The sequence below is a fragment of the Trichophyton verrucosum genome (genome assembly GCF_000151505.1).
Source record: "Trichophyton verrucosum HKI 0517 chromosome Unknown contig00845_1.f1.exp, whole genome shotgun sequence".
In the NCBI taxonomy this organism is placed as follows: Eukaryota; Fungi; Ascomycota; class Eurotiomycetes; order Onygenales; family Arthrodermataceae; genus Trichophyton; species Trichophyton verrucosum.
The window spans coordinates 1-56,511 of record NW_003315233.1 but is presented as its reverse complement, the minus strand read 5'-3'; the positions used below and the strand labels follow the sequence as shown (position 1 = coordinate 56,511).

Sequence of the window (56,511 nt, the reverse complement as noted above, 5' to 3'; positions counted from 1 at the left end):
ACCTCTATCTGCCCCCATGGGTCGGGGTAGGGGCATTTTTGAGGGGTAGGGGCTCAAGCCTATCTATTATCTAGTTTAGCCCCTAAAATATAGAGTTTTATTAAATTTAATATTTACTATACTATATCTAGTAACCTCTATTAGAAGAATATTTATCTACCTTAAGTATTTTATTTAGTTTCTATTAATAGTTAGATCGTTAGCCTCTATAAATATAGAGGTTACTAGTCCCCTATTATTAATTTATCCTAGCTAAGCTATCTATTAGGAGCTTAAGTAGCTACTATCCCTAAAATAATATCTAAATCTAGGCCTAGTATACTAGTATAAGTATTTATCTTACTCTCTAATAGATAAATATATAGCTAAAGCTCTATTTTATAGTAAAGAACTTAAATACTTCTACTATATTAGTACCCCTATAATACTAATTAAAAGACTATATACTAAAGGTACTAAGTCTAAATTATTAACTACTACCCCCCTCTCCTCTACTTCTAATAACGATATAGTAATAGAATAAATTTTAAAGGAAACTACTCAAACCTCTATTAGTAAGAAAACTTATTTTAATTCTCTAAAATTAAGCTTAGACTTAATATTATAGGCCCCTAAGGTAATTCCTCCTTCAACTAAAAAGTTTAAAGATTAGGATATTTCCTCTATATAGTCTAAAAATATAATAATAGATTTAGATTTATTAGAAAACTCTTCTAGTTTGGACTTAGATAGTTTAGATAATTTTTTAGGAGATAGTAATAGTAATATTATAGCTACTACTTTAACTAATTTATATACTAATAAGTTACCTTATCTAAATAATAATATAAAAGGTAAAAGTAAGAGTTATACTATAAAGAGATCTAGATAAATAAACTAAATAATATAATTTAGAAATAAATATTTAGAGTAATAAAATTATCTACCTCTAGATAAAATCTATAGTAGAAATTAAATACTAAGAAAGAGTTTAATCATTAGATATCTAATATTAATTACTAGATATCCAATAAAGAGCTTTCTTAAAGTAAGAGAAGCCTATATATAAGGAAAGGAAGAGAAGTATTTAGGGAAAATACTTTTTAAATTAATATTAATATAAAGGACCTATACCTATAGAATATTATACTAATAGTAGTATAATTATATATTAATACCCCTAAGATCTATATTACTAATATATAACGCCCTATTATAGTAACTAAGTAGCTATAAAATACTTCCACTACTACTAGCTATAAAGTATTAATTTTATATTTATAACTATTAGGCCTAATAAAATAAAATTTTAAGCCTTTAATTATTTAATATTATAAGTATCTCTATATATAATTAAATATTTACTACTAGGTATTATTTACTAATTAGATAACTAATACCTAGCAGCGAGCGTAGCTCGCCGCTCAAACTTTCTTGTGTAACTATACTAGCTAGCTAACTAGTTAGTTAGCTGGCTCACCAGTCATCCCTGTCCTTAACGGGGCCCCTCGAGAGCCTCCACTGGAGGACATAACTGGCCACCACTAAGGACTTCTAGTGCTTTTCGTCATGAGCATGTTACTGCTAAGGTTGGGCCCGACTTTTCTCGTCTTCTAGAATAAAATTGAAGCTATCTAGACGGCGATGCCTGTCTTCAAACGGCGTACTCCGTCTCCGGATGCATGAGAATAATGAATATAAGAATTGAATGCCCCATATATAGCCCCAACGGCCACGTTAAAAGACGACGCTACGGAGTATCCCGTTCTCCTCCTCTGCATGTCTCTGCTGCTCAGCTTCGCCCTTGTTGCTCCCTCGGTTCTCGTCTTTCCACAGGGTACTCTTTCTCCTGGCTGCTTGGAGCAGAGTAAAATTAGTTAGGCATGCATCCCTCATCCCACTCGGGCGGATATATCGACCTCTATCAAATATATCCCTCCATCCACCATCCTTTTCCAGAGACAGCAAAGTAGCCAGCAAGTAAATACGGACAGTAGATAGTAGATAGTAAATAAAATAGAAGAAATACTCCGTACTATATATAAACAGCCTAGCGCTGCATGTCACGGGCGTCCTCTGATTGGCTCTGGCGCCAAACGTTAAATTCTGCCTTGTTTTTGCGCTGCGAAAAATCTTCGACTTTCTCGACTTCATCAGAACCTCGACAGATCAACGACCGCGTTCGAAGATCGACCTGGCATGTCCGTTTGTCGCCAGCTGGCCTCCAGACGCCCCCGCTAGGGAGACCATGACGGCTGGCCATGGCTGCCAATCCAGCAGCTGCTCGTGTTCGCGAGAACCAACGCCGTTCTCGCGCCCGCCGGAAGGAATACATCCAGGACCTCGAAGCCCGGCTCCAGCGATACGAACGCCATGGAGTCGACGTCACTATCGAAGTGCAGACCGCAGCCAGGAAGGTAGCGAGACAGAATGTCATGCTGAGATCGCTGCTGAACTCCTTTGGGGTCACGGACGCAAAGATAGACGAGTATCTCGCATACGCTGAAGAACACAACAACACCCCTAGCTCTGCCCCTGAGAAGCGGGTCCTTGCAGCTGCAGCTGCACCGGCAACAGGGCCTGCAACTGCACCAGAAACTTCACCAGTAACTTCACCAGCAACGTTACCCGCTACAACAGTGCCAGCGGTGGTTCCAGCAGCGGTGCCAGCAGCAACCGTGGGACAATCTTCGCCTGCACCCGTTCACGCAAGTCCTGCACCATCAAGGTGTTGCCGGCCGAAGCAGGAACCCCGGGAATGTCCAGCCCCAGTAGTGGCTGAAAGAGTACCCTCTGCAGCACCACAGGCCTGCTCCGCTGGTCCGGCTGACAGCACCAAGCCCCAAGTTGATGCCGCTAATAATAATAATCCATCATCGGGCTGTGTGTCCGCCCCCAGCTCATCTAAACAGTGGAGTGAAGACACCACTCCTTGCGAAGAGGCCGCAAGAATAATCGCGAGCATGCGAGGGGACTGCGATGAGCAATCTGTGCGTGCTGAATTGGGATGCGGACCAAACACAAGCTGCATGGTCAACAACATGACCATCTTTCAGGTGATGGATCAGGGATGATATCCCGACAAGTCCAAAATCATGGTCGTCGATAACGAGACCAACCCTGGAATGATAACAGTTTCCTTTCTTCCTTTTTTTTTAATATCTTGATCCGTCTATCCTTCTCGGCGAAGATCCCTGGACCGTTTACCTTTATAAACGACGAGAGAAACGAAAGAGCCTGGGAAAGAGCCTGAGCTTCCTGCTCAAAATCATGATTCATTATGGCAGTCTAATTTCGAATTGATTAACAATTACCCGCCTTTCGAATTAAATATTCTTTCATCTATTTCGATAGAAGGACACTCAGGCCTTGGAAATGAGAGATCCGGGAACTTGTTCATGCTTTGATGGCATATATCTTGAAGGAACCTATGACCTCGTCAATAGTCTGTGGAGTCTCCGTCGGAAAAGAAAAGAAAACAGGTTATATAACTTACCCGCCCATTCGTTAAAGTCAACATTTGCAACTTCAGCCGCCGACTCGGCTGAGACCACTCCACCACTGCAGCAGCCTGGCTTACTCTTCGTGCCACAGCCACTAGTAGCCTGGCCATCGTCTTTGGCGGTTGTATAAACGTTCAGGTCGGATTTAGTGTCGATGATAAGGACTTCTGTATGAATCGTGAGCACATATACATGGCCATTAGAGAATCCAAAGTCGTCCAACTACCCCCTTGGAACATACCGTCAAAACCAGCTTTGCGAAGGTACTTCTCGTAGTTCTGAACCTGACTGGCACCAGCAATGCAGCCAACATAGAGAGCCACGCTATTAAGGATTTCTGCTGGAAGTGGCTTTTTAGCAAGGATATCGCTGATGGCAACTCGACCACCTGGCTTGAGGAGCCGGAACATCTCGTTGAAAACAAGCTGCTTCTCTGACTCGGGGACAAGGTTCACCACGCAGTTGCTGATAATACAATTGGCAACGGAGTCAGGGAGGTTGATGGCCGTGATCTGCGAGTCGACAAAGGATACGTTCTCTGCCTTTGCGTTTTCCTTGTTCTTGTTGGCCCTCTCGAGCATGTCCTATCCCAAAACAAATGTCAGCACCTAGACGGCATGGTCTGAACAAACTACTGGACACAATGGTTATCCCCCATTACCTTGTTCATGTCTACCCCGATGACCTTGCCGGTAGAACCCACGGCCTTCGCAGCTAAGAATACATCGAATCCGGCGCCAGAGCCGAGATCAATCACACATTCGCCCTATTTACCGAGTTAGCGATATATTGCAAATCAATTAAACAAATCTCAGACCTCTTTCAAGTTTGCCAATGCCAGTGGGTTGCCGCAGCTCAGCCCAAGATTGGCGTTTGCCGGCGTGTTGGCCAGTTCTTCCTCGCTGTATCCAAAGGCCGCCGCCACCTTTCGGCTATAGGCGTTATCGTCACTAGTTCTAGCGGCTAAACCATAGTGCTTCTGAACATCGTTATAAACCCGCTGGTTCTCCATAATTGCCTGTCAAATAACCCGCAGAAGATGCCAATACAGTGGCTTCAGAGTGCAAAAATAGCGGATATTCACTCCCGCCCTTGTCTGTTTCCCCATTGTTTATATATCTAACGCCTCCGAGTAGCAGCCAAGGAGGGTATGTCACAACCATCTTCTGATTGGTAGGAGAGAAGCAAACAACTCATAACAGGGGCTTGGACCCTCCAACGGCTTTCATGTTTTCATATTTTACTTCTCATCCGAGCTACTAATACAATTAGAATGAATTATATGTAATATCCGTGTCTAGATTCAAGGCCCAAAAGCAAAAGAGCTGTACTCCCCCTCGTCTCGTATAAGTAACGTGCATAAATAAGTACATGTCCAGATTCCCCTCGGGAAGTGCGGTATGACCTCATCTTGGATTTGATGGCTACCTGGTCCTCCGTCGAGATTGCGCCAGTAGTTAAATAATAATAAGCAGGATATGTTCCCAAAACAAAAAGGATTGTCGTCGGGATAGACTGACGGAGAAGTCTGAGCGAAAATAACTATCGTCTCCCTACAAGTTTTTGGCGTTCAGACTGGGCATCTGCCGCCCGCTGCGTCAATAGTTACCGTTCGTCTCAGGTGTCGCTTGTTGGCTTGGTTCAAGTGGAGCTTGAGTGATTATCCGGCCGAGTCTGATCCCGATACGGCGCGAAGCCACATTCAGCTTGAAGGTACACCTCCACCTCCCGTCTAGTGTGAGTGGAGGCTTAAGGCTGAAGTTGTAAGTATATGTCCAGATTCCTCGTCTGGGTGCGATGTCGTAGCACAAAGAGCATGCCTTGACAGAACTAGGACGGGATCTCCTGTTTCATGGTCTTAGAAAACCCCCAGTCTACTGCGTTTTTAAAGATAAGGATCTCAGCCCGTCGGTAGCAGGAAGCTCCACTGGGCGCGACGATACGGTCCTATACCGAGCAGCAGGTCGAGATGGCAATTGAGTGGCATTCTGGTAGGTATCACCAGACCTGTCAGTAAATGATGAATAAGTGCCGCCACTAATGTCTCCGGGAAGTTCAGTAACATCTTGGTGATGGGCCAAAGCGGTGTCCGTCACCGTAGACTCGCCATGCTGTACAACATACGTTAGTATCACCACGGGAAGCAAGCGGGGTTGGGCTGTATACGTACAGTAAATGGAATTGGTATCCTGCGAATATAACCCACACTTTTGTTCACATCTGCCCAAGCGAGGACTATTGATTCGTCACCCTGGAGTACCATGAACGACATCGCGAAAAAGCTGCATCTTGCGGTAAGCTCCTTGGTAGTAGCAAGCCTTCGTGCTTCCATCACACTTGAGTTAAGGTTAGTCACAAGGTAGAGGTGGCCTTTGTCGTTTACCATGCCGAGCTGTTTTCCAGTTAAGGAGAAAGCGCCACATTGTACCCGTGTGCCGAGACGACGTCCATGTCCCGAGCCATCGGCTTTGATCTCGACCCGATGCCCAGTCTTGGGAGACAACAATAACGGTGTACCTGATTGTGTCCATGTTGTGATACACACCAAGTCATCTTCTCCACCTACGCCGGGCCTATACAGGACTGACGAAATTCCTCCATCTTCCGACTCATGTAGTGGAATAGGATAGTGGCAGTTGGAGAGCTCTTGGAAAGTGAACGTTGATGCTCGACGAAGGAAGGTTTGTATTACGCCTTTCGCATTTCTTGTGCTTGCTATGAGCGTCTCCCCATCTGGCGAAAATGAGAGAGTGTCGACAGGTGGACACTTCTCACATTCGCTAGGGGTATGGTATCGGTTATGAAGACGGAACTCCCTTTGGGGCTCAAACATGGTGGTTTTAAAGAATCGAACAGTGGCATTCTCAAATCCGACAGCAACGTGTGACTCTCTTGGGCAAATGGCAATGCTCTTACACCACTGAGATGAAGGCATTTGATATTCCAGGGGTGCAGCGGTGGGGAAAGAAAGATTGGTGATTCGAAGCTACGGAATAGTTATGAGCGTCTGCCAGATGATAGAAACAAAACAATAAAGGTAATAATAGCATGCACACACCGTGAGTTTTTGATCCTTGCTTCCAACGATATACGCTAGATATCTTTTCGTAACAGCAGCAAGGAGGCATGAGCCTTCGGTGGGAATGATCCTAGTCACGGCTGCAGGCGTCACACCAACATCCCATACTTGAATTGTCGAGGGCATCCAGAATAGGGCATTGGTGCTGTTCTGTGAAAGACTGACATTCATAAGTTTTGAAACCTTCCCTTTTCCTTGGGATTTTGCGGCACTAGTCAGATTCTTCAGGCAGATTTCCTCTGGTCGCTGGTTTTCCATTGATCCAGACGAATGGGAGCTTGCATCCCCTGAGGCTGTAGATCGGTGTTCTCTCTTCGGTTTAAACAACCTCGAAATTTTCCTCCCAGGCAATGACTTACTCGAGGTACCAAGGCGGGGAGGTGAAACACTATGCTGACTTGCCGTACGATGGATATCTGCTATCTTAACCGGTTGCTTGCGATGGGTCTCAGAACCATTATGGGCGGAATGGTCGGATGTATTGGTAAGATGTTGTCTAGAAATCTCAGCGTCAGGGCTAACCACTTCCGTTATTGACCCTAATGAATGTTCTTGATTATGAATATCTTCAAAAGCGTGCCTTGTATCGGGTGACACTGGTGATATGCTAGTAGCGGTGGTAGGAGATCTCCCTATAGTGATCGGGCTAGGGTTTGGGTTAGGACTCTGCGGAGGCCTAAGAGATGATGATGGATCGGAGAGTATCTATATGCATACTATCAGTTTTACCGGAATCAAAACGTAAGGTATATTTGTTGACGTCACGAACTTTGGGTGGAAAGAGTTGATATGGAGGGGAGAAGTGCCGTAGCTCGCTGGGAGGATCGGCATTGTATTCAACATCATTTAGTAGCTCCCATGTTTCTCTGATGAGGGGTATCTCGCGCGCAAGAGTTACTACTTGTTTGCATTGAACACATTTCGTGTTTGAGGGTAGGCCAATCTCAGACCCTTCGGTCGGTTTCTGCGGGTAATGTTAATGCCTGTATTATCTCACCAGAGAGAGTTGCACGGAAGAAACGCACCGGAAATTCAAGTTGCTCTAGAACCCGTAATTGAGTATTTCCAGCAAGGTGGCAGGACTTGCAATTTAGCGCATATACTCGGGGCACTCGAGGTACCATGTCCTCGGAAGTCTCATTTGGGTCATCAAGAAGAGTTATGCGTCTGTTCACCTCTGCAATTGCATGCATCAAAGGTCCGTCGCTTGATCGATGTATGATTTGTCTGTTTGAAAGCGATGAACAGAATGACTTGATGGCCTCTACGCCATTGACGTCACCAAGAAGCCCTGATAAATTTCGGAATCCATTGATTGGGGGTGTATCTGGCAAAATAGTTCGGAATGCTTCGCTAAACATGGACAGCAATTCTAGTTTTGGGTAATTGTTGGGCATGTATATTTTATCCAGACTGGATAGAATTGCATCTCTAGTTTTGGCACATGAGGCTGGGAGGTCAAAGTCTTCAGTCTCCTCCGAAACTGCATACTGAATCGAGGCGCCAACAACGAACTGAGTGATATCTCTCAGAGCCAAAAACTGTGTCAGCCAATTGTTAAAGGGGCCTTCCTGCTCAGCAATAGTAGAGACATATCGCTCCGACAAGCAGTCATGTAATGGGTACTTCGTTATACGGTCAGCAACCTAGCTTTAACAATGTAGGAAGGATAAAAATAAAAGGAGTAAGATAACGAGATATATGGAAGGGAGGAGCATACCAAATCCAGGGCCAAGTTGGGCATCTCCTTCATCAGCTTTGTGGGCAGCGGGAGCGATGTAGGATCCATACGTAACGCATTAGCCATGTCTCGGCAGATAAGTAGGAGACATGGTCTTGGGCCTGGGTAACGGTCGTGTAGTTTATCAAGGAGCCGATGGATTCGAGCAAACCGGTGCTTCTGATCCTTTATATCTGGAAGGCTCTTGGGATGAAATGATAGTACACGTAACGCTGTAGAGACAAGGTCGGCCAGCTGCACATCCAGCTGCTGGTGGACATTGAACAGATTCTCGTGTCCCTCGAGAACAACCTGCAATACGAATTCTATGGACCGCGATATGGTCTCCCAATTCGCCAGGAACCCCACATATTCTTCAACCTGCTCCTTGTCCGAAGGAAGCGATAGGCGCTGGATATAGAGGACAGCGTTGAGTTGCGATAGCAGAGTACTGACAAGTTGTTGGAACTTCTCACGGTTGCTATCAGCGTATATTCGATCCAGCGAGAACCTGCCCAGGAGCTCCAAAATTATATCATCGGCATCGCTTCGAAGGCTGAGGAGTCGGAAGACGTTCGCAAGATGGAGGAACTGGGTAGATGCAGTTGCAAGAGCCATGGCATCGGCCCCGGTTGGGGGTTCGGTCGTACGCCCGTTGCGGGCTCGATTGACGGAGAGTATTCAGATTCCCGTATCCTCGAAAAAGTGTATGAACCGCTCCCCGTTCTCCTCCTGGTATCCGTCCTTCTCCTCTACTCCCACTTTTCTGCTAAGCAGTATTCTGGTTTTGCAGACCGGCTTCCTTTCGAAAGGGCTTCAGTTCTAAGGTCTTGACTCCAGTTATACGGCGCGTTCGACACTCTGGAACCAACGTGTATGCAGGTCCGATCCCCTAGCCAGGCATGAAACGGATGATCGACTTCAGCGACAAGATAGCTCGGTGATGCCTTTCGTACGATGGATTGCAAGGCATTTCATAGCGGGAAGCTCAACCTGTTAGCGAAACCAGGAGGTCTGAATAGCTCCAGGCTAGTCTCAGTAGACCATCGGAAAAGAGATAGCCAGGTCCAGCACGACCACAGGTAGACAGATGGCTATTTCGTCGGTAACGATAACAGGCGGACGACAGCAATGGCGACGATGGAGAATAACCAGATATCGAATTTCAAACGGGCCAGCGAATTAACGATCCCTCTGCATCAAGTGGGACATACAAGAGTTTTAACTCAGGCGGCTGCCCAGCCACGATCCAGAAGCGCAGCCGTGCTTATATTTTTTTTGTCAGTCAGTCAGGCAGTGATGTATATCTGGAGCGGCCAGTGTAGTACTCCGTATGTATCAGTTAATAATAATACTTCTGTTCGGCTCAGCCCCTGGTCCAACTGTCTGTTTCTGCTGATATGCGTCTATCTGCTTTTCTGAGGCGATGTTTGTCTCTGCCTGCTGCTTGGACGTCATTCAGCTCCGTCGTTACATGAAATGTATATGCTCATGTGGCTGTCCGCGGCCGGGAGTCGGGTTGTTTTGGGAGATTAGGAATATCGCTACTTGTACTCCGTAGTACCTCCCGTACTTTAGAGTGCTTGTATGGAGTAGATGGCTAACTAATCTGTCCCCTCTCCCCGTAGACAACTGGAGCAGATACTCCGTAAGTACTCCGCAACTGGCGAGAAGGGCTCACTTCTCCATACAAAAAGAGTTAGCTGCCCTTTTGTAGATTCTATCCACGGCGGTTGGCCAGCGGGCCGAATAACAATGGGGAAGAATTCGAACAGCTGCGGCTTTGTTCTGTGGGAAGAACATCCAATCAATGGGCGGTTGGAAATACGATAAACTCCCGGAATGGCTGTTGTCGTTGTAATTTTTGTTTTCTCCTTTTAATTTCCTCTGGTAGGGCGGAAGGCTGAGAGTATGGGGAGATAAGTACTGTAAATTGATGTGCCAGGAAAAGTCACTTAGTGCGGTTACTATGACACAGGATCTGCTCTGGTGGGCTCGAAGAGGGTTGGTTGGACTTGAACTCCCCCGGCCGTTATCTCGTCTTCTTCTGGTCAGCTTCTTTCTCTTCCTCTGCGGCTTCGGGAGGCGTTTTTTCCCGATATAAACGACGCAAGCAAGTGCTCGGCAGACCAACCCGCTCATTTGTCAGGCTTCCTCGATTGCAGAGAAAAGAAAAAATACACTCCGTGCATGTTTCATTCCCAACTGTTCGTTGAAGTGGATGATTTCTCTTTTTCTTCTTCGTCCTTCCTTTCTGCCTGTAGAATGGCTGCTGCTGGGTCCCGTCTCCCCAGATCCTTGTGGCTGGGATCAGATCAAGGACACCACAAGCGAGGGACTGCTGGTTAAAAAGCGGAGCAGGCGGAGCCAAACACACCAGCAACGATAAGATTTGCTGCTCCATGAGCTAGTTTGCTGGTCCTCCCATTCGGTCGAATAAGAGCGCCTGGCTCAGCTGGGGGGTCACAAGAAAAGCCAAGTGGGAGAGGGAGCCTGTGTGGGCAACACTGGAGAAGACTGGTCTTGATGGGCGGCGTTTGAGCCTGGGCGACGGGGAGTCGATGACAGCATGATAGCTGGATGCCTATATCGTACTGCAAGGCAGCACACATCTTCAAGGAGGATGTGCGTTCTCCCCGAGTTCTACTTACGTACTGGCTTGCGTCTCTACACTTGGTACGCTTTGCGGTGGGAGGATCCGCTTGCGCAAGATGTGTCTGCGTCTCCCCAGGAGAATGGCTGGGGCCCTCCCAGCAAGGGTTTGCCTCTGCCATTTCATATGTAAGCTCAGTCCGGGGGTAGGAGTGCGAGAGGACAAATGGCAGCCAGCAAGGTGGGGGGCGGGTACGGAAGCTGGGCTGTAAATCCACATGAACAGACACTGGCTGTAGCCTGACTGCACCTGTGAGGTGCACAAAACTCCTTTTGCCCTTCGTTTCTTTTTCCGTGGTCTAGAGGCCTGCCGAGGGTGGGATTATCAATCAAATTTTGACGATAGAGACACGCTGCGGCAAAAGGCATAACGAACAAAAAGGAAAAGAAGAGCAGAAAGAAAGCCAAGGCTATCATCTTTTTTATCCTCCAGCGGCAGGAATGTAAGCGTGATTATCTCCTGAAGTTCCTGGGGAAACGATCAACTGCCACGGCCATCGCGAGGAAGGTCAGCGATCAGGGGGGCTTTCGCAACTATTTCCCCTTCCCCCTTTATGCATCGGCTTCCAGCGGTAATTTGGCATTTGCGCTGATGCCCAAGCTGGGGGTGTTCTCCGTTCGTCGTTTGGCCATGATCGGACAGAGGGTCAAATTTCTGGGGAAGAGTATCAGCGTCTCCTGTCTTCTTTATTATTATATCGACCTTGTGCTTCCTCTCTTCCATATTTTAGCTTGAGTGTTAGTTAGCGAGTTAGCTATCTCCACTGCCATGTCGCTCCAGCATGGACGAAAGAGGTGTTTGCAGAAACACGCCGAATAATGCGACGAAAGCGAGGGAATGTTCCCAGGAGGTGTGGAGAGCGGCCTCGTATATATACGTAGATCCTAGGATGTTATACTTTTCACTCCTGAATCCATTCATTTTTCGTGAACAAGCCCTCCAGCTGGTTGGCATCAGTGGTACGCCCCCAGGGATCGTACAGAAGGCTGCGTGAAGAAGTATACCTCATCGCAACAACTTCTCAAGGGTGAGACAAATAGGAATCTTTGAGTAACAAAATTGTACCTCTCTCAGGACCGCCCGTTTCCCAATCTTATGCTGGATTTATCCGTTAGTTATTCCCGTCTTAAATCCTTCATCCATTGTTTCCCACGTTTATCATATAACGTGGAATAATAAGTTCGGTTTCCAAGACAAGCGCAGCGATAGATTATTAACACCATTTTCTTTTTGTCGACGGGAGAAAAATGATATATAATATGTCCTATCCTTGCCGAGGGCCTTGCTTCGGTGTTTTGCTTCTCGAAGCAAAATGACCACACGACGACGTTTGATTTCTTTTGCGGGTTTGGCTCACACACTCACATCATTGCAGTCCGCGCCCATGCTGTCTGTTTTATCTGGACGGCCCATCAGAGTATTTACGAAGATCATCGCTCCGATGATATTCATGGTTCGCCGAGATATGGGATTTCCCCTTCATTCAAAAAGATTGAGGCTGAGCGGGAGGCGGGCCATCGAACAGCCCGTGGAAGCCAGACAAAAAGGAACAATGACTTCATCTCTTCGACGGTCTGGTTGGTGATGTCTTTCGAGGTTAGCAAACGTGCATTGATACAATCGTCCACAGTTGGCCACGTCTTTATACCACACCGCATACAAGAGGCTCCAGCTCCCTTCACCCCCCCCCCCCCCTTCCCCCCCGGATCAGACGAGAAGCCGTACTCCGTACGGAGTAGTTCTCCATGGTCACGAAACCTCTTGTACGCTCTGACGCATCACGAGCGAGGCGAGGGAACAAACTTCGCTGGTATGTGTTGTAAAGCTGTAGATTGACTCCTGTAGCAGCCCTGCTAGTGGGTTTTAGTCCAGCATCGAGGCTTGATGGACAAGGACCAGCATTCATCTTCATCCACTTCCCGAGTAGTACCGCGCCACCATGGCCCGTTTCATGGTTTACGCTTTTCCCTTTTGCTTCTGGGGGCATGGCTCTTTTCTTTTTCAGAGACCAGGGAGTGATTCCCTGCAGTGCCCAAGTCCTGGTACCGCAGCATCTTAGTGTGTCTTGATACGAGAAGTGCAAGCCGATGATCAGCCTTCTTCCACCATTCACCCGAAGTTTATTCAGTAATTGCAGGCCGCGCTCTGAATCAGTGGCTTTTATTCTTCAAGCATCCCCGATTCCTTCATATTGCAACTTTGGGTAAACCGAGCCGTTGCCTGTTGATCTACCCGCGGGGTTGAAACTGCAATCAGGGCCAAATATTATTATTATTCCTGCGTTTAAGCGACAAGACAACCGACGGGATGCAAGAGATGTCGATATCAGCCGCTCTCCGAAGTTTCTGCTCTCATAACCTCTAAATTGGGCTTTGACGGCTTCTTTTTTACTCATTTTTGAACGTATATCCCTTCCCTGACACATAACACAGCCAAAGTCTCTTCGTTCGACTCTCAGGGAGGACATCCTCAAATCCGGCCTCGACCTCCGCATTCTAAAGACGTCTTAGGCCTTGACTATATCGATTTCTGGTTGACCGAGAAGGGGCTGTTATCCGGGGCTGGAGGAGGATTGTATATGGACAAAAGCCCATCGAGACACGGCAGTATCGAGCACCATGGATCCTGCTGAGAAGCCCCCAAACTCGCTTCCAAGCTATCATGAATACCACACGGAGCCCACGATGATGAGTACAGACTATCCGCCCACAGAACGAACTATGGTGGAGGCGATGGTGGAGGAGCCGACTTTTGACACAGAGCAGCGCGCTCGTAAGGGATTCAGTGTCTGGTATATAAGAACCCGCTCTCTTGATCCATGACGAAGGTGGTAGCCATTGATATGACTTATGGCTGTCGTTGTTGTTGGTGATGATGATGATGTCGTTGTTTGCTGGACGTTGGACGTTGGGCATTGGACGTTGGCTGACATCAAGTTCTCTCTTTGTATAGGCGAGTGCTGGGCGAGAGACAGATCAACGTAAGTCTTCCGCCTCCTCTCCCCCATCCATCAAGATACCACAGGATATTTTCATTTTAGTTTCGTTTGATGGAGTAATGGAGGTTGCTAACATGCGTTATACTATAGATGATTGCGTTCTCAGGGTAGGCCAATCTACAATGTCCTGCTATAAACTGTTGACCCCTTACTGACATGCAACTTTGCTACCTATTAGAACAATAGGAAATGGTAAGTCGACTCTGTCAGACACGGCTTATATACCGTCATCTCGCTCTAACTCTGGTTACAGGTCTTTTCCTCGGGAGTGGAAGATCTCTAGCTGGTGCTGGCCCTGGAGGTGCCGTGCTTTGCTACCTACTGATGGCTACCGTTATATCATCTGTCATCTCATGCCTAGGCGAGATGACAGCTCTCATGCCTGTTAATGCCCCGGTCATGGAGTTTCCCCGGCGTTTCGTTGATCGAGGTGTTGGATTTGCCGTCGGCTGGGTGTACTGGTTAGACTCCCTTTATAACTATTCCTTAATCCTAACCCTCTCTTGAAAACAAGTTGCTGATATATATTGGCTCACAGGTTTGCCTACGCGGTGCTTGCAGCAGATCAACTTGTTGCAGTGACTAATTCTGTCAGATTCCGATACGATGACGGGAAGACTTTCTTACACTGGGAAACTGGTGAAAACGTACACCCTGCAGTGTGGACATCACTGTTTTTATTCCTCGTTACGATGATAAACATGCTTCCTGTGAAGGTTTGGACAACCATGATATTCTATTTTACCATCGTCATTCCATTACTGACAGGTCTGATAGTATTATGGCGAGTTGGAGTATTTATTCGGTAGTATAAAACTCAGCTTCATCACAATGATCATCGTCATGATGGTTGTGCTGGATACTATGCAACGTTCGTCCAGTGACATACTTCCTTACTTATACCTCATCTTTCCTAACCTTCGGCTATAGCTCGATCAAACGCGTACTACAAAGACCCAGTTGGGACTAAATACTGGGACCAACCGTTTTCATTCATCTGTCGGGATTACAAAGTACGAGGAGAGGACAACACCGTCCAGATGGAAATCAAGGGAACCATGGGTTCGTTCCTGGGGATGTGGTGGGTTTTACTTCGACGACTCTGTTCAAAAATTTCATGATATCTAACCTCTAGTCAGGACAACTATCATTAACGTGATATTCTCATACGTGGGAATGGACATTGTCGCCGCTACAGCTGCAGAAAGCAAATCTCTTGCAGATTCTGAGAGTATGAAGATGGCGGCCAGAAAGATCAACCTCCGTGTCATAACGCTTTATACTCTCGCCATGCTTACTGCCTCCTTCCTGGTTCCACGAAACCATCCATTTTTGAACGGAAAGGCACAATCAGTCGGTAGCTCATCTGTCTTCCTTATCGCTGTCGTCGAAGCTGGTCTACCCGCCGTTGCCCACTTTTTCAACGCCATGTATGTTTTCTCGGCATTTACCTGCGCCATAAACTCGATGTACGTGGCGTCAAGAGTACTACATACGTTAGCCCTGCGAGAACAAACCGGCCCAAGATGGCTTACTCGAAGGCTACAAGAATGCCATTTGGGTGTGCCCCTGAGAACTGTTTTTGCAACAGCTGGTCTGATGATGATTGCATATATGGGGCCTACTGGCGGTCCTGGTCAGGTCAGTGATTCACTATGATTAAACTTCATTTTCCATTTGGTAAGTTTATGCTAATATAAACTATTCATACAGAGACTAGGTGAGCTTGCGACAAACTGCACGGTTTCATGTTTGATTGTATATACTGCAATCTGTGGGACGTATCTATGCTTTTATAGAACGTAAGTACTTCTGCTGTAACAATCTCGGGTACCCTCATTGGTCAAAACTATATACTAATTCGTGTATTTCCAGACTTGATGAAGCAAAAACCCTTGGGAACACTTCCCAGGCGCAGTCTGGTTGCTACGAACGAGACCACCCGCGCTACCCATACAAATCTCACGGCCAATGGCTTAAAGGAGCATATGGGCTATTTTCTTGCCTCATCCTTATTATCTTTAACGGAGTAGGGGCCTTCCTGGAGACTCCATTCAACGTCAGGCATTTCCTTGCCGCGTATATCGGGGTGCCCGTGTTTTTCCTTCTAGTTATCGGCTATAAATTCAAGAAACACGGATTCCACTTCTCGAGATGGGGCCCTGAACGCTCGAACGATCTTCAAAACACCGTCCAGGTCACAAGCAAGACCAGGAAGGGGCGTTTGGAATTCCCAGACGATGGTTTTACTGCAGAGAACGGAAAAACGTTCGTGAAATGGATATGGACATGGATGAAATGATCGATCGTCTCGTATATCTCAGGAGCGAGGCGATCGGGATGATACCAAATATTACAAATTCTTTCCGTTTTTTTTTTTTTTTTTTCATTACATGATTGACGTTTAACTTGAGCGGGAGTTTTGGGTACTACTGGGCCAATATACCATTCACATCGAAAAAGGGGGGGGTTGTATACTAATTGTTTATTTCGCCGCGGAGAATTTCGCAAATTTGCGATATATTGATGAGCATTACATGCAGAAATCAAGATGCATCATGCGTTTTGTACATAGTTCGCTTTGTCTATACCTTGATACCATATATAGCAATTAACCAAATCATAGGCCAATCGGTCGATATCTGACCCCGACCGGATTGATATATCTACCTGGAATGCACCTCCGTGTTCATCAGGCTGAACTGAATGCTTGTCATCTGCCAGTCATCCGTCGAGTCTCGTAAACGAGGAGCGGGTCGGATCTTCTGGCTTTTTCGTGCTTATGCATGAGGCTGATCTAAATATACACGATTCCCACGTTGTAGTGGATGCATATCGTGTTCATATCACGGTGAGTTATGCATATTGCCTGCAGCCCAATTCTCGGAGAAGCCATCGAGTATGCAAGACCTGGTCGTTTAGCGCTGCATATGCATGCACTATATGCAATATATTTGGAGGCAGTGTTGCATTTTATATTATTAAACTTGACTAGAAATCTATATTAAACTGAATAGGATGCAATGAAAAGACAATAATAACAGAGATATACAGGAATAGTATATAAGCGTTAAATATAATCAACAATACTAACAGGCGAAGGAAGTATAAAATTAGAAAAGCATTTATCAAGCAAGCGATAGATGACCGTGGCTCCAGATGCTCCAAGCGGAAGGGGAACGAGATTAAAGGAAATATAATAACGAGAGAAGGGGAATTGTGGGTATTAATGGAATGCGCAGAAACGAGCGCAGAGATATATATACTGCAAGAAAGCTCTTGTTCAATTACTGTATCATGGTTAGGCACTAGACTACGGCATATTGTGGGAAGGAGTACTTACTATATTTCAAGAGGAGAGATTTGGTCAAGTGTATAGAGCCAGTTACCTCCTTGTTCTTCGCGTTCAAGCCTATTAAATGGGCAAATTGTCAGTAAAGCGTAGTAAGCAACGCTTAAGTTGGAATAAGAATGTCAGCTTACCACTCATATGGCCAAAGAACCAGGTGGCCTTGCACTGAGCCAAGCAATTCGGCTGCTTCATGCATGTCCATAATATCATCTACCGCGTGGAACTCTTTTCTTGAACTACGGGTATTTGCCCTTCGCCTTCGTCGCTGTGACATGCCAATACTTGGGGCTGGGGCCTCGGACTGTGAAGACCTAGGTACCTCAACATTCTTTTCTGGCGCCACAGGAGTGTGGGAAGATTCCGCATTACGGCTGGAATTAGACGATCTTGCATCAGCGTTGTTGACGGAATAAGAATGAATATCAGCGTGTGGAACGGACTTATCGACGTGGAGTTGTTCCTGTTGTTGACGTTCGAGTTGTGCCTGATTGGCCTCTACCGCCCATTGGTGCAAGTTTGCATGCAATTCCTTATCCTTTTCGGAAGAATGATGGGTTCCAAATTTCTCCTTCACCTCCTCGAGAGCACTTCCAAGCTCGGTCCCCAACTTTCCGCCATTTGGCGAGCCGTTATTTGCTCCAGAAGGACCGTTACGGGGGAAAGACTGACTTCGGGCTGAGGCATTGCAATGATTTTGCATGTCAGCAAACCTTTCCGCATATGCCGTATATTCCTTGTAATCCTTCCACGTTTTAACTTCGCTATCTGGCATGCAGCGGAATACGCTCCGAAAGAGTTTGGTGTTGTTCTCTGCAATGGCTTGCCAAGTGTCCAGATAAAACGAGTCAAGGAGCGGATCTTTCATACAATCCTTGTCGAGAATTGGTCGTCTCGGTTCGTCCAAAAGGAAATGTGAGGTATTCTTCGGTTGTGTGGCGTCAAGAGAGAAAGGTTGTATATGATCGTCGGTGGCGTTGGCTGCAGCAGATCGATTTTGCACTGTCATTCGGGGGCTGGATGTTGAAACGCTCCTTGGGTGGGTCTCTGGCGTACCTGGGGCAGTTGGTTGTTTAGTATTGGCAATTGAACCTGCTACATCAGATGCGTTATCACATGGCATTGTGGATGGGGCCGTGTTATTCTTGACTGTGCCTGTAACCAAAACTTCGACGCTGTTCTTGAGGACAGTATCGCGACCTGTAGTGCCAACGATCTCCCCATTACGTTTCATCTGATCGACTCCATGACCTTCTAAGTCTTTCCGGTGGTCTTCGTTTCTTGTCACTCTCGCGTCTGCGGTAAGTTTCCTATTTGATTTGAGATTTGGATTGCCTGCCTGCTCCCAATCGACGTCATGATTGAAACTGTGCATTTCTTCAAATCGGGCCAGGAACTCCTCCTGGACTTTCTGCTTTCTCTCTAAATCATCTTTCTCAGCCTGATTTTCGCCATCAGTAGGGCCGTGTTCATGCTGGCTTGCAACATCAGGCAGGTGTCCAGGAGTCTTGTCTATATTCGTTGTTTCAAAGGCAGAGGTATATTCTTCAACAATCTCATCAACGTCGAAGCCAAGATGCTCCCTCATCAGACGCATTCGAAGGGTATGCGGGAACCGTCCAACCAGATACGGCTTCCCATTCATCCTAGACTCGAGGAGGTCAGTGTCTCGAACGACAGCAGCGCACTCCGAGTCTCTCGAGCCAAGCATAGAACGTTCATTAATGTTCGCAGATCCAATGATAGCAACCCGGTCATCAACAATCATGCACTTTGCATGTATGTATAATTGCTCTGTGACCAGGTTTTTCTTTGGGCCAATTCTTCCCCATGATCTTAAACTGAAGAACTGGATGTAATCCTCAGGCTCAATACCACGAGCACGCAGACGACCAAAGATTGAGGACTCTCCACGACAAATACTCCTATATTGGCATTGCATGATCAGTCTCACGCTAGTTCCGCCTTCAGTATCCACAGTGTTCTGGAAACCAGGCATAAGGGGTATCAGTATGACTGCACGCCATGCTTCTTCATTGTCGGCAGCGCGAATAATTCTCTCGACCAATGCATCACCAATATGGTTTTCTATTTTCTTTCCCTCAATTTCACAGCTGCTGATGAAAAATTGGTTTTCAATGTAGACGAAATGATCAGACTTTTCAATCATCTTGACGTAGGCATTCATGATGCTGCACTCAACAACATCGGGGGTGCCGGTGGACCACATGCTGCTTGAACGAACAATTTGGATCTCACACGTTCCGTCTAGGCCCAGAGCTTCAAGGTCGGCAGAGTTGAAATCCGGTGGAGGCAAAAGGAATGGAGTTGGCCGTGTAGGTTTACGTTGACGAAGAATGTAGTTCCATCTTTGAACAAAGTGACGGGTAAGATCTCTAGCGGGCTGCCCTACAACATGCATGGATATATCGTGCCATGCCATGCGTGGAACCACCTCACGGTCATACATCTCTTCGTAGGGCTTATCCAGGTCATAAAAATCAAGGACCCTTGGGTTTGAGTAATCTTTACCCGGCCATAGCTGACAATGATCCGCATCTTTGGGGGCATCGGTCATCTCAAAACCTGTAAGTTTATCATCTGTAATTAGATGTTGCGGGGTATCCCATCGACCAAAGCAAAGATCAATGCCACCAACGAATGCTAGAGTATGATCAACAATGCAAATCTTCTCGTGGTGAGCCCAGAAAAATGTGTTCTGCCTAAACTGGTTCGGAGAACGCTGCACAAAGACGTTGGGATGTAGATCCAGGAGCGAGAATTTGGAATACTCCGAGTCAATGGGAATAGCAGAGTTAATATTGCGGTACATTATAACAAGGATCTTCACACCCTCTTGTGCTTTTCGTTGAAGTAAACGGTCGAGGCGCCATTTCTGACTGATGGCAGCTGGGCGACGCATGTAGAGTTCAGGACTTAGCCACCAGTCGTGGATGTAGATGACATCCTTTGCCTGGGCAATTGCTCGTGAGACTACCCACATGTAATCCCTCCCATCAACGAGCCATTGTGCAAAGCAATTTGGTCGCACTGGTGCAAAACTGTCAAACCGGTTAGGCTTAGCCCAAGGGGTAGTTTCAAGCACTAAACGAATAGAGTCTTCAAACTGACGAAGCTGGCGGTCATTCCTCGCAAGTAGCCTCATCCTGCGTTCAGAGTTTTGTATTTTCAGGGTATGATGTTGCGGGTGCTTTGCAGATTCCTTTAGCTCCTTTGGATTCTGATCCCTGAGGCGGACTTTCTGGGCCTGGATCTGGAAGTAGGGGTCAATAAGGAATACATCGTATATATGCATCTCCTCTGGAGAGTCAACGCAGACAATGTAACTGTGCCGAACCAAGAACCACTTCGGAGAGTGGCGGGACTTCACCATGGACGGGTTTAAGGCCTTTCTGAAATCAAGGCCCTTGGAAGACTGGATAACCAAGTATCCTTCTTTACCATGATAACTTCCTTCAGCTGCCAGACGGACACCAAGCGCAGAGAGCTCGAGAAATTTGCAGAGACGGTTGCTATCCGGTCGAAAAATCAGGAAGCGTATCATCTTTTGCAAGTATGATTCAAGTTTCTTTCTCTGTTTTTCAGGATAGGTCTCCCGTTTGCTCGCTGTGCCATTATCAACAGCCCTGTCCGAGTTGGCTGGGGCGTCGAGTCGTGAAGCCAAACTGGACCTTCGTCTGGTGAGGGCAATGGAGGACCTCCGTTTCTTCTTCCTTGATCGCTCATTTCCACTGGTTGCGTCCGCAGCAGTATCTTCTGCGGCTTCATCCTCCTCGTCTTCCATATCACTTTCAAGGCCACGGACACCTCGCATGTACGGAAAGGCGCTCTTTGGAAAGCGTGGCAACTGGTTTCCAGAGTCATGGCTTCGTAACTGGATATATCTCTGGGTACCGATCTGCAGCTTGTATTTCAAATGTAGGTTGGCGAAGTCCTTGAGTGTCCGATGAATAACCCACTTCATGCGGGTCATCCCGCTACCATACTCAAGCTCTATGCGGAAGACAAGATGACGGTCGCCAGAGGAGTGCGAATCGAATTCGCTGTCAGTGACATGGACTTTGAGCTGTTCAAGGAGGATAGGAATGCGCCGACTTCCGTGTTCATCTCGTTGGAACATACTAGCTAAGAGCAAAGCAGCGGGTACACCCGAGGTCAGCTCAGCAAGCAATTCGGCAGACTTGACATGGTCGACAGTGTTTTCCTGCTTCTTGCGCTGGCCGATCAGCTTGAAGCCAGCTTTAATCTGTTTCCATTTCTGGGCACTGAGGCTCGAGCCACGCTCAGCTTTATGTCTGCGCCAGGCTCCACTAATCCCGTCTGCATGCTCAGAAGTGCCACCGAATCCTGTGAACCGTCGTAGATTTGTCGGACGTCTCTCGTCTTGAGATGCATGTCCATCAGCCCGTTGTCCGGTAATGCTTCTTCCACGGGAACCCTGTAGCCAATTGCTTCTTCTCCGCCACATATTATCTCGATTCAGTCTATCTCTTCCCTCATCTTCAGAGACACCCTCTCGTGAACGATGAATCGGAGGGGTCAGTGGAGCATTGGCGGATTGAGGGTCATCATATGGATTGATCGAGTTTGCGACTGATAGGGCTGATTTTGGCGTTGATGGCGTAGTATGAGAGAGATCAAGTGGGGGTCTCTTTGTCTTGCGTTTCTTCTTCTTCACCTGTACACCAAATCCTGCTTCAGAGCTAGATTCGACATCCGCATCTGCATCACTTCCTCCGCCGGCATCCTCTGGTCGGGGAAATCGGAATTCTGTCAGATCAGAGAGTGGTCCTGCGCCGTCAGACATTGTTCTATCGTGAGTTGGCGCTACAGGAGAAGCTGGGCCTGCTGAGCGTGAGGTTGAAGGGGCGAGAGCTCGGAGCTTGGACATGAATTGAAAATGTCCACGTTTGGGTGCTGTATCTTCATCCGCTGCAGACTCTGAGGGTGGCCGGGAGTATGAGTGTCCTTGTCCAGATGCTTCGTTATCAACATCCCCACGGGTAAACTGTATACTTCTGCGAGCTATCGGTGTCGATGTTCCGGTTGCGGGTTGTGAACTAGGCTCAGCAAGTCCCTAAGGGTTTAAATATGAGCAATTATTAGCTTAAATATGTCACTGAAAGTAATCCAAGGGTATGCAAAGAAGAATAGCTGCACAGGGTTTCCCCGTCCTGAAACACTAACAGTATGAGCGTGCTCAGCCGTGGCCAAGGGTTCAGTGCCTCTGCTGCCTTTTCCATCAGTTATGTCTTTGGGGTTCAAGGTCTGTCCCTCACGGACTCCTTTCCTGCCGTCGTCGTCCATCTTCTGTGATAACTGGCGTCGTATATAACGACAGTCGGTGGGGAGTTTGCTTATACTGGTAAGGGGCGCTATTTAAAAAAAATCCGGGGTTGCGTGGTTCAAAAATGTGGGCGCGATTGCTTCTTAAGGAGCCCAGCAGGAGTGTATCCTGCAGCTCACTCCCCGCAACTGTGAAATATCACCGTCCGTCAGCACTTCATCTCTCCAAGACGCGAAATCGTCGTTGTAGTTTCTTGCAAGCTCGAGGTCCAAACCTACCGCTGTAGCATCTTGGAAGCCGTGCTGTATCCTCAAGAGCCTTTAACGATGCCTCTGACGGAGCACAAACAGCAGTGTATCAACTCCTTTCCCTCCTCATCTGCTTGTTTCTTCCAGATGTTGTTTCGTCTTCCGCCTCGTCTTCTGCCTCGTCCTCGTCGTCCGTCCTCCTTGAGCCCCTGGACTTGCCCTCTGCGCCCCCGGAGCCAATCAGGTGAGAGCATGGTGAAATGGATGAGTAAGTATGGAAAAATCACGTGAGGCATAACTTGGCACTGCTTCTACAGTTGACGGGTGCGTTCTGGGGACATATGTATTTCAATCTATCTAACTACTCACTACTAAATACACGAGAGATGGATCTTTCTATAGATGCTAATGCCATATCTCTCTGGAAACATCTCCGAACCGACTGCTGATCCAGCACGGAGTAGACTTTCACTAATATTTTCACTGATGCTGCTGACTAAGCACTAGCTTAGCGACGCTGCCTCGGCAAAAGTTAAAGATATAAAAAGCAAAATGCCGGAGACGACAAGCAGGAGATAGGATGAAACCGAGGGGCAGTTGAAGAGACGTACGGACAAGGTTCTTGCAGTGGCACAGAATAGGAGTCAAAAGGAGGATAGAGAGCTTTTTGGGGGGTTTTGTCTGTTAATTTAACTGCTAGAGAAAGCCGATATTCAATATGGCTAACCCAATGGTACCAAGCGACTCTACGCCGCCGCCCCAGATATCCAAGAAAGATATACCTGTCTCAGGGCTTATTTGCTCTGTCTATGGGCTTGAAGAGATACCCTCGCAGGCAACGGAGGTGTCCTGCCTGTACCTACTGCACCCACGCTCGAATACCCGCGAGTCAATGGAATGGGCAGCAATCGAAGCAGTCGCTGAGTGGAACAGACGCCTGGCAAATAAGCAGGTTGCTCCCGGCGAGCAAAATAAGGGCTTAGTAGCTGTATCCTTTGACCAGCGGAACCATGGCTCGAGAGAGGTGGACAAGCTGTGCAATGAGTCGTGGAGAGGTGGGAACCCCAACCATGCTCAAGATATGTTTGCTATATTCAGTGAGTTCGCCTACCTGTTGCATACCACCCAAGGGGAGGTGGAGGCACGATCGCGGCTAATTTGGCGTAGATGGAACCACGAGGGATGTGTCTACCCTGATTGACTATATGGGATGCTACCTCTTCCCAAAATCTGAGCGGAAGATAACCAACAACCTCGTGCTAGGTGCTTCTCTTGGTGGACATGCTGCATGGGGCTGTATCCTACATGAGCCTCGCATCACCAGTGCTACCATAATCGTTGGTTGTCCAGATTATATCAACCTCATGACTGACCGGGCAGAACGTTCAAAACTGGCTACTTGGACAAGCAGCAGCCCTCCAGGTTCTCACTTTCTTGGTTCTGAGTCTTTTCCTCAACCACTGGTAGATACTTTGAAAAACTGGGATCCCGCGAGCTTCTTTCTCAGTCACATAAGTGAATACCCACCCAAGGAGCCAAAACGCAGCGGGCCGATCCCCGATTTCACGGAAGAGGAGAAGAATATTCTTCGGCCAGTGGTGAAGCGATGTCTGGCAGGCAAAAGGATCTTGGTTCTCTCTGGGGGTGCTGACAAGCTGGTTCCTTATGCGCGTGGGGAACCATTCTTGACATGGTTGAAGAAGGCAATTGGGCCAGAAGGATGGTGTGCAGAGGGCAATATCTCCCTAGAGGATATCATCTTTGAGGGAGTGGGACACCAAGTCACACCTCCTATGAGAGATGAAGCCGTCAAGTTCATCGGTGATTGTCTAGCTGCAGGGCAAGATAGTTCTAGATCTGCCGTGGTTAGAACATCCAAGATGTAGACCCATCCTAGATATACATTTTACGATATGAATGACCAAACATGATATTTTTGAAATATAGGAAAAGAATTCTATTCCACCTATGTAGTATATGGGATAGAACCTAATTTCATACCTGCGAGAGACGGGGGAAGGATATCCACAACCCATCAAACCCAGACGTTAAACCGCCACAGTTTTTTGTTCGATCTTGGTCATTATAAATTGATGTTGCTTTCTTTTTAGTAGGATCATTTCCACTGCACTGCATCACGCCGTTCCGGATTCCCCTATCCCATGCTGTTGATGCAAAAAGAAAAAGAGCAAAAGTTACGCAACGGGCGATCGATCAGTGAGGTCTCTCCTCTCGCGCCAGAGAAAAAAAACACCGTTAAAACCCACAAGGGGCTCCATCTCCTCCATCCAACAGCAAGCGTACAGACAGATGTTGGCAGCGAATCATCGATCGTTTCAAACAGGGCATTTACGCAACCAACTCAACAACACCGCCGGCCTCCTTGATCTTTCTCTCAGCCTCCTTGCTGAAGTATCGTGCTCGTACAACCATTGGGATCTCTGGGAGGCGGCCCTTTCCGAGGACCTTGGAGTAGCCAAGTGGGAGGAGGTCGAGGACTGGGGCGGTGTCGGGCTTCTTGTTGCTGATGTAGGCATCACGGGTTTCGGAGGGGACGAGAGACCATAGCTACCACACAATTAGCATTGACTGTTTCTTCTCCTAGTATATTTCTCCATTCCAATATGCTTCTCCCCCCAGCGCATTGCATCTTTCCCGTTGGGACAATTGTAGGCCGTACCTTGTCGAGGTTGATGACTGGTCTCCAGAACTGGTTCTGCGTCTTGTGGAAGTATCGCATACCAACTTTACCGAAGTAACCGGGATGGTACTTGTCGAGGTTGGTTCTGTGGTGGTGCTGACCACCGGCCATACCACGACCTCCGGGGTGCTTGCGGTGCTTTCCTATGCGACCGTAACCAGCAGAGACATGGCCACGGCTATAAAAATTCATTCATCAATCAGCCCAAAACTGCTCAACGCTTCCTCTGGGCGCATCGAGCGCCTCACAGCGGCGGCACAGAGGGGAGGCACTCACTGCTTTCTCGTCTTCGTGAGTCTGGTAGGCATCTTGTCGGAGGCGCGCTGGTCGACAAGAGGTTGTGGTCGGTCGATGAGGAGGAAAAGATGGAAGCTCAACCGCTCGTTTCGCTTTCTTCGACTGCAAAAAGTTTCCCTTCTTGGCTGTGGTGTCGCTTAGGGTTAGCCCTAGTCACGTTATTATCAACTATTGATTAGTAATATATTAATAATATAGGCATGACTAAGCGGGAAAAAAGGAGCAACGAGCGAGGAGCACGATCTAGAAGTAGGATATTATGAACAAGACAAGAACTTGTATGTCTAATGGTTATGGACAATGGATGGTCTATGGCTTAGACTGGAAAAAGTGCTGGAGTTGGCCGGGGACATCGCCCTGGTGATTCTTGAGAAGACTGCCCCTGATCCAGCCAGGCAGCTTCCCCTGAATCCTCTCCGTCTGATACCTCCTGTCTATCATCAAAATAGCAGCATAGTCCCCCTTATGTCGGATGGCTCGTCCAATACACTGGTTCACCGTACGCATGCATGTGTTTTCATAGTATGCTCTACTTGCTGCCTTGCCACAAGCTCGTCGCGCATCCTCTGGCTGGCTGGAGTCGGCAAGTTCATATGCCTTCTTTTCAACATGCTGCAGCTTAGCCTGCCAGATAGCGTTGCGGGTGTTGGGGAACGGAAGGCCAACCACGATAACGCCACGGCCTAGGGCGTCCGAGAAGTTGATGCCCTCTGATAGTTTCCCTCCCATTACGGAGAGTAGGAGGCCGCCTTTCCCTGCGTCGACGGAAGCGGAGTATTGAGAGAGGAGAGAGTCAGTGTTGGTGTTAGCGTTGGCGCTGCCGTTCGTACTACCTGTCGACTGAGGCTCATGGAAGATGGGCTTAAGACGGGAGAGGCTATTGAGGAGTCCGGAGTTGGAGGACCATACTTTCAGCACGGTTGCTAAGTAGTCGTAGCTGGGGAAGAAGACCACGACGCCGTCAGGGATGACAGAACAGTATCTGGCTATTGTCCGGCCCAGGCTGATGATCTGTATCTAGTTGTTAGATAGAACCAGACTTGGGGGTTTAATGTAGAAAGACGTACCATCTTCTCAGACCTGCGCTGATCAAAAGTAAAGTTGAATTCTGTTCCATCCATTCCCCTGTCAACCGGGATAGCCATCAGATTATCCTTTGGTATGACATGGCCGTAAGTAAACGTCTTTATCTTCTCTCGCGGGACATACGAGAGCAAGTGATTGACATAGTCGTCCATCTATTTGGAAGTCAGGATCTATCGCTCAATGTTGAGTGACGGCAAGGGGTACGTACCGGCTCCATGGTTCCTCCAGCAAGTATAACTGCCCTTGCATCTTCGACAAGCTCCCTGAATCGACTAGTAGGATCAAGTAAGAGGTATTTCAACTGTACATCACCGCCAACTTTCTCGTAGAACAGGCGTCCTTCGTCCGAAGGGTCCATGAGCGGAAGGAGGAAGCTTTGCACATGGAATAACACAGGCATACCACCGTCTGCCTTCTTGCCACCCCCGTCACCACCATTGGCCTGCTGGGTGGCTGTATGTTCGATGTATCCATCTACCTTTCTAGCAAGCTTGCTTTCTCTCAGGTACACGCCTAGTTTGTGCGGATTGATCATATCCACACCTCCCTTCCCCTTTCCGCCACCAAGGACATCCTGCACCGTTAGCTCTGCATCCGGTCGGTCATTCTGCCCAACACCATCCAAGAATGAGACCATACATCCAACCAGCCTGATAAGCTGGGCAATGTATACTCGATTTCTGCCCTTTAGGCGAGACTTGAACCGTCTAGCGTACGTGGTAATCTGGGCCAGGGCAGTCCTAAGCTGTGATAGTGAGACGGTGACGGAGTGAATATTGACGATAGCATCGACGAGGTTATGTGCTTCGTCGATGACGATGACACTATTCTTGGCTGAGAGGTTGAGTGCTTCGCGGGCTGACTGTTGTAAGAGTAAGGGGTAGGGTAGTGTGATCACCTCTGTGGCAGAAGCTCTCATAGCCGTACGAGATGCGTAGTATGGACATATGCCCATCTTGGTGCCTAGGGGTGGTAGGTCTTCAATATCGTTAACTCGAGCGAGTAAGTGGTCCTGGAACTGAGAGGTCTTGAGCTCGTTGTCCTTGGTAGGGAGATAGGGGCACTTTTGCTCTGCAGCTACATTGGGGCGTTGTATCTCCAGACACCGTTCATTGATGGCCGTAGCAGAAGACAGAGACCGGACCGAAGGGTTGATGCAGAGGGTTTTCCTAGATGCGAGAGGAGTATGCTTTATCCATTCTCCTTCATCCTGCTGGTTTACTTGCTTCTCTTCCTTTAAGTTGTCGTCTAAGTCTGGGGGTATACTGGATATAGGCATGACCCGGCGCATCTCCTGCGCGAATTGGATCAGCTGTGAATGTGTTCGAGAGCAGTATATGATCTTGACGCTTTCATCGCCTTCCTCTAGCTCTATCCGCTGGGCAGGGCCTTTGAGCTTCTCAAGGAGGGCCAATGTATCTGATGATAGGGGGTTGCCATCATCCTGCGGCCGTCCAGCCTTTTCATCTCCGCTTTCATAGTCATCTAATTCAAAGTCTTCATCCTTGGTCTCTGGACGGACTTTCTCATTGACAACTCGCTAGTTAGTCATTTGGTGTCAGCAGTATGGCCCAGTTTCGTCAAAAACATATCAAGGGCGCCGTGTGAATGTATCAAATACCATCTTCTTGGTCAAGCGAGAAGCAAGCTCCAGCTTCTTCCTATGCCTCTCCTCTGCTTCCCTGACTCTGGCCAGACGTTCTTCCAGCTCCTTTCGGCGAGCAAGCATCTCCTGAGTCCTCTCACGTCGAGCGTGCTGCACCATCCAGTCCGGCTCCCCGTCGTCCCCATCTACCAAGTCAGCATATATACATCAACATGTACTTAGTAGCCATGACCTGGATATGACCAGTACATGACCAGTAGAGTAACAGTGACACACCGTCATCAGCCTTCTCGAGAAAGACGGAACGTTTATGGTCCCTCAGCCATGCCAGCGAGCCACATATCAGGCTCAGCGATTTGCCCTATCCGCGTCAGATGGACACTGGTATCACGCATCATCCTGTCAGGTACACAACAGACATACCGTCCCTACACCCCCATCAGCAATGAACAAACGGGCGTCAGAAGCTGCCCCGGGGTGCAGAATTCACCTGTAGGGCTCTCGAAGATGCCTACGCCGCCGTCCTCGATGCAGCCATAGAGCGCCTCCATGAACTGCGCCTGGATATCGTACGGCCTGTACGGATGGCGGAAGTCCCTTTCCATCTCGCTGCCGACGCCCGAGAGACGTCAAACGCTTCTTCCAACTGTTCCTGTCTGGCTTTAGGCCATCTGAGCCGTCCCCTTTGGCCGTTCTATGCCGTATATCGATGTGATCTTCGCCCTGGTCCCCGTCGGTCAGTCAGCTAGCTAGCTATGCGGCTACTTCAACAGCAACGGAGGGGGGGCGCCAGTCTCCATCTCAACGGCCGACTTGCCTCTGCTCTTTTACTCTTTTACTCCTTTTTGCTTCGTCTTCCCGTCTGCCCGTCGCTGCGAGCGTCGTCGTCAACTGACTAAAAATAACCTGCTGAGGCAGTGCTCGTCCTCGGCTGGCGGTCATTATTTGGTTGTTTTAACTAGTTGGTGGGATAACTAACTATTCCAACCATCTACATAAACTACAACCTCCCCGTCAACGTCAACGTCAACATCCAACGTCAGTCACTCTCGCAGCCCACCAACTATCGGCTACTAACCCTTCGGCCTCCTGCTCGTCGCCCTTATCCAGGACCCTCGCCTGTCACAAGCTGCTCGCGAGTGCTGCAGGCATCCAACTACGGAGCCCTGCAGAGAAGAAGACCCCTTACTGCGGCCTCCACTTTGCCCCATCTACCAACCTTTAACAACTCCTTAACTTAGCTACGCCGGCCAAACGCCTTCTAGCAAACTCCTTCTACAGCCTCCGTTGCCGACTCGCACTCCTTTGACCGTCTCCGTCAGCTCGTGGACACGACAGACAGCCAGCTGAACGTCCGCTCCCTTAAATGCGCCGTGCTCCAAGCCCGCCGTCCAGGGCCCCGGCCAGCACCCCCAGCGTCCGCATCCCAGTCCGAGCCAGCAGCGGCGGCGCCCTCGAACACGAGTAGCGCCCTTTTTCTCGCCCTTTCTTTTCTTCTTCTTCCTCCGTCTGCGTGTCTATCCTATCATCTCGCGCCCTCTGGGTTGGAAGCGTATTTAAATAGAAATACACACTACTATCCATGGCTGCTCCGTACGACTCGTCTCGCCCGCCGCGCTTGGGAGCGACTTTCTATCCAGGCGCCGTCGACGACTACCAGATGCCGGAAGTCATCTCGCCTGCTCCCCAGAGGTATTTATAGAGGGCCTTTTTTCTTTCGTTTCTTTTTCAGCTAGTTATCTATCACCTTGCATGGCTTATATATTATAATAACAACCAGCTGGCCCTTTTGTTCCTCTCGTTCGACCTGTCAGCCTTCCAGGAGCACTGCCCGCTAACAGTTGCCCATTTTAGGGTCATGCCCGAAGTCCCTGAGAACATGCAAGATAATCTCGCGCACTTCGAGCTCGACGCCTCGTCCTCCTCCTCCAACTTGCGCCCTCATCACCAGCAGCAGCAGCAGCATTATCCAAGTCGTGGCTCCTCGATGCATAACCAAGGAGCGCCGGGCTTCTCTGCGCCGGGCTCTCCATCCTATCCCCCGCAGCACCAGGCACCACCACCGCAGCAGCAGCAGCAGTACGGCGGTGGTAGTGGCGGCGGCTACGATGCTCCAAACTTCTCCCCTTTTCCGCCGCTCGTGAACCCGCCGCCAAATGTGCCCCCAACGGACGAGGAGCGCGAGGCCAACCTCGAACAGGGCCGTATGGCAGTCCTCGGTTCCAACGATGCGGAAATGCAGCTTGCCTGGGCGCAGGATGCCCTCTCCTATGTCGAGGTAGCCATGCAGAACGAACTGCGCAACCAGGTAGCCTACCCGCCGCGGCCGCAGACACCGCAGATCGAACACCAGCTCAAGACAGATGCCATTAATATCGTTTCTTTCCTGGCCGAACAGCTGCATCCGCGGGCCATGTTCATTCAGGGCATGTGGCTCGAGTTCGGCAAGTTTGGCTTCCGCGTCGACAAGAAGGAGGCTTTCCGGTGCTACTCCCGCGCCGCCGAGGGCGGCTATGCACGCGCTGAGTACCGCATGGGAATGCAATTTGAAAGTTCAAACGAGCCTCTCAAGGCTATCAAGCACTACGAGAATGGTGTCAGGCTGGGTGACTCTGCTTCATACTACGTATGTTTTACCCCTCTATCCCTATGTTGTCGTTACGATGTCCCATTTGACTGACAGAATTATAGCGTCTTGGTATGATGATATTGCTGGGACAGCATGGTCAACGACAAGACTACGTAGTCGGACTCGACCATATACGCTATGCTGCACAAACCTGCGACGAGAACGCTCCTCAGGGCGCCTACGTATGTGTTACCCCCCCCCCCCACCCACCGATCCCGATAACCTTGCACCTTCTAACTAACAATACCAGGTCTACGGAATGCTGCTAGCTCGAGAACTGCCTCAGGTCACTATTCCCGATGAATATCTCGCTCATGACCTTGTCAATGCCCGTATCAACATTGAAAAGGCTGCCTATCACGGCTTTGCTAAGGCACAAGTCAAGATGGGCTCCGCGTACGAACTTTGCCAGCTAGATTGTGACTTCAATCCGGCCCTGTCGATTCATTATAATGCCCTTGCTGCTCGACAGGGTGAGCCCGATGCTGAGATGGCTATCAGCAAATGGTTCCTGTGCGGTCACGAAGGCGTCTTCGAGAAGAACGACGAACTCGCCTTTACCTATGCCAAGAGAGCAGCTCAGTCGGGCCTGTCAACTGCCGAGTTTGCACTAGGCTACTTCTACGAGATTGGTATCTACGTTCCTGTAGATATCAAGGAAGCCCGAAGCTGGTACGCCAAGGCAGCTGCCAATGGAAACAAGGACGCTTCAGGACGAATTGAAAGCATCTCGCGCTCCAAAACACTCTCTCGCAAGGATCATGAAAAAGTGGCCATTCAGCGCATCAAAACACAGCGCACTCAGCAGCGCTTCTCCCAACAGTCTAATCATCTCCAGCAAGGTCAACCCGTCCAAGACACCCTTGAGATGCCCGATCCATCTCGCATGAGCCTCAATGACCCTTCCCGCCCCATGTCAGCGGCTCCATACCCTGACGGACCCCCCTCAGGACGCTATGGACCAGGTCGGCCAGGTCCAGGACCAAACTCACACTCTTACGGCCCAGGGCCGGGCGATCACCGTAGCTCTTCCGCTTTCGGTATCAATCCCAATCTCCGTGCACACTCAGTTGGACCACCAATGGGACCACATGGATATCCACCACATGGTCGTCCACCAATGGGTCCCGGTCCCGGTCCAGGAGGCCCCGGAGGTCCTGGTATGGGACCAGGTCCACCAAAGCTGGACATCGGCTTCTCTGCTCCTCCAGACCCGTCCGGTGCAGATAGAAGGAGGAAGCCGCAGCGTCCTCCTGGTGCACCGGGACCGGGTCCAGGGCCAGGACCAGGACCCGGCCCTGGTGGAAACCGTATGCCTTCCGCTCCTCCATCAGGAAGGCCACACGGCGGACCACCTAGTGGCCGACCTGGTACCGCAGCTGGTCCGGGTCCAGGGCCCGGGCCAGGACCAGGACCTGCGCCGCAACCACCAAAGCAATCTGCCACTGCACCTCCTGCGCCCGGTAAAGGCAAGGGCCCAAAGACGTTCGAGGAGATGGGTGTGCCGCAGGGCAAGTCGGAGAGTGATTGCGTAAGTAGACCTTACTACCTACACTATATGCTGATAGTCAACCATAATACTAACAAACTTGCTAGGTCGTTATGTGATGTCATTCCTTACCATTATCGGTCAAGGGCAAACGGGGAACAAAAAAAAGGGGTGGGGAGAATGGTGTTCTCTATTTCATATGCTGCATGTCGTTGCAAAAGTCGATTTGCCACGTTGTTTCTTCTTCCTCTTTCTTCTATCTTGGTAAAACTTATTGATTAATTCTGGAGATTCTGGAGCCCCCTTTTCGCTTACTTCTTTTTTCCCCCTCTTTTCACGTTATGCCCTTCGTGAAATTTATCTCTGTATGCATTACTTACATTATATAGCACTGTCTGCCTTCTGCATTACTTACATCTTCATCTTGCCTTACTTTTATCTCACATAGACTCTCGGGGCTCATTTCGAACGGTTACATATATCGGCCTTCTTCGCCTCTTATCTTGGGATCTCCGCCCTTCTTTTGCTTCTCTTGCTTTTGTCATATTTTCTACTCTGGCGTGTTTACCTTTGATCTACTGTTCAGCGTGTCTGTTGTCATTCATTCAACCCTTTCTTCTTCTCCCTTCCTTTATGATCCTACTTATTATGCATAGTTATCACGTTCTCGGCGGTCAACACGGCCAGGTATATAAAACAATACTATTTCCGTTCTTTCGTGATAACTGCCCGACCTGACTATCTACAACATATTATATACTCCCAATCCACCGTAGACAGTGAAATACATGATTTATCCCGTCTTCTATATAAATATTTATAACAAGCCTGGCCGTAAACGAATGCGGTCAGCAAATTCTGCCGCCTGTTGTCCCAAACTGGAAATTCTCAACGTCTTTTCCTCGACGTCTTTTTCAACTTCAACTTCAACTTCAACAACTTCAACAACTTCATCGGCATCGACATTGTCATCAACAACAACGGAAGAAGACTAAGAGAACGGCAGTGACCATAGAGATAGAACATTCACAGTCGACAGAAGGTAGATACGATGGCTCCCAAGAAGGAAAAGACGGAGAAAGGCGAGAAGAGCACCTCCAGTGAAGATGGTAGGTGTTTTCATCCGGTGTCAAGATGCAAAGCTATGAGTTCAGCCAAATTCTGATGGGATGACTGTACTTCTCCGGCTATTGATACAGGCTCGGCCATGATTCTGAAGTATCTCAGTAAGTGGATATATAATCTCTGTGCTATGGACACAAGAGTGCTAATTGTTGGCCAGAGCAGCAAAAGTATGAAGGACACCGAGCTATAGCTGACAATCGGATTATATGCTAACTGGCTTAATAGCCGGCCGTACTCGGTAGGTCAATCATTTTCCCCGGTTGAGCACAGAGATACTAAACCACGAGTAGGCAATTGATATAAGTGCAAATTTGCACAATAAGGTGACCAAAGGTATCTAGCATAAAACCGGAAAAGACAGACACGAACCATATACTAACAATAGGCATAGCATATACGGTCAAAGCTTTAAAGGCTCTGCATGAGCGGAAGCTGCTCGAGTGCAGGGTCTCAGGTATAAATAGAACTGGGTATCTTGTTGAAGGCCTGAGCTGAGTGTAACGTAGGGAAACAGATGGTTTACCATGCAGTTCAAGAGACTAGCAGCGAGGCAACGCCAGAAGAACTTGCAGCCATGGACGACAGGATCACATCTCTGAAGGAGCAACTCGAATCTGTCAAAGTACAAGAAAAGACTCTCAAAGCCGAGCTTGCCGTGCTAAACTCCCGTGTCTCAAGCACAGAGCTTCTCTCGCAAATCGGCCAGTTAGAGCTGAGGAAGGATACACTGAACGATCAACTTGCCCACCTCTGCAAGGAGACGGCTACAGACAGGATAGTAACAGAGGAAGAAAGCAACCGTGTCCAGAAGGACTGGGCAACGTGGAAGAAGCACGCTTCTCTCCGAAAATTGGCATGTCGAGAGCTATGGTTAAAATGCACAGAGGTCCTGCCCGACAACGTCAAAAGCAGGGAAGAACTCTGGGAGTCGTTCGGGATGGAAGGAGAGCTGTAATGCCGCCGTCCAATCGGGGGTGTCCAAGCAACATATGCCCGTCGTGGGGGGGAGGAAGATCTGGGGAAAGAGTTATATGCGAGGACAACACGATAAATGCTAAAAAAACACCCATTCGGTCTCTGCCATGCCACGAAACAATGACGATGAACAGCCGGCAGCATCCCAAGGATTAGTTAACTAATAGCTAGTGGGCATGACGACACGATGGCGTCGGTATTACTTTCAGGTCAGCTGCAGCGAGGTCAGTCGCCGCAAGCTCACCGTAGCTTGCAGGTCATGAGCCTCCTTGTTTGAGTTGTATGTATGTACCTCTGAGTTCCAGTGTCATGATAGTTGACAATAAATAGTTAGAACTGCCGCTCACTTGCCCTTCATTCACTCTCAGAGATATCCTCGACCTAGTTCGGCGACTAAGTCGGGCCTCCAGTGAATACATAGTTATATCGCCGTTGAAATGAGATCGAAGTGAAACTTCCCGCCTGGTTTCCAGGGATACCTTTCGGCCTCCAAGGCTCGGAAAAGAGTGACTGCTGCGTGGCAGATCTTTGCTCGCCTGCCCATTCTCCTCCTTTGCCAGCAAACAGCAAAGCCCACACTAAAATCTAAGCGCGAAACAACAAGCAGAAGAGCAGAGGAAAAAGCATCCTCCAACAAGCTAAATCCCGAGACTTTTTGCCCCCTCCGCACCACAATAATCCCTTCGATCCACGAACCCTAAATAAAAGACGCGGAAAAATCTGTTGGCTGTTCTCCTCCTGCGACCTTCTTTTCAACCTCACAATGCAGAAACAGCCGCCGACGCAACCACGGCATCACCCACCACAGCATATAACACCACAATACCCGCCACCGCAGCAGCAGACAGACTCGCGGAAGCTCAACGACACTGCCTCTGCTACTGCCAGAATGGCTGGAGGCGATCCGCGCAACAGAGCCCCGCTTCCTGTGCCGGGAGGTCATGGTCCATTTCCGCAGAACGAAAACGGTGGCATGCGTCCGCCGTTTGATATGGCTCGCAGCCCGCCAAATCCACCCGCCAGCAAGAGTAGGTAGACACCTTTCGGATGGCCCGCTTCGAACGAAACGGCAGCTAACTGACGTGAACGCGCAGATACTAAACATGTCCCATGCAAGTTCTTCCGCCAGGGAACTTGTCAGGCCGGCCCGGCATGCCCGTTTCTTCATTCGACAGACAATACCATAGACTCTGCGCCGTGCAAATACTTTACAAAGGTGATACTTGAACTGCTGGGGAAGCCCTTAGTTACTTGGGCCTGTGAATATGACTAACAGCTTATGGCGATATCTAGGGAAACTGCAAATTCGGAGCAAAGTGTGCCCTAGCTCACATCTTACCCGATGGTCGGAGGGTAAATAGGCCCAGCATGGGCCTTGGAGGAAACCTCAACCTAGGCGGAAGAGTTCATCCTCCTCCATACCATGCACAGGACTCAGCTTTGGCAAACTCACTCCTCTCTCAACAGCAGATAAACGGACAAAATCCACGGTTCTCATACCCGTATGCCTCCCAAGATGATCTGCATCTCCTACCTCCACATGCCCAGCAACAACTTCAGCAACAACAACAGCTACAGCAGCAACAGCAACAGCAACAACAGTTCGGTCAGCAGTATGATGGCTCGATCCCACTTATTGACGCTGGGCTGGTGTCTGATACCGGCTCCAAGTATGGCTCACCTCCAGAGGAGATCCGCCTCCCCATGTCTCCTATCGGTCGTACAGCTCTAGATGCTCCGCTGCCTGCTTCGTTCGACAGTCAAGGCATATCCCACATGGCTCGCTATGGCCCAGTCGCGGCATCGATGCCATCCAAGTTCGGACTTGACTTCGCTCACTCCCCATCCCTCTCTCACCGGCCTAACGCCACTCCCGACGTGCTCCGTAGCTTGCATGATACAGCCTTCGGAACAGACAAGAAACCACTTGGGCTCGGCTCTTCACCACCAGTTGTTAGTGCGGAAGATAACTCCGGCTTCCGTGTCATGCATTCTCAGCGTGTACCCCGCCAGCGTATACTCTCCGCCAGCGTTCCCCGACCCACGGTTCTCGATGACTGGGAGGACAACTTCACTATGGAGGAAGATTATCTCCCCACGAACCTGCACGATGATGTACTCACGCCTCAGGAACGAATGCGCCGTCTCTCTCGCACCGAGCACGAATTATCAAGTAGCAGCAAGGATCCATCTGGCCTTGGAATAGGTATAGGAATCGGGATCGGAGGATCGGGCAAAGTAGGCTCTCCGCTGGCATCCAGCCCATCTCGGTTTGGTGCCCTATTCGCCAAACAACGCCAGCGGAAGGAGGAAGAAGCTCAAGCTGCCCTCGCCCAGAACGGACATGTCGGCTCTCCTCTGCGCGAATCAGTCATTGGGTCTCGCTCCTCTGCCAACGCCATCCGGCCCATCGGAAGCCTGCCCGGATCTGGCGACATCTCTCCCTTCGTTGCCAGCCCTCGCCAGTCTTCCATGTCTATGATTTCCGAACAGTTAAGCAGCACATCGCTTCACCCTAGCTCCGCCCGAGCTCCGACCAGCAACCCTCGTCTGGACCGCAATATATCGTCACCCGTGAGCACGAGCCGGATCGACGAGGAGCAGAGTGACCTGGTCTTCTCAATGGAAGAGGAGGAAAGCAATAAGAGAACAAGCGCAATTTGGGGCGCAAACAAGGGAACCCCTCCTCCTACAGAGGAAGAAAAGAGTGCAAACGCAAAGGCGTCTACGGCCGGTCAGGATAAAAAGGATGGGAACGGAAAATCTTACCTAAAAATGGAGTCTTTGTATGGAAATCGATCATGATGATATCCATGGTGGTGGTGTTTTTTTTTACTTATCTTTTTGATACGAATCTTTGGCAATTGCTTGGTGACCTGCTTTGTTTTTGATCCGCCTTTAATTCACTGGATGTTTTTCATGTGCTGACGCTCTTTTGGCCCCATTTTCCTTCTCCCCTTTGATACTCTCTCTGCTTTTCTACTACATCTCCTTCGGATCTTTTCCTTTTTTTTTTCCCTTTCAATACACCGGTTTGGAGAATCCAATGGTCGTTTATTCTGTTTAACTCTCCATCTCTGCCACTCTTCTTTCTCTTTTTACATTTCCCGGCGCCCATCGAAAATTCTGTTACTCTTTGCATACCATACATAACCTGTAAATATATGTCCAGATACATACGCCGACTCCTGCATGCATAACATAACAGCAGATACACCGCTAATGATAAGTCTATTTCATGCATTCTTGCGCATCCCCGTAACCAAAAGAGAACTTTGTATCTAGATATCCATGATCAGCTTCTCGCTTTCTCCAAGAAACATATCACCGAGTCATCCGCCATCAGCCTCTCGCTGTAGATATTGAACCCGCACTTCTCCAGCAGCCGGATACTGGGAATGTTTGCCTTGTTCACATTCGCATACACCTTCTCGGGCTTCTCCTCTTCACCTTCACCGGCCGGCCGTCGAGGTATTGCCCACCAGACCTCAAGAAACGCCTTCAGGGCTTCCGTGCCATACCCTTTACCCCAGAGGTCGGCGTCGATAGAGTACCCCAGGTTCGGTATGGGCAGCACCTGGTTCATTCCAATGCCTCCAATGATCCTGCCTGGCTTGACTGCGCCCTCTTCCGTTTCTTCTCGCAGTGTTACAGCAAAGTAGAAGAAGAGCTCTCCTGAGTCCGGGATTTGAAGCCTCTTAGAGTCCATCCATCCTTTTTGAGCTGACACATCAGGGATGCCGTGTACGAGATATTTGAGCATAGGATGCAAGGCAGGGATGTTTCTGGTTGCCGGATGTTAGCCACTGATATGTATATATAATGCTGGGTAAACGGGGGTATCCTACTTCCAGGCATCAAGCAGCTTTGCGTTCATTGCGACCAACGGTGCAGCATGGTCGTATGTCATGGGAACCAACACCATGCGCGGAGTGACTATCTCCTTTGCCTCGTACGGGAGAATAAGCCGACAGGGTTGAGGCGGTGCTCCTGCTGACGGGTATTTGACCTTCTCCTCTTCCTCAGTTGCACGCTGTGGCTGTACGCTGGCCATGATTGTAGTATCTTAAAATAGAGAGATGCTGAAGGGAGACGGGTTTGATAACTAGTTAACTGGCATTCCAGGGAGAGTCCACGGCGTCTTTATATATAGGCCATAGATAAATACGATGCTGCCTGCGGAATACCCATTATCAGACCTGCTAGTCGGAATACGAGGTCATGTCATGAAAAAGAGTCAAAATGACCAGCTCGGTGCATGTCTAAGGGCGAGAAGGATGGCAAAGCGACAGGGGCAGAGGGCGTTTCGAAGTCAGATATCGGAATAAACTTCGGAATTAACGGAATGAACGGTCACTGATTATCGATCGATTTGGACGACGGTGACGTGAGAGTAAATGTCATGGATTATATTTATTTGGTAGTTAGCTGGCAGTTGGTTGGTCTAACAGAGGAGGTACATGGTTGGATTTTTTGTGTTTAATGGAAAAGCCACAGAGGAAGAAGAGATATAAAGTACACGGAAGAACATGCTCGACCAAAGAAAATGCCCCAACGGCAACGGCAACGGCATGCAAGCTGTAGAGCAGAGAAGAAGAAAGATAAAAGAAGCAGCAGAAGACGTAAAAGAAGGGCTAACAATCCATATGCTTTTTCCTGAGGTGGTGGCTTTTTATGTCAAGATTCCAGTTTCATTATGACCGACTTTTCTGAAAGAGCATCAAGAGAATTAAATGGCGTAAACCGAACAGTAACCGTCAGTAGTTAATCACCGTCCGCGTCGCTGTTGGGCGGCAAGCATGTTGGCATGAAGAAGCTTGAATCCGTTGCAGAGAGCTCGCATATCGGGGTATGGAGTGCGTTGCAGTTCGTAGCCTTGTGGAATCACCTTGACAGGCCAGCTGTTCAGTGGTGCCTTCAACCCAGCCTTGAAGCAGAGGTGGAAATATCCGGGATGCTTGGTATCAAGGCAGAAGGCATAAGCTGATCGTTTGGGATTGGCAGTGGTATACGTCGTCAACCAGCCCTCTATAAATCACTGTTAGTTTCCTTGACGATCATTATAATGCATGAATAAGGTAGAACATTACCTGTTGCCTCCTTGGTGCCGCTCTGATATTTCTCATGTACCGTCATATCATCCACTTTCCTGGCCATAGCCTTGACGTGGTTGACTATCAACTCGTCAAGATCGGTGTACGAGTATTTACCGCCGATCTTCAAGATTCTTCCAACGGTAAACTCGTTGTCTTTGTCCAGCTCCAAAACATCAATGTGCTGGTATACTCCATCAGCTACCTTCCAAGTAACAGCAAGATGGTCGTGGCCCTTGGATGAAGGACGAATTACGACGTCACCACGGCTCTGAGGTGCAAGGAATTCCTCTGCTTGTCTGCCATTGAACGGACGGAAGAGTGGGTGTTTGATAACACGCAGAGCACGTTGGTCGGTCTGGGTTTTCTCCTTCATAGCCTCCTGGTCTTCTCGCTCTTGATCCTCGTCCCATTCGCCACGCATGTGGTCTAGTTGTCGCCGGTATGGCTTGTTCACCTGGTCTTCTCGGAGAGAAACGTTGGCTACAAACGACTTTCGGTTTAGGTAGGTAATCTTCGCCAAAGTAGTCTGATGAGGCGCGTAGAGACTTCGAACAGGAATGTCGTATCTATCTGTCATTTCTGACTCGGGTACAAGAGCATCGATTCCACAGTCAAGCTTGCCGTCAATATGGTCATCCGAGACACGCTTGATGGTAATAGGCACAACCATGCCCTGGGCCAACGACTCGGCGGTTTCACCGGTAAACATTGTGAAAATGGCATCGGTACCGAGGAACACAAACTGTTTTCGTAGCTCTTCGTAGGGTTGCTGGAGTTCGGCACGGATGGTTTCGAGGGTAGCTCTCTTGCGCTGGTTTAGGTTGTTTTCCAGCTGCTCGGCGTATTCTTCGAGAAGAAGATCGTTGACCTTATCCTGGGCATCTTCCTTGATGAGTTTTCGAACAATGGCGCCTTGTCCATTCTCGTCTGTCTCTGCCTTGATATCTTCTTCATCGAGTTCAAGGGCATCAGCAGCAATCTTCCTACCGATATCGTAATCTTCAGGATGGACACGAGTGTTGTCGAGGTAGTCTGTGTCTGGGTCTGCGTTGTCATAGTCAATGTACAGGAAACTAGCGCAGTTGTTCCAGACTTTGACTCCCATGGCTGGGTACTGGGCATTGACTCCCAAAAGTTCCATACGGCTGTTTACCACGCCGCCGTTCATATTGATGACTTTCAATAGCTGAGATGCCTTTCGTGGACCAAGGCCGGAGACATATGTAAGGAGGTTGGCTGTCGAGACATCGCTGACAGCTTCGTTGATATCAACACCAACCAGGTTGACCATATCCACCAAAGCGGTTTCTAGCTGTTTTAATAGCTTGTCCTGCGGTATAAGTTGCTGACCTGGTCTGAACTGGATGGACACCACATCTCTTCCTAGTGAGGCATACTCTTTCATTGGATTCTGGAGATACTTTGCTAGGGAAACGCAGTATCGACTTTGTAGACTGAATCCAGGGTGGTCAACTTCAGCTCTGCGGCTGGTCTGGTATAATCTGGCGACCTCATCATTAACGATGACAACTTCCAGGATATCACTGACTTCCTCATCTCGTTCATCTGTGTAGAAAGCACCGCGCAGGTCCTTTGCTTGGACAAGCTCTGATAGTTGCTTGTACAGCTTTCTGGTTTCGGGAGACTGTCCCGATACGCCAATGACATCAGGTTTTCGGCGCTCAACGAGTTCAACAAAGGCTTCCACATCCTTTCCGTCAGCTATCATGCGGTCGGGGTCACCAAGGGTAAGATCAACAAATTTGCCGTGTTCAAGCACTCGGCCGTCTTCTTCAACCCAAGTCCAATAGATAGGATCCTTTCCAACGATTCCAGATCCGTTCGTAAGAGCCAAGACTCGAGGGATGGTTCCTAGGATCATTCCCTTGGGCTTATATGGAGCTTGATCGAGTCTTGTCGAGAAGACTTCTCTGCACTCGCGCGCAACATGGTTCTCACACTCTGAGCGGATATTCTCTTTGACTCCCTTACTCATTATCTTTTCCAGCTTGCTGAGAGCTAGATCCAGGACGTCCTTTCGCTCCTTGTTCCATGCATCTGCAACCTCGCTGGAGTTATCAGATTGGATCTCGGGATAAAGGCGTTTCTTGAAGTTGTCAAAGTCCTTGAAGTGAACTTTTATATCAACCAAACCTTCTTCCTCGGCCTTGAGCATGCGCAAGAAGAGCTCAGGCCGGCGCGCGATATCCGAGATCTGTTGGTCACGGAGGTACTTGAACTCGTAGTATGGATGATGTTCGTCAATCTTCTTTAATCCCTTTTCTGTTCGGTAACATTCGATCACTCCACTCATGTAGAAGGCCTGCCTCATGACTTTTCGAACCCTGGGGCTCATGGTAAGTTCTTCAGCAAACATTGTGCGTGCAGCCTTCATGGCATGGGCTCCGTTGGAGAAGCTCGAGTCCAGGAGGTTGTCGGCCATATCGGTGGGTTTCTCGCTTGCATCGTCGATATATTGTCTTCGACCAGTCTCCATGACGTTTTGCGCAAATGCATCGGGAGTGATACCAAATGCACGAACCAGTCCATATGCACGGCTGTTGCGCACACGCTCGAAGAAGGTCTTGGTAGAGGCCTTACGGCGCTGGGCGGCAGTGCCATTCTCTCCTTCGTGATTGGCGGTGGCCAGAGCCATGTCCTTGAGTTCTATAGAGTACTGGAAGTAAAGGTAGTCCTGAACATCCTGGAGTTCTTCCATGGTAATAGCTGCGGGGAGCATTTCCTCAAACATCTCGTCCTTGACATTGGATATCGTCTGTAGGTTATCGTATGTGGTCTGGAGAGTGTTTCGTTTATCGATGAGGGCACGGAATTTAAGGTCGTACTCGAAGATATCCCACAGGTCGATCATGCTGAGCAGCTTCTCTGCCTCGACGATGTACTTTCCTCCATCAGGGTTGGTCCCACCGTCGGGAATCGGGATCTTGACGGCATGGATAAGGTAGTCCTTTCGGTGCTGGAAGATGAAGGGTACTTCCCAGTCATCCGTGACCATGAACTCGAGGACCTTTGCGACCGCCCGCTGGAATGGTTCATGTAGATCTGAATCAAGTCGTTTTTTCAGCAGCATGAGGTTTGATATCCAGACAGCCTCTTCTCTGAACTGCTCCTCGGTCAGAGTGACGTGCTGGTATGGCTTTCTGGCAAGCTGGTACCGTTCAGGCTCGTCTGTCGAACGTATGATGTTATCTTCGTCGGTCATCATCTTCTCGGCGAGCTGCGAGGGTTCGAACACGTCCTTGAGGTCGAGCTGCTTCTCCTCGTCCTCTTCCTGCTCTTCTTCCTCGTCTTCCATCTCGAGGGCGAAAAGATAGTCATTTCCGTCTCCGAAGGCCATGCGCATATCCTCGAGAGCGGCTTCATCGAGCCCAGTGGCTTCGGTCACGGCGAAACCAGAGAGTCCCTTTCTGGCTGGACGGGCGATCTCCTCGTCCTCCTGCTGGCGCTCATCTTCGTCTGAGAAGACATCCTTTTCAATAAAGTCGTCAAGGTCATCGTGCATGTTCCTCCGGTCTCTGCCACGTCCGTATGTCTCTACTTCATCTTCCTCGTCTGAATTGAAGATGTCGTTGATGCCCTGTGGCTGGTCCCGTCCGACTTTGTGGCCGCGCTTTAGACGCTTGAACTTGGACTACGCAGCCGTCAGTTTTTGCTTTTCTCCTTTCCGGCGCCTACAGAATCACAGACTCAAAGAAGCATACCTCATTGTGCATGGGGAGTTCAAAGTCGGGATTGTTTTCTCTGATCAGGTAGAGGTCGTCTTCGTCCAGCAGCTCTTCTTCCTCTATACGCTCCTGCCGCCGACGCTTCTTCTTCTCCCTGCGCCTGGCCGTCCGCTCTTCGTCTTCTTCCTCTTCATCGACGATAAAGCCTTCTCGGACCTATCAAAGTATCAGCCAACTTGACCTCTCCCTGCCAGTCGCAAAAGGGAAGAAAAAAAGGGCAGGACACCTACCGCACGCACGGCATCCTCGTCTTCATCGTCTAGCTCCTCTTCGCTGGAGTCATCGTAGTGACCGTTCTCCTCCACATCCTTTGACTGGCCGCCCTCCTCGCCGAAGGACTCATCTTCTTCCTCGTCCAGGACAGCTTCGGTCTGCAAGAGGTCGTGAGTGCTCATGACTGTGGAACTTGTTCGAACCGCCGTCTCGTCTGGATCGCAAACTCCTCCCAGACAATGTCAACGGGGAGAATACCGAAATAACAGCGACAATGATAGCAGAAAGCAGAGAAGATAGAGAGAAGATAGAGAAAGAGAGAGAGAGAGAAGACGTTGGACGCCGAAAGACGAAGAAAGTCCTTTTGGCAGCTTCAGAGGCGCCCAGGACAGCGCTAGTCCCAAACGGGAGGAGACCGCTAAGCGCCGCGTCTAGCGCCTATTCCAAGCGACAGCCGCAAGTCACGTTACTTCTTACGTCAGCAGGCCGAAACGCGCTATCAATAGGAGCAAGTCCGGGCGGCAGCGACCAAAGACGCATTTTTATATATAAAAAAAAGTAAAAGCCACGAAATCGCAGACAAGAAGATGACGACGGCGAGGACAGGGAGGGAGAGCAAGGAGAGAGACCTGAAACCCGGTGGATGGCGGCCCCCCCCCAGGAGTCGAAGGGGGTCGAAGGAAGCTCGCTAACCGCCCGCCCGCCCGCCACAGTGGGCAGCAGCGAAAGGAGGAGCCCGGCTGGTCGACGGGCTGCTCTCCTGCGGCGGCGCTTTGCTCTGCTTTGGAAATAGTTATGCCCCCCTGTCGCCGCTGCGGAGCTGCGTTACTAGTAGATTTTTGCCTGAAGACTTAGCATGTAACACCCTGCTGTAGACGAAAAAGCCATCTCGCTTCCTCCTCGCCCGTTAAGCATCGTCGTCTTGCTCTGTAACTTCCAGCTCGTCCTGCCTGTGCCGCTCTATTAAAGAGGTGAAAAGTGGGAGAACCGCGATCCGCTCCGTCCATTGGCTGCGTCTGCGGCATCGTCATCTTATCCCACCGTCCAATACCACCAATATCTCCTCCGTCCAGCGCAGCAGACTCGCCCACCCAGCGATCCCCCCCCCAGCGCCAGGTAAGGAGACGAGCAAGGCTTTTCCCTGCAGCCGGGCGTCTCTCTTCGCTACTGGTTGCATCCCGCGGAAATGGACTTGTTCGGCTGATGGTTTTTGGTCTCTTTCAGGTACAATCACTCTCGCTCGCTCACAAGGGCAGACAGACCCTCCGCCAGACACCCGCAGATCCAGGCCTATTTTCCCCTGGAGATCGTGTTATACCAGCAGACTCTCTCTCTCTCCCCCTTGCTGTCTCGATATCTGCTCGCTCGAGAGCCTTCCGTCGTGGTCTTCTCTCTCTCTCTAACTCCCTCTATATTGCGGTGTTCGGCTGGTGGGACTTTCTCGTGGTGCCACATAACGTCTGCCTGACTCTCGATCGAGATCACCACAACATATAACGAAGGGGCCAGAAGGGAAGCAGAAAGGATACAAGACAGCCGGCTTACTCCCGTGCAGGCTTCTGCAGCACCTCGCCTACCCTCGTCGGTTTTCTACCTCCCTTGATTTGTCCCTGGAGCAAATCCTCACATACACACTCTGCCACCATGGCGGACGCTTTCAAGGCCCGCTCGCTGAAACGAAAGAACGTCAAGGGGCTTGCTCTCAATGCAGCAGCGTCAAAGCCAGGCCTGAAGCCCTCGGATGGCGATGCTCAGATCCCCGGAGCTATCGGAAACGTGGACTCCAACAGGACAGACACCCTCGAGATTGGCCTGGAATTCAAACTCGACCTGCGCAGTGAGGACCTGATTGTGCTCAAGGAGCTCGGGGCCGGCAATGGAGGGACCGTCAGCAAGGTCATGCACGCCTCGACAAAGGTCGTCATGGCCAGAAAGGTAGGCATTCTTCTTCGTTTTGGCTCATTGCTAGTTAATACTAATTGAGGCCCTCTTGATAGATCATCAGAGTCGATGCAAAGGAGAAAGTACGGAAGCAGATCCTCAGAGAGCTCCAGGTCGGCCACGACTGCAATTCGGCCCAGATCGTCACATTCTACGGAGCATTCCAGAACGAAGCCAGAGATATTGTACTTTGCATGGAATACATGGACTGCGGGTAAGTTTGTCCATATATATATATAGAGAGAGAGACGTATACGTACTTACCAATGTACAGATCTCTAGACCACATCTCGAAGAACTTTGGCCCCGTCAGAGTCGACGTACTGGGAAAAATCACCGAGTCCATCTTCGCTGGTCTCGTCTATCTCTATGAAGCCCACCGGATCATGCACAGAGACATCAAGCCATCAAACGTCCTAGTAAACTCAAGAGGAAGCATCAAGCTGTGTGACTTTGGCGTTGCTACCGAGACAGTCAATTCCATAGCAGATACATTCGTCGGTACTTCCACTTACATGGCACCAGAACGTATCCAGGGAGGCGCATACTCTGTACGGTCCGACGTCTGGAGTGCTGGGTTGACCGTCATGGAACTGGCTGTTGGAAGGTTCCCCTTCGACACCTCTGATACCTCTGCCGGAGACAGGGCGAGTGCGGGACCCATGGGCATCCTCGACCTGCTCCAGCAGATTGTACATGAACCAGCTCCCAAACTACCCAAGAGTGATGCCTTTCCCAAGATATTGGACGACTTTGTTGCAAAGTGTCTACTGAAGAAGCCCGAAGAACGACCAACTCCACGACAGCTATACGTACGTCCTCTATACACCCTACTTCTAATAACTCTATGATATTCAACTAACGCGTCTGTAGGACCACGATGCATTCATTCTAGCGGCTAAGAGAACCCCCGTCAATCTTCGGGAGTGGGCAATCAGCATGATGGAGCAGCACAACAGAAAATCATACCTTGCACCCCCTGCCCCCAAGGCTATCACCCGCGATGGCGGATCAGGCGAATCTCCGTCCTCCTCCGGCCCTCATACCCCAGACGAGACCCCCCGCCAGGCTACCTCAGGAGAAATCCCGCTCAACATCGCAGGAGATATCACGCCCCGATCACGGCCCCAAGCCACCTACGGCATAGAGCACTCTCCATCAATGGGCTTCGAGAAGCTATCACTCAACACCAACCAGGGCCAGAACTACTCTAGCGGCTCGGTTCCTCGCTCCTCCCGCTCTCCGTATCCTCACTCCGCTACATCCACGTCTCAGGGCCCCTTTGCTGCGCCTCGTCCCGCACCTTCACCAGTGTACCATACTACCAGGAACGGTTCGCAGTCCGCCGGTCTTCCACACCTAGCTGGTCCTCCGCCAAAGGGCCCCTTACCCATACCCCCTACATCTGACTCCTGGCGAAGCCAGTCGCAGAACCGGATATGATTAACCACTTCTCTTGACTCAACTGAACTACTAACCAACATGCATCTAACCATCTACATTTTGAATTGGCGCCATTCATCTCATCTCATCTCTCTTCCTTGCTTTACTTTGCTTCATTCTACTTTCTCTCTGCTTTCTACCGTATAACACTTCTTTGCCTTTCATCAGTGTTTTACCTATCCATCTATTCTATTCATTCGTCTCTTTATATTACTGCACTTTGTTATTTCATCCAGTTAGTCTCCCCTTTTTTTTGTCTTCACTTCTGCTGTTACTTTTTATTCTGTTGTATCGCGTTATGCTGTGTTTCCTCTCCTTAAGCCTTCATACCCTCGATCTATACATATTTACTCTCACCGCCCCTCTTTCCCTCCCACCTGTGTAGCTATCATAATAATGACCTCTCTAGCATGTATGCAATGGTACCTTTGGCAATCAGAAGCTCATATCTAGGAATGTACATAATTCAGATCCTCTCTTTATAGAATTCAATCACTTCATTATTCAGTGGGTAGTAGCCATGAATAGGAGGCCACTGGCAGTGGATGAACGTATTGGTCAAATGCCTCTTTATTTCAGACGAGTCTGCATGAATAGCCTCGCATTGATTATGAGTTCGTACATTAAGCGAGGCGAGTACAGGATTCTAACATCAATAAAACAAAACATCCAAAGAGATCCGTCATATAATAGATAAAATCAAAACCCGAGTATACATGCATTTGCCACCGTAAACCAGCAAGCCTCCCCTTTTATTATTATATGCTTTCTTTATTATTCACCCATATAAGTAGATCAGAGAGAAAGAACATCCATCATAAATCGATATCATAAACCATGTAAAACATAAAATAGAATAAAAAGGGGGGGGAAAATGCAAATAATGGATAGTAAAAAAAACGACTAATGAGAAGTACCAAGGACATCGGCCCCCTTGACTCGTCCAGCTCCTCGTTTGCTAGACTTGCTCTTCCCACCGCTATATGCTGGTCCAGAGCTGCCTACGTCGAGAGAAACAGGTAAAGTCTCGAGGATGGCTCTGTTCCCTTCGAAGTAGTGGTCGATGAATCCTCCTCCCAGAATCCTGCGCATACCAGCGAGGCGGATCCATTTCCACCATCGGTCGACACGCATGTAGCTGTTTCGATGGAACTTGACCGTCTTGCGGCTGCCGTAGCTTTGGTTGGTTTCGAAGTCGATGGCGTTGCTGTACTGTGGGCCACGGCGGGGGTTGATGACGGTGTTCAGGATGGAGGTGAAGTTGGTGTGAAGGGAGCGTTTGTCCTTCTTGTTGATGTGGCGGCCGGAGATGTGGGCGAGGGCCTCGACCTGTTTGATGATGCGGTGGGTGTTGTGGTATGCATCGTATCGCTTGATGAGTTTGGCGCCGTTGTCGTCCTCGTCGTCCGATGGGGTGGAGGAACGGTCGTCGTCGGTGGCGTTGTAGTTGTCTTCGTCGTCTGACTCGTCCTCCTCCCTGGGTGTGTAGCTCTTTTCGTAGAGGAGGGCGATGTTCTCACCAGCTGCAACCTGCACACTGGTCTCGCTGCTCTCCAGCTGGTCGGCAAAGGCCTCGACGGCTTCTTCACTCTCGACCTCGAGGTCTTCTACGTGGGAAGCGAGGAATCCCCATTCCTCAATGGCGGCGGTAACGGTATCCGAGTCGTCGGCAGCATCGACGTATGCGCCGTCAGACATGGCAATTTCCATCAGGAAGTTCATCTGCTCGAGTATGCTGTCGTCTCCTGCTCCTCCAAAGATAGTACAGGCACTCAGTGTTCGAATGGCGGCGGCTTTGACGGCGAAAGATGACGAGTCCATGGCGGCTCGTTTGACGACGGAGTTCATGGACGGGTAGATGGTGTCGTCGAGCATGGTAACGGCCATGAGGGAAGTGGCCCTGAGTGCGAGGATGGTTTCCTTCTCGCTGGTCTCGGACCGGATGGATTTGGCAAAAACCTTGAGCAGCTCGTCCATCTTACTGCCCAGTTCCTCTTCTTGATAGTGGGCCGTCAGCATCCGGACAAATGCGTTGAGATAGTCCTCTCGTCCCTGGACGCTGCTGCGTTTTCGATCGATGAGTTCGTTGATGACATCCTGCAAGGGAGCACGGCTGCTCTCAGCATCTTCTCCCGCACCGGACTCCTCGGCTGAGACGTTGCTATCAAACTGTTAGACCATGAACAACTAATTATGAACACACGGAAACCGAAGCAGAAAGACATACCTCCAAGCTGTTCCAACACTCCGGGTATCATCGTCTTCATCATCCTCGTCGTCTGAGGGGTGGCGACTGACGTTTCTCGAGGACTGGCGAGAACTCTGGGCTGATGGCGTCCTCGAGTTCGGCGTAGAGACTCCCCGGCTCTGGGCCTTGCGGGAGACGGTCTTGTTGCTCTCGAGAGCACGGCGTCGAAGGTCGCGCATAATGATGGATGCTCCGTATATAGATATAAAAAGATATAGATCTAGTGGGCCTCGTTTATAACTGTCCTTCGTCGATGGAGGGACACAAGACGTTCGTGCGGAGGAACGAGGGGCCAGGCAGCTCCTTATCAGATAACGGCCGTGTGGGTCTGGCTGCAGGGTGGGCTGTTCTTTTTCCTGATCACCAGGTGTTCGTCGATATCAAGGTATGTTGTGTGCGCTGGTGCTGCGTCGAGTGGCAGCGGTTATCGAAGACGGGTGCTATCCCAAAGCCACTGAACCTCGATAAGCTCTGTGCAGGCGGGAGAGGCGTGCGGACATGAGGTGCGGGTTTGTTGCTGTCAGGCGCTGGTGCAGCAAGGCTAAGGCAGGACAAGGCGCGGCTGGCTGGCTGGCTGGCGGGTTGCTGGCGTCGTTGTTGGCGATGTTGTGCGCTGGTCGCTCCCCTTTGGGTCCTTTTGATGTCACGAAGAGAAAAGAAAAAGGACTGGACGGATGACTAAGCTGAAAGGCGGTGAGGGTGGCCTGCGCACTGCCCAGGTGCAATTAGGACGACGCTGATTGGCTGCTTAGTCATGGTCATGTGGGTGATGTCATAGTCACGTTACCATATTAGTCATCAGCAATGAAAGTCGCGTTGTTCTGCTTAGTCATAAGATCTTGGCAAATTTCGAGCCTCCAAAAAAAAAAGACGAAAAAAAGACGGGAAAAAACAACAAAAATCGATGGCTTTTGTTTTTGATAGATTTTGATAGACCGAACGAGGCGGGTTTGGAGATGAGAAAAAAGGTCACCCAGGATGCAAAAGGACGCGACTGTGGCGGCTGAGAAGTTATGACTCGGGGGGTGTTTAATCCCTCTTAAAAGGGCTACCTGGAGTGGTTGGACTCTCTAGTGGCAGCGTGGGAGCAATATACATATCCGGAGCCTGTGTCAATGCCAGACTCTGTTTGACAGGGCCCCTTTTCATAAAGAAAGTCTGTATCCATCCTGGATCCCACCGACTGAGCGTTGCCATCGTCTAACAAAATGTCGATACAGGTCGACTTAATCCCTGCTTAGTCACAAGAGTTGGCATACGGACTGGCCTGGGGCTGAAACTAGTGTCTGTGGGCAGGGTTCAAACCAGCAGCCGCATACTCCCAACCACGGTTCACGGACGGCTTTTCTTTGTTGTCCCGTTGAGCACCCTTCTGCTCCCCCTCCGCTCGTCGTGGCGAGATGCGATCTTTTCCCAGGGTAAGGGGTATGGGGTCGATGGCTAGCCCAGCGGCAAGTAGATGGGAGGCGCTCCTCTGCATATGCAGACCACATATACTCTGTACTCCATAGTTAACTAACCAGTGAGTTAGCTAGTTGCCTATCCAGCAGACCAGCCGAGCCAACGACCGTGCATGGGAAGCAGTTCACTCGGCCCAACGGACGGTTAACTAGTTAACTAACAGCTAGGAAGAATGTTATTATTAGCATCTGCAGACACGGTCATTTCTTTGTCTCCGTCGAAGCATATCATTGCTATTATCCTGTGGGGGTTACATCTAGATATTCACTTGACAGGGTGGTGACAAGCAAGGGGGTTCTCCATCTGTTTCGTTACGTACAAAGCCCTTCTCCCGTTGCAAAGCTATCCAGACTACTCCACGCCATCATCCCTGTCGCAAACCCAATCCATAGGGGGAAACTGGAGCCATAGCGCGGACACACGGGGAAGAGGAGCGCCATCTTGCATATGCACATACGCATAGTACAAACTTGATGCACCGGGGTGGAGTGCCGAAGAGAATAGGCTTACACACTGAACTTTTTGGCTCCTTAACTACGGAGTACGGCTCGACCTCTGATCTTTTCTCCCCTTCGTTTTCGCTTTCATTCCTCCTTTTCTGCCCTCTTTCAACCCTTTAGGTTGACCCGTTTGTTTGGTATATGGTTCATTTGCCTGTGAGAAGCTTGGACAGTGGCAACAACTTGCAAGGAGCTTTCTTCACATACTTAAAGCCCAAACATTTGGCATTTTAGGGACTTTCCTCTTGGACAATATATTATTTGTCACTTACATTCTCATTCGACTCGAACTTGGTCTTACCCGTGTGAACGACTCCGCAATTTCATTCGAGACTACTGCTGTGATCCCGTCTTATGCTTGCCCGGCCGGAGTCAGGACACCGAATGTTGCACCTTCTTTACAGTTGAAAACAGCCATGGTTGCTGTTGCGGATCGAAGCCTGGAGATTGATGTACGCTGAAATCCAAAAAAGTTTCCTCAAGTCTATCTCAGTTTTTTTGACCGGGTTTTGATGTTGATTCTAGGCGTGGAAACAGGCCGAGAATGACGACGAGTCTACGCATAGCGAACTGTAAAGCCTCCTCCGCTCCTATTTCCCCCGACCGGACACACCAGCTAACATTCAATGACAGTCAAGAAGAACAGAGCTACCTGAGCTCTTTGACCTCGAGTGTTGTCAATTATAAGTGAGCAGCAGTCTCTTGGTTGCCTTGTTCAGTGCAGATTCACTAACACTCGTCTAGATATGAGGTTAGAAAACAAGATCATGGAGATTATACCGAGTCCAATCTTCGCTGACATCTGTTGATACAGAATGGTCGACGATACCATGCCTTTCGTGAAGGAATATACACACTCGTACGCGTTTCCTTCGCCCATACGTCTTCGCACCACCCCCCTACGAGAATCTGATACTAAGACTTATTCATAGCCCAATGATAAAGAGGAGCAAGATCGAATGGACTTTGTACACCATATCTACCTCTTGCTTCTTGGTGGTGCCTTATACGTGGCTCCAATATCAGACCCACGGAGGGTTTTGGACCTAGGAACAGGGACAGGTGCGTTTTTTCTTCCACGGGACGTAATCGCAGCTACAAGGCTAACCGGATGCTAGGTTTATGGGTAAATGATTTTGCAGAGTAAGCAATGAATTGCCTTATCTATCACAGGCAGCCACTAATGGGTCAACAGTGAACATCCTAATGCTGAAGTATTTGGTACGTCTACGTCTTTTGCCATATATACCGATATTGTATAGCTCACATTCTCTACCAGGCACGGACTTGAGTGCAATTCAGTCGCCATGGTATGCATACCCTACGATTTATTGTTTTCATGGCCATGCTAAGCACGTAACTAGGGTGCCACCGAACGTGATATTTGAAATCGATGACTACGAAACAGATTGGTCGTACTCATCCGGATTCGACTTCATACATAGTCGTGAGCTAATGGGCTTCATCGGAGACCACGACCGTTTCATGGCTCAAGCATACGAGAATCTAAACCCCGGGGGATGGCTTGAGATGCAAACAACTGATCCAACACTTTTCTCCGTTGACGGAGGTATGGAGAGGGCCAAAATACTACCCAGCTACATTGCGAATCTGCATAGAGCTAGTGCCATGTTCGGTAAATCCATGACCGAAGTCGACACCTGGCCTAGCAGGATGGTAAGGGCCGGATTTAAAGATGTTCAGGTTCAAATTTTGACGGTATTCTTGACCTGCTACCTTCTTCGCTGCACTTTTTTGCTGACTTATCATAGCTTCCAATTGGTACTTGGCCAAAGGACCCTAAGCTGAAGGAGATAGGCAAGTTCCAGCAAGTGCAGGTTACACAGGCTGTCGGCGCATATACCCCTGCCCTATATACCCGTGTGCTGAAATGGACTCGGGAAGAGGTCAACGATCTTTGTGCCAAGGTTCGAGCCGAACTTCAGGATCGATCCCTGCATCTTTATTTAAAAGTGCATATTGTTATAGGAAGGAAACCGTGATCTTATCTGGCTATGTAAACCACGTAGTAGAATGGGGATCCTTGCGGAGAGTTATGGACGGGCATGATAAGTTATATAATTCGCTCAGCAGCATATCCGAATATGAAGCCTACCCTCTGAACCAAAAAAGCCATATTTCCTCAACAAAAAGAATAACGTTTATAGACCCTATGAGTATGCTCTCCCTGCTATAATATTCCGGTATTCAATATTATCGCGCGACTGGTCCTCCTTTACATCTTTTTCAAAAACTAATTCAATTTTTCTGCTGCTCCCTTGTTCCTTGACATTGATTAGCCTCCTGAATATGTCAGTGGTACCAACTCCAGCTCCTGTATTTTTCAAGCTTTTAGTCGGCGTTGAGTTCATTGCCAATGTAACAAGGCCGGAGATGGAAGCCCATGCAAGCGAGCTTCGTTTTGATATCAGCGAATATGCCCCGTACGTGAGTCCAAAAATGCAGTATAAACCAAGGATAGCAATTGATAATTTGATAGACGTCCCGTGCATTGTCCATGCATATCCACTTGTGACGTAACGGAAGGTAAAAGTCGTCTTCGGTGGTTCGATTGGTATAGAGCTATCGCGGTCATTTATGGCCGGTCTCCAACCTGAGCTCCAAAGAAAACTGGGTTCGACAATACAGTGATGATATGATATAGCATTTGCAACCAACGTCGATAAGACAGCTTCATGCATCACGGGGCGGTGGTTACCACTGTATGTGCCGTTCACAGGGCAGATAATATCCGTCATGGGCAGGGACTTCAATAACTTGTCGGCTGTATTCTCGATACGAACGGATTCGAACGAGGGGGAATGGTATAGCCTATCCGTCGCCCGTGTGAGGTTGAACATGCGCGTCACCCCAACCGTCGTATTGGTCCATTCTTCGGGCATATTTATCAATTGTGATGTGTCCCTCCAGTCAGGGGTAAAGACGAGAGAGTCAGGCGTGAGTTCATTTTCCAATTTGGCTTTCTCGTCATATTGTTTGGTCCTGGTATATTTCACAGTCGTGTTCGTCCATCGTGCTCCAAGGACGCATGCCGAAACTGAGAGAAACGCAGAGCCGTTTACAGACCTGCAAGGTTCAGGGTGAACAACTATGGCAGCTGGTGTGGTTCCAGGGATGGGGGAAGCCACTTCTACACCCCCGTCCACCCATATTATTTGGCCTCTCCGAGATTGTATGTTTTGTTCCCAAATATCTCTCCTAGAAATTGTTGTACGGGCGGTAGTATTGGGTATATTCAACACTGGATATTGCTCTAGATATGACGTCTCGTTATAGAAGAAGTCGGCAAAATAACTGTCTGGGAAGTGTATAGGGCGATTATCATCTTCCCCCATTATAGTATTCAATTCGCATACAGTGCTAACATAGGATTGCGGTAGGTTGGCACTGATGATTGAAGGGAAGAACCTTCCGGTTGGTTGACCAGGGAAATAATTATAGGCGCGAAGTAAAGAAGATGTAGCAAATATCTGTGGGACCGTTGCAATTGTTGCATTAGGGGCATATTGTAGGTACATGGTCCTTGATCCTATTGCGTAATTGTACAAAAAAGGATCCAAAGCCGACGAACGTTCTAATATTGTTGAAGGATATAAGGTTGGCATAACCATTATCTGATGGCCGTCACTATTAGTCTGATATTGAACACCAACTTGGGAGGTCTCGCCTATAGCCGTAGACGTTACTGGGGGTATAATAAGGCCCTCGACTCCCTCCCAGAAAGGTGGAAGGCGGGTGTCTAAAGGTGAGTTAGAAAACAGGATTCACTATTGAGGCATTATGCTCTTTATAGGGGGGGGTTATCATTCTTGAGCACCTTCGGAAATAGGTAGTCGCTGGAAGCATTGACACCAAACCCGCTCCAATCTGGTAGTGAGTAGTTTGCCATTCTTGGCTGCATTGCAATGGCACTTGAAGGCCCAACAACAGAGGCCAATAGAATACTGAAAATGACCGCAATTGCAAAGACAACCTTCATAGATAGTGGGAATTCGGGTGCCGTCAAGGTGGCCCGAAATTCCGGGGAAAAGAGATAGCCCATATGGGTCATTTGATGGGCAAAGAAGATTGATCCGAAGGGCACCGCTTGTCTATGAATGAGGAGATATTGGAGGTATGTGAGCATGGCAACGACAATTGAAAGCACAATTAGCGATTCGTGCACTTTTGCAATGAACTGCAGGAGTGGTATCCAAGCCGGGTCTCCGGTATAGAATTTCGTAGTTATATTCAAGACGATGAGGCCCACGGCTCCGGCGATCGGGATAACATGGAACAGGAGAAAGTGCTGAACTGCTTTCGTCCTGCTTCTTCCCAAAACTACCTTTGGGCTTTCTCGCTTGCTCGATAATCTAGTGCTTTGCGTGTGTGAAGCTGTCCTTTTTCCGTCCTCACTATCATGGTCATCATTATGGATATCATCGTCGTCACTGTCGTCATTTAGCGCTGTTGCAACTGAAGCACAAGGCGACAGGTGTTGCAGCTCACTCCTGCTGCCCATGCATTAGCACCTGTCATCATATCCTGTTGGCTCGCAGACGGAAAGCAACAGGGCAATTCCGTACACTTGGATATCCCTCCTGCTGGCACAACCTTCGGCTGGCGAAAGCGTTGATTTTTGCTGATAGAGGGGAATAGATTCTGACTCCATTTTTCTCCTGGAACTCATGGATGATCAAAAAGAGAAAAGTACGACGGCTACCATGCTGGCGAAGAGGACGGAAGCTCTTTATAGCTGCATATAAAATCAAGCCTGCGTCTACCCCTGTCGGATCGGCCCAGCGCTAAGGAGGCTGTGCCATCACGCCAGTTGTGATCCAAGATTGTCAATGGCATATTTATACTCCGTAGAAGGACAGATGAAGATCCCGTCTCGAAGTGGCTGTACGGAATATATTGGATCTTCTGTCGTAGCTCATGTTGCCCAGAATATATGCTAAGAGGTAGATAAAGAAGGTGTTCAGAGAGGGCGTAAGGGAGCCGCATACGGGATTTTGTCTGGCCATGCACCACCCATGTTCGCGCCAGCCACCCGATTTAATTTCCCTGAATCCTTCAGCCTTCAGACGGGCGCTGACGAGCGAAGAAACAAGGGAA

The 56,511-nt window shown here is 49.2% G+C and overlaps 19 protein-coding genes across 19 annotated transcripts; 8 read left to right on the top strand and 11 right to left on the bottom strand.

Annotated features, from left to right (window-relative positions):
- Positions 1 to 2,240: 2,240 nt before the first annotated feature.
- TRV_06947 (uncharacterized protein) lies at positions 2,241 to 3,053 on the top strand (the record flags this gene model as incomplete). Its single annotated transcript, XM_003019000.1, has 1 exon — positions 2,241 to 3,053. The coding sequence occupies one exon, from the start codon at positions 2,241 to 2,243 to the stop codon at positions 3,051 to 3,053; it is 813 nt and encodes a 270-aa protein (XP_003019046.1).
- Positions 3,054 to 3,375: 322 nt separating this feature from the next.
- Positions 3,376 to 4,494, bottom strand: TRV_06946 (ubiE/COQ5 methyltransferase, putative; the record flags this gene model as incomplete). Its single annotated transcript, XM_003018999.1, has 5 exons — positions 3,376 to 3,407; positions 3,476 to 3,649; positions 3,724 to 4,066; positions 4,144 to 4,248; positions 4,300 to 4,494. 5 exons carry the CDS (start codon positions 4,492 to 4,494, stop codon positions 3,376 to 3,378), a joined length of 849 nt encoding a protein of 282 aa, XP_003019045.1.
- Positions 4,495 to 5,613: 1,119 nt separating this feature from the next.
- Positions 5,614 to 8,899, bottom strand: TRV_06945 (WD40 repeat protein; the record flags this gene model as incomplete). Its single annotated transcript, XM_003018998.1, has 6 exons — positions 5,614 to 6,468; positions 6,541 to 6,854; positions 6,921 to 7,193; positions 7,279 to 7,458; positions 7,559 to 8,207; positions 8,282 to 8,899. The coding sequence occupies 6 exons, from the start codon at positions 8,897 to 8,899 to the stop codon at positions 5,614 to 5,616; spliced, it is 2,889 nt and encodes a 962-aa protein (XP_003019044.1).
- A 5,222-nt stretch (positions 8,900 to 14,121) lies between these two features.
- TRV_06944 (uncharacterized protein) lies at positions 14,122 to 16,234 on the top strand (the record flags this gene model as incomplete). Its single annotated transcript, XM_003018997.1, has 5 exons — positions 14,122 to 14,393; positions 14,471 to 14,700; positions 14,863 to 14,994; positions 15,068 to 15,568; positions 15,732 to 16,234. 5 exons carry the CDS (start codon positions 14,122 to 14,124, stop codon positions 16,232 to 16,234), a joined length of 1,638 nt encoding a protein of 545 aa, XP_003019043.1.
- A 1,040-nt stretch (positions 16,235 to 17,274) lies between these two features.
- TRV_06943 (uncharacterized protein) lies at positions 17,275 to 22,609 on the bottom strand (the record flags this gene model as incomplete). The annotated part of the gene is made up of 3 exons (XM_003018996.1): positions 17,275 to 17,344; positions 17,416 to 22,310; positions 22,490 to 22,609. The coding sequence occupies 3 exons, from the start codon at positions 22,607 to 22,609 to the stop codon at positions 17,275 to 17,277; spliced, it is 5,085 nt and encodes a 1,694-aa protein (XP_003019042.1).
- A 946-nt stretch (positions 22,610 to 23,555) lies between these two features.
- TRV_06942 (uncharacterized protein) lies at positions 23,556 to 24,723 on the top strand (the record flags this gene model as incomplete). The annotated part of the gene is made up of 2 exons (XM_003018995.1): positions 23,556 to 23,934; positions 24,005 to 24,723. The coding sequence occupies 2 exons, from the start codon at positions 23,556 to 23,558 to the stop codon at positions 24,721 to 24,723; spliced, it is 1,098 nt and encodes a 365-aa protein (XP_003019041.1).
- A 463-nt stretch (positions 24,724 to 25,186) lies between these two features.
- Positions 25,187 to 25,730, bottom strand: TRV_06941 (uncharacterized protein; the record flags this gene model as incomplete). The annotated part of the gene is made up of 2 exons (XM_003018994.1): positions 25,187 to 25,405; positions 25,518 to 25,730. 2 exons carry the CDS (start codon positions 25,728 to 25,730, stop codon positions 25,187 to 25,189), a joined length of 432 nt encoding a protein of 143 aa, XP_003019040.1.
- Positions 25,731 to 26,144: 414 nt separating this feature from the next.
- Positions 26,145 to 29,132, bottom strand: TRV_06940 (uncharacterized protein; the record flags this gene model as incomplete). Its single annotated transcript, XM_003018993.1, has 7 exons — positions 26,145 to 26,846; positions 26,903 to 27,073; positions 27,130 to 28,461; positions 28,543 to 28,712; positions 28,804 to 28,888; positions 28,951 to 28,955; positions 29,018 to 29,132. 7 exons carry the CDS (start codon positions 29,130 to 29,132, stop codon positions 26,145 to 26,147), a joined length of 2,580 nt encoding a protein of 859 aa, XP_003019039.1.
- A 1,253-nt stretch (positions 29,133 to 30,385) lies between these two features.
- TRV_06939 (uncharacterized protein) lies at positions 30,386 to 32,927 on the top strand (the record flags this gene model as incomplete). The annotated part of the gene is made up of 3 exons (XM_003018992.1): positions 30,386 to 31,153; positions 31,219 to 31,338; positions 31,407 to 32,927. The coding sequence occupies 3 exons, from the start codon at positions 30,386 to 30,388 to the stop codon at positions 32,925 to 32,927; spliced, it is 2,409 nt and encodes an 802-aa protein (XP_003019038.1).
- A 535-nt stretch (positions 32,928 to 33,462) lies between these two features.
- On the bottom strand, positions 33,463 to 33,768 carry TRV_06938 (uncharacterized protein; the record flags this gene model as incomplete). The annotated part of the gene is made up of 2 exons (XM_003018991.1): positions 33,463 to 33,636; positions 33,676 to 33,768. 2 exons carry the CDS (start codon positions 33,766 to 33,768, stop codon positions 33,463 to 33,465), a joined length of 267 nt encoding a protein of 88 aa, XP_003019037.1.
- Positions 33,769 to 34,284: 516 nt separating this feature from the next.
- On the top strand, positions 34,285 to 34,725 carry TRV_06937 (TBP interacting domain protein, putative; the record flags this gene model as incomplete). The annotated part of the gene is made up of 1 exon (XM_003018990.1): positions 34,285 to 34,725. One exon carries the CDS (start codon positions 34,285 to 34,287, stop codon positions 34,723 to 34,725), a length of 441 nt encoding a protein of 146 aa, XP_003019036.1.
- Positions 34,726 to 36,113: 1,388 nt separating this feature from the next.
- TRV_06936 (uncharacterized protein) lies at positions 36,114 to 37,550 on the top strand (the record flags this gene model as incomplete). Its single annotated transcript, XM_003018989.1, has 1 exon — positions 36,114 to 37,550. One exon carries the CDS (start codon positions 36,114 to 36,116, stop codon positions 37,548 to 37,550), a length of 1,437 nt encoding a protein of 478 aa, XP_003019035.1.
- A 490-nt stretch (positions 37,551 to 38,040) lies between these two features.
- Positions 38,041 to 38,799, bottom strand: TRV_06935 (N-acetyltransferase, GNAT family, putative; the record flags this gene model as incomplete). The annotated part of the gene is made up of 2 exons (XM_003018988.1): positions 38,041 to 38,530; positions 38,594 to 38,799. 2 exons carry the CDS (start codon positions 38,797 to 38,799, stop codon positions 38,041 to 38,043), a joined length of 696 nt encoding a protein of 231 aa, XP_003019034.1.
- Positions 38,800 to 39,513: 714 nt separating this feature from the next.
- TRV_06934 (uncharacterized protein) lies at positions 39,514 to 43,982 on the bottom strand (the record flags this gene model as incomplete). Its single annotated transcript, XM_003018987.1, has 5 exons — positions 39,514 to 39,773; positions 39,836 to 41,196; positions 41,239 to 43,493; positions 43,564 to 43,743; positions 43,818 to 43,982. 5 exons carry the CDS (start codon positions 43,980 to 43,982, stop codon positions 39,514 to 39,516), a joined length of 4,221 nt encoding a protein of 1,406 aa, XP_003019033.1.
- A 1,021-nt stretch (positions 43,983 to 45,003) lies between these two features.
- TRV_06933 (uncharacterized protein) lies at positions 45,004 to 47,184 on the top strand (the record flags this gene model as incomplete). The annotated part of the gene is made up of 5 exons (XM_003018986.1): positions 45,004 to 45,230; positions 45,366 to 45,735; positions 45,798 to 45,955; positions 46,016 to 46,553; positions 46,615 to 47,184. 5 exons carry the CDS (start codon positions 45,004 to 45,006, stop codon positions 47,182 to 47,184), a joined length of 1,863 nt encoding a protein of 620 aa, XP_003019032.1.
- A 903-nt stretch (positions 47,185 to 48,087) lies between these two features.
- On the bottom strand, positions 48,088 to 49,611 carry TRV_06932 (uncharacterized protein; the record flags this gene model as incomplete). Its single annotated transcript, XM_003018985.1, has 2 exons — positions 48,088 to 49,345; positions 49,412 to 49,611. 2 exons carry the CDS (start codon positions 49,609 to 49,611, stop codon positions 48,088 to 48,090), a joined length of 1,458 nt encoding a protein of 485 aa, XP_003019031.1.
- A 3,237-nt stretch (positions 49,612 to 52,848) lies between these two features.
- On the top strand, positions 52,849 to 53,396 carry TRV_06931 (TAM domain methyltransferase, putative; the record flags this gene model as incomplete). Its single annotated transcript, XM_003018984.1, has 2 exons — positions 52,849 to 53,070; positions 53,166 to 53,396. The coding sequence occupies 2 exons, from the start codon at positions 52,849 to 52,851 to the stop codon at positions 53,394 to 53,396; spliced, it is 453 nt and encodes a 150-aa protein (XP_003019030.1).
- A 168-nt stretch (positions 53,397 to 53,564) lies between these two features.
- TRV_06930 (uncharacterized protein) lies at positions 53,565 to 54,932 on the bottom strand (the record flags this gene model as incomplete). The annotated part of the gene is made up of 1 exon (XM_003018983.1): positions 53,565 to 54,932. The coding sequence occupies one exon, from the start codon at positions 54,930 to 54,932 to the stop codon at positions 53,565 to 53,567; it is 1,368 nt and encodes a 455-aa protein (XP_003019029.1).
- A 269-nt stretch (positions 54,933 to 55,201) lies between these two features.
- On the bottom strand, positions 55,202 to 55,915 carry TRV_06929 (uncharacterized protein; the record flags this gene model as incomplete). The annotated part of the gene is made up of 1 exon (XM_003018982.1): positions 55,202 to 55,915. The coding sequence occupies one exon, from the start codon at positions 55,913 to 55,915 to the stop codon at positions 55,202 to 55,204; it is 714 nt and encodes a 237-aa protein (XP_003019028.1).
- Positions 55,916 to 56,511: the final 596 nt, after the last annotated feature.